The sequence below is a fragment of the Carassius carassius genome, chromosome 2 (genome assembly GCF_963082965.1).
Source record: "Carassius carassius chromosome 2, fCarCar2.1, whole genome shotgun sequence".
In the NCBI taxonomy this organism is placed as follows: Eukaryota; Metazoa; Chordata; class Actinopteri; order Cypriniformes; family Cyprinidae; genus Carassius; species Carassius carassius.
Window position 1 is genome coordinate 3270719 of NC_081756.1, and position 72089 is coordinate 3342807.

The following is a 72089-nucleotide window of genomic DNA, read 5'->3' on the forward strand; positions in this document are numbered from 1 at the left end:
AATAGATAAAAGTGATTCTTGTCTGCGGCTTCATTCTCACCAAAAGCAGAACCAGATTGTGAACAAAAACTGGTTTTTGACCACAAACTGTGACCGCAGCACAGCAGTTATACAATACAGATGCAATGTAATATCATCTGTGACTACATATCCTTCTTTTGTAACATTAAAGTATTTCCTGTGAATATGCGAGGCTTCCTCTATCACAAACTCAGATAGCTCAGGTACGTCTGCAAGACGTCTGTTAAAGATCTCATGATCTGGAAAGCATCTGCTGTGTACAAACATCTGATAGACATCTTTAAGATGTCAGTTTTACATGCATTCAAAATCATAAACATCTTAATGACATCTTATCAGGGAAATAACTACAAGAATACGCTCATAACACACGTACATCACAGAGACGTCTATTTGAAGTCTGCAACATGTATTTTTTAGTGTTGCTCATCTTTCCAATCAGATGTAAAACAGATGTTTAGAAGGTGTCTGTAAGATGTTTATGATTTCGAATGCATGTAAAACTGACATCAGATGTTTGTACACAGCAGATGCTTTCCAGATCAAGAGATCTTGCAGATAAACGTGTGCTATCTGAGTAAGAATGTGAGGAAGTATTTGTGCTACAAACCAGTGCGTTCATGAACACGATAGTCAATTAAAATATAACAGGAAATACCAGTTTGCGATATCAATAATTTAAGGAATGTTCTTAGGAAGTACAGCAATCCTGATGTGAACGTTCATTTTAACAAGTCTCTTAAAGGCCCCGTTCTTCGTGATCCCATGTTTTAAACTTTAGTTAGTGTGTAATGTTGTTGTTAGAGTATAAATAATATCTGTAAAATTCTAAAGCTCAAAGTTCAATGCCAAGCGAGATATTTTATTTAACAGAATTCGCCTTCAAAAAATGACCCGTTTGGACTACATCCCTCTAGTTCCTGCAGTAATGACGTCACTTAAACTGTTTTTTGACTAACCTCCACCCACAGGAATACACAAAAAAAGGGGGTGTGGTCTTGTTGCGCTTCATCTCGGAGTCCAATCATCTTTGTTTGGGCTTCCCAGGGACGCTGTACTTGGAGATTAATGGTTACAATTTATGTTTAACTCGGTTCCCGAAAATTATAATCCACATGTAAAACTATGTGCAGCACATTTTGCTGAAGACAGCGAGCTTCCTCAATCTGAATCAGTTTAATGCCGGAATTGCACAAAGATGTAGCAGTTCCCTCTTTGTCTGGAGAAGGCATTGTTTATGGACCACAGCCGGTAAGTGTATTTTATTATTTAAGTTGGTGCGTTTTAACAGTTTTTTGTAACTTATTACACAAAGGGCATCGCTGTTTAGCTTTGTTAAATAGATGTAAGGGCTGTGCAAAAAAAACGAATGCGATTTTCATGCGCATCTCATTAGTAAAAATGCTCCTGTGATTATAAGTACATCTCCAGCACATGCTCCTGCCAAATTGCTTCTCAAAACTAGCCCAATCATGTTTCCAGGAGGGCAGCGTGTTGTCAGCTGCTGTCGAATCACAACACAGGAACCACTGGCACAATCAGAACTCGTTACGTATTTCTGAAGGAGGGACTTTATAGAACAAGGAAGTCATCAGCCCTTTTTTATGACAGTGTAAAACAGCGGTATACAGATAGTTGAATTGTGTGAAAAATACTGTTTTTTTACATGCGAAACATGAACACATGTTATATTGCACACTGTAAACACAATCAAAGCTTCAAAAAAGCGCGAAAAACGGGACCTTTAAACATTAGGAGGTATCTTGTAAACGTTGGCGTGCTGAATGGATTTCTTGTTTCATTAAATGGATCATCTAGAGATGTCGTCGAAAGCGTTCACATACGGACAGCGATTTGCAGCAACAAAGCAGCTTGACTTCATTTCATCTCAATGAGAGTCCGAACTTGCTGAAAATCACCATTCCACTTTATGCAAATGAGCAGCGACAACCAATGGGAGTGCAGAGATCTGACACCAAAAGTGACTCTGAGTTGACTGCTAGATGTTTCCGCTGGCGTCGAGCAGCTGTTCTCTGATGGAGCTGAGCTCCGCTAAACCTTCGTGCAGCTGTTTGGCCAGACTCTGCACTTCGGTCGTCACCTCCTTCTTGCAGCCCTTCTTCACCTCTTTCAAGTCTTTGGTGAAGTACTTGTCTATTCCTTTCTGCAGACTGGCTAACTTGGCCAGCATGTGGTGAATGAGTTCTTCCGCTCGTTCTACCGGGTCGCTAGCTAAGCTAATGGTCTGGAGTGCGCGTCGCACCTCCCAGTCACCGGTGTAGTAGTTGTTTCGTCGCAGCAGCGGATGAGAGCGCAATCGACAAAGACCTTCTATGACGAATCGCAAACAGTGCTGCATTTCCATCAGCTGGGCCTCGTAGTCCATGATGATTAGTTCAATCTTCTTACGGTCCTGCATTAAAACATGAGAGACCGCGACATTTCAAATATCAGAAAATATTTAAAGTATGTAATGTTATATAATGAGAAATACACTTGTGGCAGCATTCGTTCATTTTTGTTGGCGTTAGTTATAAAAAAAGCTCATAATTAGTTCATTTGAGGTCTATTAAATATGTATATATATATATATATACACACACACCGTATTTTTCGGACTATAAGTCACACCTGAGTATAAGTCGCATCAGTCCAAAAATACGTCATGAGGAGAAAAAAAAAAAACATTTAAGTCGCACCGGACTATAAGTCGCATTTATTTAGACCCAAGAACCAAGAGAAAACATTACCCTCTGCAGCCGAGAGAGGGCACTATGTGCTGCTTAGTGTAGACTACAGGAGCACGGAGCCGCATGTCTGGCAGCATAGAGCGCCCTCTCGTGGCTGTAGACGGTAATGTTTTCTGTAAGTTCATTTCTCTTGGTTCATGTCAAATTAATTTTGATAAATAAGTCACACCTGACTATAAGTCGCATGACCAGCCAAACTATGAAAAAAAGTGCGACTTATAGTCCGGAAAATACGGACTATATATATATAATATATATATATATATATATATACGGAATAATATAAACCTTTTAGATTTTTAGAATTTATTCGCTTAGAATTAGCTGGAGTAATAAATGTACTAGATTCATTGTTAGTTCATGTTTACTAATGTTAGCAAATATAAACTTATTGTAAAGTTAGCATTCACATTACATAATATTTACATTTACTCCACATGGTTTCGACTCCCTGGTAATGCATGAACTAATAAAGTGCTTTTATTTGATAAAAAGCATAATGTACATGTAAATGTATTTATTAACTATGAAACTGTAGTTGCATCTGTTAACTACAGTTACACAATAAAAGCTATAATAAAATGGGTATCAGATTTGCTGAAGTGTTACAATGCAATGTTTTTGAAAATCAAAAATCCAATTATTTATATTTGCAAGGCTTGGTATGAAGATTAGTTGATTACATTTTTTCGAGGAACTGGCATAATTAATTCTGTCTAAATAAATGGCGAAAAAAGAAAATGGTTGACCTTGAAAATGTAAACATGACCTTCAGCGCTGGACATACGTACGTGCATGTTGTTGATGGTGTCTGAGAGGGAGGCGGAGGCGGCCGTGATGCCCCCCGCTGTAGCCACGCCCACTCCGATGGCCGTGATGATGATGGACGCTCCGAACGTGACGGGGATCAGAGCCAGCCCCACGATGGCCGCGACTCCCCCCACAGCGGTGGTTGTTCCTCCCGTGATGTTGGCGATTTTAGCGTTGTGGTGGAAGTTGCTGAGTTCGTCGGCGATGCTGTATAAGATCAGCACGTGCTGGTAGAGCAGCTCGGCACGCTCCATGAAGAGCTTCAGATACATGCGGATGCCGTGGTGGACCTTATCAGCGACCACTTTAAACAATCTGACACAGAGACACAGAGAACGGTTAAAACAAACAAAAAACAGGATTCATGATTGAATTCTGAATGATTCTTAAAAGATGATGACAAAACCAAACCAACCTAACTCAATCTCACTTAATTTGTATTATTATCATTATTAGTTTTCCAGAAAAAATGTTTGTTTACTTCAAGTAAATGTATCTTCATTTAAGAATGTAAAATGTAAAAAGATACATTTATTTAAGATGCAAAATGACTAAATGACTATTTTTTTGGGGGGGTTTGGGGGGGGGGGGGGGGTGGTAAATTGACCAAAATAAAGTTTATGCTTAAAACAAGAGCAAATATCTACCAATGAGTTCGGAATATTTTATATATATATATGTGTGTGTGTATATATATGTGTGTGTGTATATATATGTGTGTATATATAGATATGTATCTACATACACACACACATACATAATTTTTTGTTGTTGTTTTTTTGCTAATTTTAAGCATAAACGTACTTTATTTCTGTACATGTCTGTGGGCATCAAATTTGCTGCTATTTTCAATGCAATGTTTTTGAAAATCAGAAATCGAATTATTTTGTAAAAAATAAAGAATTCATGAATAAATGAGAAAATTAAAAAACAAACTTAAGAATGAACAATGTTTTAGAGTTTTTGCTTGAAACAAGAAGAAATAGCTGCTAATTGGGTCAGAAACATAATCTTGTTTTGCCTTTTTTTGATCCCAATGCCACCCCAACCCTTATACAAGAAAATACATAAAAAATAAAAATGAGTTCTTACATGGTCTCTTCTTCTTTAGTGCTGATGGCCTCATCAGGAGGTACTTGATCCCAAGCTGAAAACACACAGACTGAATGTTAAAGGAGTCGGATCTGATGTGTGTGAGGTGAACGAATGAATGAATGAATGAACTCACACTCCACTGTGTTCCACCACTCCATCAGACTGTCAGTGTCCTGCCAACAAAACACACACTGATCGATCAAGATCACATCAGCTTCAGTCCAGGGATACAGGCTACACAAGTACCTGTATGAACAGAATCTAGAGACATAATGAAGTAAACATGACAAGGAACGAGGACTTACCCCTTCATCATCCTTTTCCTCCCGCTTCTGTTCTTCCTCTTGAACTTTCAGTCGTCTTATGTCCATCTGAGCCGACAGCCACTCAGCCTGGAAGATTTTCAAGAAATTAAAACCTTTACTCTTTAAGGTTTATAATGTTAGAAACGATTTCGATTTCAAATAAATGCTGTTCTTCTGAACTTTCTGTTCATCTGTGAATCCTGAAAAATCAAATGTATCACGGTTTCCACAGAAATAAATGAAGCAGCACAACTGTGTTCAACACTGATAAAAATCAGAAATGTTTCTTGAGCAGTAAATCATCATATTATTCTGATTTCTGAAGATCATGTGACACTGAAGACTGGAGGAATGATGCTGAAAATACAGCGGAGCATCACAGAAATAAATTACACTTTAACACAGATTCACACAGAACACAGCTGGTAAAATTGTAATAATATTTCACAATTTTTACTGGTAGTGTATAAATAAAACTGTGCAAAAATGAACATTAAATCTACCTTAGCAGCATCAGACAGGTGCAAATCTCCAGACGCGGCTCCTGGAGGCTCCAGAAAGTCTTCAGAAAACTCCTTTATGTCTTTAGTCTGAGAGAAGCATGTGAAGTGATCAGAAGATGAAGACGTAGTGAAAGAGTGGATTCAGAGGAACACAGCGTTACCTTTGACCCTCTGCGGTGCGCCTCAGTCTCTGTGTGTTTCTGTGGTTTATTGTCCTGTGTGAGAGGATAATCAGTGTTAAAGTGTCTGTGTGAACGGCATCAGACGCATGACGATGAAATGATAAAGATACCGCCGTATATTCCTCCGCCAGCTCCACGTCTCCTGCTTTAAACAGATCTGCACCCTTTTGAGGGAGCTCGCCGTCTTCAGAGCTCTGGAGATATCAGACATCAACAGTTTCATCCAAATCTGAAAGATGAACAAGTGAGCTCGGAGGAAAGTCAGTCTCTCACCTTTGAGTCTTGATGCGACTGAAGAGGAGGCTTCTTCATCTGCAAAACAGTTGGAAACCAGTTAAACTCCCTCAGCTGCGTCTGTGGCATAAATTTACCACATTAAAAATGATTATTATCATTAAAACAATGTACAGTAAAACACTTACAGTAGAAGTACATCAGGCCAGACAGTTACAGAATATATTATATATTAGTATTATTTTATTATTGAGTTCAGTCCTTTCAAATTTCACTTTTAATTTGTAATTATTTGTGAAACGTACTTGGAATCTCTGAGTGAAAAATGTTTTTACACTATTATTTTTTTTTCCTCTGCAGACAGTAAACAATAAATATGATACACACAATTTGAAAACAACAAACAAACTAAGTAAATAAATGCGGAAAGAAAATTGTTTTTGCACTTTTTTTCAGTGCAGACAGTAAACATTAAACACAATATTTGGGAATTAAAGAAACAAAACCTAACGGGAAATAAAATAATTGAAAAAGAAAAAGATTCAAAAATAAAATTAAAACATAAATAATCGTGAGGAAGTGAGAAGACAGGTTTGTTCACCTCTGAATCTCTGCTCTGCTTGATCTCAGCTTCTTCAAAACTCTAGAAAACACCAATATCAGAGAAATAACTTAAAAAAAAACTACTAATAAAATAACTAAATTACTAAATAACAACAAAATCACTCAAATTAAAAATTTAAATACAATTTTTTAGATATAATGAACTCAAAATATTAGCATAAACTATTATAGAAAAAAACGAATATAAATAATAAATAACAATAAAACAAAAACAAAATGACTAAAACTTTAACATTTTAGATATTAAAAATATTAATCAAATATTTCAAAGTATATTAATGATAATAAAATAACGGAAGACATCTCAGCTCTGAGTTCGATGCTTTACCTTCAGATGCAGGGGAGGGAATGTAAACCTTGGCGATTTCTTCTGTACAAAAAAGTGGAGTGAAAAAAAAACAGGTTAAAAATGCAATAAAGTCTCGGCGATCACAAGAGCTTTCTGAAATCTCACCTGATGTTTCTTGCTGGCGTCTGACGGTGTGAAGAGAGCCGAGGCTCTACAGACGTCTGCCTCCAGATCTGCCTGAATAAACCAAAACCCTCTGCATCAGAAACCTTCGGGTGTCTGAATCGCGTTTATTGGCAGAATGTTAATAATTAGTGCTGCTCCTCACCTTTGAATCCCACGCTGGACTCGTAAAGCCATTAGAATGTGAACTCTGGGAAAAAAAACAAAACAAAACAGGAGTAACATAAGCAATAATGTGAGCAGAAGTGAGCAGAACATCAGATTGTCTGGGAATAAACCATCTGGTTGGGTGAGTAACTGCGTCCAGCTTCAGATCTCAGGAACGTGTCTCTCTTCTGAAAACAGAAATATTAGAGATGTGAGTGAACAGACAGAGATCCTGAACCCGTGCACTCGTGTAGACGTATGCTCTACCTTGAACTCGTAACCGAACTCTCCCTTCAGGTCATCGAAGCCCTCGTCGTCCTGAAAGCACAGGTTTAATGGTGTTCAGACATAAGAGTGAAGGCAGAGTTTCATCAGTGTTCATGTGACTCAGACAGACCTTGAGATGAGGATGAGGAGTGAATCCACAAGCTCCCTTCAGCTCAGCGTCATCACCGTCCTGTCAAACAGATCCAGTGTAAATACACATCTGATGCTGGCAGGAGATGTGCTTTATATCACAAAACATTCATTCATTCAGTCATGACACTGAAAACAGCAAAACCGTCTGATTTAATACATCCTCAACATCTGCTTCTCGGCTTGCTGTGTGACCCAACTTCTGAAAGCAGCGTTATTATCTAATAGAGGTTGTACCTTCAGATGTGGTGTTTCCTCCTGGGTTGGGTTATTAGCCTTGTCATGCTGTGAGCAGACACAGAAGAGTGTGTTCACACCAGAGAAGTGCTCAAACTAAAGAAGCAGAGAGACGTCAGCACTCACCCTGGACAGACCGATGACAAACCCTCTGCGTGGAACAAACTTAACTCGCACTTTCTTTTTCAATTTCTGCGAAACATATTATAATATTACTGAGCGTGAATGACAGGTGAATATAAAAGGCAAACAGGAGGATCAGGATCTCTACCTGTCCATCAGTCTCCTCTGCGCTGGACTCTTCATCATCCAGATGTGTGTCGATCTCTGGGGTCTACAACAGAAACCACCGTGTTACTCAGAGGCTTGGGTTTCAGCTGAACTCACTTCAAGTCAGAACTGAATCCACTGCTTTGATTGAGTCAGTGTTTCTTCAGTCGGCAAACACAGCGAGGTCCACACACACCGTCCACACACACCTACAAACACAGCTCAGAAACTTGCCAATCTTTTGCATTTCTTCTCTGAATTTCTCTTATAATGTATTTATTTTCCCCTGTTTTTAAAGTTTGCATTCATACTCATAGATTCACAGATTCAGCTCCTGTAAGCAAGATTTATTAATTTCATTTCATTATTTTAATATCAGGTTCATCTCCTGAAGAACTTTTTTTTATCCCCAGATTCATCTCCTGTAAGTCAGATATATTATTTAATTTAAATTAATTTAATTGTGCTCTCTTTTCATTTGATTTTGTTTTTTCGATTCCAGATCTCCTGTAGAGCTATTTGTTTTTCAGATTAATATCCTATAGACCAAATGTAATGTAATGTAATGTAAACTCCCTGTATGTTTACTTTGATTTGTTTGGTATGAATGTTTTGATTTTGAAATCAGATTTTGATGTCCAGATAAACACTGATCAATCTCAGTAACTCTAAAGAAATCAGCAGAGCAGTTATACTTTCATAGTTTTTATAAATATCATTTATTTTTATATCTTCTGTTTTTTTTATTTTAGTAAGCAAGTTTTAGTAATATTTTGTCTGTTTATATATATATATATATATCGATCGTATTTTTTGGACTATAAGTCGCACTGGACTATAAGTCGCATTTATTTAGAACCAAGAGACAACATTACAATCTCCAGCCGCGAGAGGGCGCTCTATGTCTTCAGTGTAGACTACAGGAGCACTGAGCAGCATAGAGCGCCCTCTGGTGGCTGTAGACGGTAATGTTTTATCTTGGTTCATTTCTCTTAGTTCATGTCAAATTCATTTTGATAAATAAGTCGCACCTGACTATAAGTCGCAGGACCAGCCAAACAATGAATATATATATTCATATGAATATATATATATTATTTATTTATTTATTTTTAAAGATTAAAAAAATGTGGATCAAACCGTGTAATACTTAGCCAAAAGCTTTGACTAATTTTAAACATGCAAACACAGAATATATTACCTTTGATGATCGGTGTGGCACAGTAGGCATGAATTTATGTGACTGCTTCTGTAACAAAAATTAATAAATAATTATAATTAATTTTAGAGAGCAGACACAAAGTTCAAATCACAGCACACATTAACAGCAAAGTGAAATATCGTGTGTTTGTACCGGTTTGCAGTCCACATCTTCTGCTTTCTTCTCTCTCAAAGCGTTGAGATCAGCGTGCTTCCATGAGGATGTTAAATCATCCTAATATGACAATTAAATATAGTCAGTTCATATGTTGCTCATCTCTAACATCAGTAAAATGATTACTGAAATTAACAAACCTTATAGTGTGGAGCTTCATCAGATTTCACCTGAAGATGTAAATGAATATCATAATCATGAACAATATCAAATGTTAAAGTTGGCTTGACTAAATAACGACACATGAATTACTGGCAGATAGTATTCCCATCAGCCATTAAATATACAATATGTGCTGTAGAACAAAATGTCAAAGGATCTTTCAGTATTTTCAGTACTTTTATTGACATTTAAAAATCTCACGTCTTTTTCACGTCTTTGAGAGATGTACTGTGGTTTACTGTGGTAATTATCTATCTGAAGTAATGTATTGCATTTTAAATACCAGAAAAGATCAATGAAAGTGTTTAATCCAGCACTTTTAGAAAATTACAGACCCATTCTTCCGTTCACTGCAAAGACACTTGGGCGAGTTGTGTTCAACCAGCTCTCTATGTTCCTTGTACAGAACAACCTCCTGGACAGCAACCAATCTGGCTTCAAAAGTGGCCACTCAACTGAGACTGCCCTGCTCTCGGTTACTGAAGCCCTGCGACTGGCAATAGCAGCTTCAAAATCCTCAGTACTCATCTTACTGGACCTTTCTGATGCTTTTGACACCGTTAATCACCAGATTCTCCTGTCCACCCTCAGAAAGATGGGCATCTCTGGAACTGCACTCCTGTGGGTTAAGTCCTACCTCTCTGACAGATCCTTCAGTGTGTCTTGGAGGGGTGATGTTTTTAAGTCACAACACCTTGCTACTGGGGTTCCTCAAGGCTCAGTACTTGGACCACTTCTCTTCTCCATCTACATGACGTCATTATGATCTGTCATTCAGAAGAATGGCTTTTCTTATCACTGCTACGCTGATGACACCCAACTCTACCTCTCATTTCAACCAGATGACCCAACGGTAGCTGCTCGCATTTCAGCCTGTCTGAGTGACATCTCTAGCTGGATGAATGACCATCACCTTCTGCTCAACCTTACTTAAACAGAACTGCTGGTGGTTCCAGCTAACCCATCGTTTCATCACAACTTCTCTATACAGCTGGGCTCATCAACCATAACTCCTTCCAGGACAACCAGAAACCTCGGAGTTTTGATGGATCATCAGTTAAGCTTCACAGACCACATTGCTACAACGACCTGGTCCTGCAGATTTGTCTTATACAACATTAGGAAGATTAGAACCTTCCTGTCATACCAAGCCACCCAACTTCTTATCCAAGCTCTGGTTCTCTCCAGACTTGACTATTGTAATGCTCTCCTGGCGGGCCTTACAGCATGTACAATCAAGCCTCTACAACTGATCAAGAATGCAGCAGTGAGAGTGGTCTTGAACGAGCTGAAAAAGCTCTCTTCATCAGGTTACACTGGCTACTAGTAGCAGCTCGCATCAAATTCAAGGCACTGTTGTTTGCCTACAAGATGACCACTGGCACGGCACCAACATACCTAGACTCATTAGGTCAGACTTATGCACCCTCCAGAAGCTTGCGTTCTGCAAGTCAATCTCAAATCAAGCAGCTTAGTCTTTGCCCATTTTCAAAAAACTTCTAAAGCCATTTTTTGACAATATATAAACTAGCTACTGTCTGTGCTAGACTAAATGAGACTTGTCACAGCACTTGTATACTGTTGTTGTTCTCTAGTTCATCTGATTACTTCTATTGTTCACCTCATTTGTAAGTTGCTTTGGATTAAAGCATCTGCTAAATGATTACATGTAAATGAAAATATTGACAGGCTTATTATAATAACAGGGTTCGTACAATGAAATTTAAGGACTTTCAACGACTTTTGAAGCACCACTTTTTTTGGTTTTCAAACAATATCTTATCTTTCAAATTCTAAAAAAAGATTAATAGACAAATAAAAACATACAAATAAAATAAAATGGCAAAAATAAAATGAAGCACATGCAAAGTAGGCTTTGCAATGATGTCAACTTTAAATATTGGGAACATTAACAAATGCCTAACATTTGTCAGGACTCCAGTAAAGGTTACGCAGTTACACCAGTAGATGGCAGTGAGGGAATGACTTTAAAAGTGAAATATAGCAGCAAGTGAGCACATGCATTTACAGTAACCCTCTGACAGGCTAGTTTGAAGGTGTTTCACAATTAAAGGGTTAATCCAAACCATCAAGTTTAAAGTTTCATCAAGTTTCAGTTATTTAGGAGTTGTCAGTGGTTCATAAGATCATTAAGAAAGTTTAAGTAAATGATTAATAAACTATTTAAATATACATTTATAAAACTTATTATTTAGACATGTGATAACAGTTGTTCAGTTTGTTAATAACTGCTTTATTGATACATATTCCAACTGTAATTCATGATTTAGTCAGGTTATAGATTATTTAGTATTTGCCAGACATCTATTTTTGTGAGCTCATCTAAAGTGAGGACTATTTATAACTTGCAAAGCATTTACAAAGGAGAATTAAAGGATCAGTTATATTCCAAACAGAAAAGTTAAACACAACACAGATTTTATTTTTTAATTGCAAATAATGAAACTGTACTTCTGTATCAATCGCTCTGTGTTGTGACTCTGACTAAACACACACACACACAAATACACACATTCACCAACCCCCTGACTAAACACACACACACACACACACACATTCACCAACCCCCGTGACTAAACAGACACACACACACACACACACACACACACATTCACCTGCCCCCCTCACTAAACTCACACACACACACACACGCACACATTCACCAACCCCCCTGACTAAACAAACACACACAAACATTTTGGACATATTATTCCAAAAATTCGTATTCAAATCAAAATAGCCAACTTCCTGTTGGTCATAGCTATTGACTGTAAATTAGAAAGTTGTCCATCTTGATAAGATCAATTTATGTACCGAGTTTGGTGTCTGTAGCTAAAACGAACCCCCCCACTTTTGACAAAAGGTGGCGCTATAGAGTGCCTCCCCCATGCCCTTTTATTAGCTTTTGCCAGTGTCATTAATATTAATATGTGTTTTGAGTTTTATGAAATTCAAAGCATGTTATCCGCCTCAAAATCACCGTAAAACTATTCCAGTTTGACATGTTGCCATGGCAACAATATTTTAGATATTAATATCCCCACAACAGATTTACATCGGCCGTGTTTTGACATTATTCTGATGAAGTTTGAAGCAAATTGAGTAAAAATAAGATGCTGAATTAAAAGCATTTTGAAAATGACACACTTCCTGCTGCCAGTTGGTGGCGCTATAACTTTGACTCCTAATAGTCACATATATGCGATCGGGATCATACAACAAACAAACTGATGAAGTTGAATTAAAATCAGGTAGTGTATGTTGATGTTATTAAACACTTCCTGTTTCTCCTTTCTTGGCCTAATTTCAACGCCTCGCCACGAGCAAACCTTTCGAGATATCAAAAATCCTGGCAATTTTTCATCCCCAGTGTCTTGAGATCATGTTGACCGAGTTTGGTGGCAATTGGCTAAAAAACCTATGACAAGTATATCAAATACCAGAGCATGCACTTTTTACATAACTCTAAATAGCTGACTTCCTGTTGGGCGGAGCCTATGACATGCAATACGAAAGTTGTCCGGCACAATGAGATCTATAAGTGTACTGAGATTCATATGAATATGTGCAAGTATGTGTGTGCTATACATCAACATTTCTGACTGTGTTCCAGGGGGCGCTGTAGAGCCCCTGTGCCACGCCCGGGTCCCAGCCTCTATGGGCTCCTAATGGCCACAGATTCTAAGGTGTGTGCAAATTTTCAAGAGTTTTTGAGCATGTTAAGGACCCCAAAAGCCCCCAAAACGTAGACGAAAAATACAAATACTAAACCCTAAATAGCCAACTTCCTGTTGGGCGGAGCCTATGACATGCAGGACGAAAGTTGATGAGATCTATAAGTGTACCGAGTTACATATGTCTACGTGCAAGTATGTATGATATATGTGTATCACTAGTGTATCAGTCTCTGCCTGGCCTTAATGGCCGCAGGTTCCAAGGCTTGAGCCCTAATTAGTACTCGTTCTAAAATGAAGTAAGCTTTCTAAACGAGCAAATTCTTTGAACAACCCTGACATGCAGGGCAGATTCAGATTCAAAGATCTAAACACTGCAGCGCTGAAATCCCTTTAACCAGCGAAAGAGCATTGATTCTTTTCCCACAAGAATATGTGATTGAACAATACTTAGCATTGACTTCCAGAGAAACAAGCTCTAAACTTCAGTATATTTCTATAGTTTCTCATGGGGTAATTTTCAACATTTACAGGGGTTAGTCTGATTTTATTTTGCGGTCTGAATCCCAAAATGTCAGTATTTTTCTCCCGCACCACTCAGAATTTTATGAAGTAAATATTGTTTTAATCTTTTATTGTTTTTTCTCCAAATAAAAATAAAATACAAACTGATATTGATCCATACGGATCATCTTTTACCTTAGAGCCTCTGCGGTGTGTAATAATCTTGGGTTTTGATGGTTTCTTCTATAAGAGAAAAAAACAATCGGGTATGAAATACATAAATCTGAAACTATAATGATTCAGAAATAACGAGCTTCATACCGATTTATACTCAGAAGGTTCATTCTGCTCTTCTTCTTCATCTTGAGCGAAAAACTCCTCCGTGCTGTTAATGAGCTTTAACACAACACAGAAATCATCACAGAAAGAATCAATATGATCTGCAGATCTACAAAACAAAGACTGAGACTCCTCTTATGATCTGAGTTCTTATGATCATATGTGAAGAAATTCACCTTTGAGTGTCGATTCAGTGAGTTTGTGTTCGTCTCGGAGCTCTTCACTTCATCTCCACTTTTATCCTGAAAACACAGACTTTGAGTTTTTTTGCGTGTCATTTCTTTAATGGTATTATAATTTTCCCCCCAGGTTAACATGTAAAAAAACGAAGTTCGACTCTATCCAGCGTTTAAAAGTGTACGGCACAACGTCCATGTCCATATAAAGGAATTTTCCATACTGATTTTTCACCGTTGTTTTACATTTATTTTTAATTAGGCATCGTAAACCTATTTCAAGCACAGCATAAAAATATAAACCAGGTGATTGCAACTTTTTATTGAACAATTTTCCTTTTCCTTTTCTTTTTCTTCTTTTTTTCCTTAATTTCATATTATAAACCTTGTAATATAAATCTGTAATTGTGACTTTCTCGTTTCCTGCAATTCTGACTTTATTTATTGTAAGTAATAAACAGGGTTCTTAGAATCACGATTTGAAAAGTGTTTCAACATTTTGAATTTAGCAGCCTTTTGTCTCCGGGTTAAAGAGGATTGTAATATAAATGAATAAACATTAAAATAAAATAGCTTTACAGGAGATGAACCTGAAAATCAAATAAAAAATTAATAAATAAAACAAAACCCTCACCCTGGATAAATTAAATTAAAATTAAATAGCTGGAAAATATTGCACTGTATATAATACATTATACATTATAACATAAATAATATAGAAATGACAATAAATACATCATATATAAAATTATTATAAATGATCAAAACATAATATACTACACTTGTTTTATTTTAATACAATAATTTATAAATATTTCTTTAAAAAAAAAAATATATATATATATATATTTATAATAAATTATATTTATTTTTAAATTATTACAATTGTTGTGCTTGTATGATGACTGTAGCTGTAATTGAGTTTATTTCTCGCAAGTTTTTTCTTTTCTTTCCAGAATTGTTAGATATAAAGCCACTATGTGGCAGAAATACGTTTTCATCCATTCTGTTGTGTTTAAGGGTTGAAGGAATTGTTCTTAAACTTAACAGATAATGTCCTGACAGACGATTACCAGCCTCTGTTAACAGATTTTTTTTTTACAGATTGTTCTGATTTGATTAGATTTTTGTTATGTAGTGTCGTGACCTTTGAGCTCCTCCTGATGAGCAGCGAGTGTCTCAGTCTCGTCCCCAGACTCTGAAAGATCAGCACAAACACAGGTGAGCAGGACGAGCACACGCTCAGAGAGTCACGCTGAGATGACAGCTTCACATCTTACCTGCCTCCCGCTCTTCTTGGGACGCTCCTCTGCTGGAATCTGAAACAACAGTGTTGTGACAGAGCTGTGATACCGTGACTGATGCCTGCTCGTGTTCTGGCCCGCTGCCAGGACACATCTATGTGTTTGCTCATGTATTCAGAGGATTTCACAACCAACAAAAGACTCAAGAAAACACAGACTACGTGAATTAATCGAGACTGTGCCCAGGATACATGTGTGAGGTTTATTATCGCCTGCAGAGATGGATATTATTTTAAGTATTTTTTTTATTTATTTTACATGCTTTATTCATTTATTCTGGTTTAATGATGTGGGTCTCCGTTTGAGAAGTTTTGAACCACATCAGTGATATTTTAGTCTTATTTACATACTAATATATTTTTTATTGACATTTTATATATTGCATTCTATTTTTTTTATATTTTCAGCTTACAGTTTACCATCGGTTTTCAAATTTACATTTTAGTTTTTCCATCAAATGATTTATTTAATAAACTGCTTCCCCCCCACCCCCCCACCCCCCAGTTTTTATTTGCCTTTTTTTCTTTCATTTTCTTTCAGGGTTATTATCAATAAACTTAAATGATAAATTTGTTACTTGAATTAGAATAAACATTATATTAACTATAATTGTATATTAAAATGTTGACTATAATACTAAACTGGTGATAATAAAGTAAAACATTTTTATTTATTTCCAGTTGTTAAGTTTAGTGCTTTAACTTTACCAAAACAAACATGAGAAATGTTGCCTTGGAATAAGCGGTTCACCCAATACTTGAGTAAGAGTTCCTTCAGATTTATTTGAGTTTGTCTTCCCGCTGATCTACATTCAGGATCTGGAGGAAGGACTCACCCGAACAGAGTCTCTCCGAAGCGTGAGCCTGCCAGCCTGCAACAGACAGAGAGAGAGAGAGAGAGAGAGAGAGTCTCAGTGTGTTTGAGCATCTCGACTATAACTCTACTGTAGTTCAGATGATGATGACTCACTGGTTTCCAGTCTGGAGACAGTTCTGGACTGTTTTCAGGCCAGTCCTCCACACAATTCTCCTGTAAATCATGGTTGAAGTATGTAGGTGTATGTGTTTTATAAATCATGCACAACAATGAAATATGAATACATAAAAAAATAAGTCTGAAATATGAAAACGTAATATGAAGAAAATGCATATATGTTTGTCCTTGCTACATGAAGGTCTAGTTAAAACCTGCCCCGGAGACTATTCAACAAGCTTTGCTTTGCTTTTTTAAATTTAATTTAATTTAATTTAATTTAATTTAATTTAATTTAATTTAATTTAATTTAATTTAATTTAATTTAATTTTATTTTATTTTATTTTATTTTTTTAATATTATTATTTTCGTAAAAATAAATATATATTTTATTTACAGATTTGTCAAATTATGCAAAATGAATACAAATTCTAAGGAAACAAATGTTTATAAATATTTTATAAAAAATAAACCTTATTATTTTTTAATAAAATAAATAAAAAAATGTTTCTATTACATTATTTATATATAATTTTATTGTATTTTTTTTAATCAATTCTATATTTTAATAAATGTGTTATTTACATAATTGTCAAATTATAGAAAATGTATAAAAAAAAAAAAAAATTAAGGAAACCGAATGTTTCTAACATTATTTTTATTTAATTAAAATGTATTAATAAACATAAATATTGGTATGAATTATAGTATATAATTTAGTTTATTTATTTTTAATTAATCAATGAAACATTATTTTATAATTTATTTAAAGAATTGTCAAATTATGCAGAATGTAAACAAATTCTAAGGAAATTTTAATATTTTTATATAAATATAATGTATTATTTAAAAATTAATTAAACAAATACATATTTGAATTAAATGTATATTTTATTTATTTTTTTATATATTATTGTTTTTGTTTATTGTATAATTTCTTTCCCCCCAAAACAACTAAAACATGTAAATTTGAGATTGTAAAATGCTGACTGAGGGGAACATGACAATCACAGTAAAACGCAGCACACACACCTGACCGATGAGAAGAACGTCCTCATACACCAGCGGATCTCTCTCCAGCACAGCCGGCGTGATCTGACAGATCATCACAGAGAACATCGCTCAGGCATCAACACACACACCTCACGTGATAACAGACACCAGATAACAACAGAGCGAGGGAAAGATGATTCCTAATTCTACGTCTAGATGTTTTTCTGCATTTCTGTGCTGCATGTCATGTCATGGATCTGATCTGAAGAACGAGTGGCAGCACAAAACTGAAGATTACCATCAGACGATAACATGAGCTTGAGCTCCTCTCCCGCAGAAACAGAGAGCTACAGTACCTGAGAGAGAGCAGGGGGCTGAAGCAGGCGCCTCGGGGCTTTACTGCGGGGAGCAGCTCTGGGCGGACGCCTCGTGAACATCTAAAGAAGAACAGAGTCCACAGTCAGATCAGACGTCTAATAACGCCCCGAACACCTGAGGATCTTCTGAACATCTTCTAGATCTACAACAGCAGCCAAAGGGGTCCGACCAGCAAGACGTTTACTGTTTTTTAAAAGAACTCAGTTCATTTGATCTAAAATACAGCAAAAACGGTAATATTGTGGAATATTTATACTACGTAAAACATCTGTTTTCTGTGCGAAAGTGTAATTTATTTCTTTATTTCAGTATCATTCCTCCAGTCTTCAGCGTCACATGATCTTCAGAAATCAGAATAATATCGAGAAACATTTCTGATTAATATCAGTATTATTGCTATTTAAAACATTTTTTTTTTTGTCAGGGTTCTTTAATAAATAGAAAGATCCAAAGATCAGCATTTATCTGAGATAAAAAGGTTTTTTTTTTTAACATAATATACTATATCATTTTAAAGCTTGTAGTCAGAAGAGGAAATTAATACTTCTATTTTGCAAGGGTGATTTAAATTGATGATAAACACATTTATAAAGTCGCAAAAGATTTCCATTTCAGATAAACTCTCTATTCTTCAAATAAAACTCTACTCACCTGTTTTCAACATAATAATAAAAAATGTTTCTTGAGCATAGTAGAGAAATGATGCTGCAAAATTCACAGAAATTTTAAAAATATATTCAAATAGAATTATAGTTCTTTTAAACAGTCAAATATTTCACAATGTTACTGCTTTTGCTGTTTTTCTGATCAAATAAACGTGGAGCAGAAAAGACTTTAAAAATCTGACTGTAAGTGTATTTCCGGTTGAAACTCGTTTCTAGAAAGCATTTTATTGGTCAAATATATAATCAATATTTTGGATTGGAAGAGGAAAACTGTATATTTTACATGAATATATCTGAGTTATTATAGTTAACTAAAACTATATAATAACAATAAACGATAAGTGAGATAAAGGTTTTATTTATTTCAGCTAGTTGCCAAAGCAAACATTTCTCATCTTCATTTAGTTAGTCTTGAAGCACTAAACTAAAAAATTAAAAAACACCTTTAGAGGCATATTTAAATAATGGTAATAATGATTTGAATGACAGTAACACAGAATAAAAGTTGTATTATTTTAACTAAAACAATAGTAAAAATAAATCTATAAAATAATAGGGTTAATTGAGTACAATTTTATCCTAGTCATCTCAATGTTAAAAATTAAAAATTATACCTAAATTCACCCTAATGGTTTCTCAAATATACTAAAATAAGACTGATCTGAGCATAAAAGCTTTTAGAGTCCCGCTAGAATCCAGATGGGCTGAAAATGAACAGATATTGACAAGAAGCCACAAAACTCTGATGTTATACTCGTCTGTTTCTCACCAGATCTCTATTTGAGATGCTTGTGGAAGATGATGCTAAAGCTGGTGTCTTCTGAAGGGCTCCGTCTGGCAAAGCACCACGAGACGCTCCAGCCTCATCCTGACGGGAGAACAGCAGATCCTCAGCGCTCTTCTGAGAGGAACCAACTTCAGTCTGAGGGGCAAACAGAGGATCCAACGCCTGGATGTCAGAGACTTCCCATCCTGCGCTGGACGAGGATGTCTTGAAGATATCGCTGGTGTTAGAAACGAACGGCGAGGAGGACACTGAAGGAGCCTTGAGGAACCCGTCCGCTTTAGTGGAGGCTTCTTGATAAACGCTGGATGCTTCAGATGATGAAGCTGGGAAGGTCTTCCCTCTGGAGAGGATGTATTCCAGGAGGGGATCGCTCTGATTGGACGCAGGCCAGGATTCTGCGTTCTGAATGGACGCAGGCCAGGATTCTGCGTTCTGATTGGACGCAGGCCAGGATTCTGCGTTCTGATTGGACGCAGGCCAGGATTCTGCGTTCTGATTGGACGCAGGCCAGAATTCTGCGTTCTGATTGGACGCAGGCCAGAATTCTGCGTTCTGATTGGACCCAGGACAGGATTCTGCGTTCTGATTGGACGCAGGCCAGGATTCTGCGTTCTGATTGGACGCAGGCCAGGATTCTGCGTTCTGATTGGACGCAGGCCAGGATTCTGCGTTCTGATTGGACGCAGGCCAGAATTCTGCGTTCTGATTGGACCCAGGACAGGATTCTGCGTTCTGATTGGACGCAGGCCAGGATTCTGCGTTCTGATTGGACGCAGGCCAGGATTCTGCGTTCTGATTGGACGCAGGCCAGGATTCTGCGTTCTGATTGGACGCAGGCCAGGATTCTGCGTTCTGATTGGATGCAGGCCAGGATTCTGCGTTCTGATTGGACGCAGGCCAGGATTCTGCGTTCTGATTGGACGCAGGCCAGGATTCTGCGTTCTGATTGACATCAGTGTCTCCCTTCTCTTTGAAAGGCTGGAAAATGTCTATTTCTTCACTCCGTGTGCCTTCCGCTGTGTCGTCTTTATAAAAATCAGGCGGAGGAAACAAAACCCAGTCTGGAGCTGGAAAAGGATCATCTGAAAACTCAGCCGTCTGATGAATGCGGCTGCTTTTGGTTAAACTCGTCGTGTTTGGTAACACACTGTTCTCCGTTTTCACATCATAGTCCTGCAAACACAAGCAGATTGACCAGAGCGGGTAAAGATCTCAGTGCTGTGTGAGCGTCGACTGACTTGCTGACAGATCTGAAATTAAACTGAACTGTTAGCTGCAATGTAAAGCTTCATCCGGTTTTATTTCCAGCTCACCTGATCAGAATGATTTTCTCTGACTGTGTCGACAGCATCTCGATCTGATGGACTCTGAGAGTCAAAGTATTTTATTAAAAGAACAACGTTTTTTAAAACTGATATCTTCTGTAACATTATAAACGTCTGTACTGTCACTTTTGATCAAGTGAATGCATCTTTTATTACTAAAAGTATTAATTTGTTACAGTGTTTCTGGTCATTAATGCATACCTGTGGGTTTGAACAGAAAGGGTTCCAGGAGACGCTGCTGATGCCATTCTAGCACAGAGCAGATCAAGATTAAAGAGTTTAGACTGGATCAAAAGAGCAAAGACACATACACAGGTTCCTCTTTCTACATTTTAGTGATTATTTCTATATCATGTCTTTCTTTCTTGCATCTACAACCCTCCAGTGTTATGTTCTGTAATGATCCTCATCTAAAGAAGGGAAGCTGGACAGGCTTGATATTCAGTTAGAGTGAAGTTACTTCTTATGAAATTAATAAGAATCACATCATCCAGATCGAGTTAATCAGAGCCTCACCTCCATAATCAGACCTGAGACACCAAACAGTGAATCTCCATCCTGTGAAAAACACATACGGTTAAATAATGGCCAGAACGATTTTTTTGCACTTTATCTATTCACATTTCAATTGCAATGCTATTAAGGCCATTTATTTCTCTGCTTGGCCAGCATTTACATGAAAAAAGGAACAGGTTTTAATGATTTTTATAGAAGGGTTTGTTCTAGTGTTGTCAATAGACACGGTACTTCGGTACCAAGTCGGTACTAAAAAATTTTAAATGTGACGTGACGGTACCAGGTTTCTTTAAGTACCGGTAGTACCGAGGTCCCGTTCAAACCCGGTTCAGCGCTATGATTTCCGTGAAGCAAAAACGAGGACGGAATCTCAAAATCCAGTCATGAAAATGAAACTTACATTTTAATATGGACAGTCATAGAATTTGTCAAAGTCAGCATAAATTAATCAAATCAAATCTCCAGATGGACCAGTATCTGTAAATGTTAAGCCGCAAATGTTGTTTGAAATATGAATCCGTGTTCTGCGCGTCTCGTGCGGGTTTGTTTACTACATAGACTGAAGCGCATGACGCTTGCATTAATTTCAGCATCTGAGCTTCAGAGTTCTCTCTCCATCAAGCGATCTTTTCAGTTTCTCACACATGCAAAAGAGAGAGAGAGCGAGAGTCTTCCCACGCTGAATCGACACGCTATATGTAAACTATTTTTTATTGTCTTTTCCTGTAATGGAGTTCATTTAGAATTATTCATATTCATTTTTGAACAAGCAGAAGACAGACCGGTTTCTCCGGTAGTGGGCGGAGCTAATGCACAAATGGCAATTTCATTGGCTGGCGCTGATCTCTTACCGTCCCTGTTTTGATTTCAGCAAATCAGTTTGACCGAACGCAGACAACGTGATTAATATTCATGAACCCAGCAGCTCATCAATTCATAGTGCATTGGATATACATTAGTATGATAGTAGAATTAGTAGTAGTATTATCTTTTAATAATAATTAATATGAATAATAATTAATATGATCTATTACTATTGTTTTTACAGAAACCATCAATGACCAAAAATATCTTAAGCATCACCACCAGTTTTAAGTTCAGTTAAAATGACAAATATGCATTCATTAGGCCTAAAAGTTAATTTTTACATAAAGGCATTGTGCTAGAAATATTACTATTATTTAGTAAAATGTATGTGATACTGCTACTACTGTTGAAAATATTTATAAAACTTTATTTTTTAAAGGAATAAATCACATTATTTCTTACATGTTTTAATTTTAATAGAAAATCACCTTTATTTACCAGAAATAAAATGTTTAAATTTCATAAATTAAAAGACAAATTAAATTTGGGTGAAACTTGTTTACTGTTTTTCATAATTATATAACTTGTAGAAAAACTTTAAACACAATTGTAAATAAGTATAAAGAATGGCATTGGTTTTATTTTTAGGGCTAAAAAGTTTTTTTTTTTAATTAGCATATTTTTGTGTTTTGCTTTGGTACCGAAATTGGTACAGAGAACCGTGGATTTTCACTGGTATCGGTACCGAATACTGAAATTTTGGTACCGTGACATCATTCAGCCTGATTATAGATATGTAGAGATGCATCGATCCGGTCGGTATCGGCTCAGATGCTGCCATTTTTTGTGTTTGTGCCAAATCTGATATTGTGCGTATACTGTACTATTCTGTGTTATTGTTGAGTCCCACGAAAGGCACACAAACATTACATCTCAAGTTCACTTCAACTCTTCTCTCTTCTGCAGCTGTCTGTCATCCTCCATTCAGCAATCAAACTGTGTTTAAACAGATTTAATACAATACGCATCAATATTTCTTCCCTTTGCACTAGTGATGTCAGGTTCACAAATGAATCGCTTGATTAAACCGGTTCTTCTTAGTGAACCGGTTGAACCAGTTCACCAAATAGGACTGAATCGTTTGAACCGGTTCGCGTCTCCAGAAAGCATTAATCCACAAATTATTTATTTTTTAACATGGCCAATACTCTCTGAGTCAAAATAAACCAATATCTCTGAGAAATTAATTTACTGAAACAGTAGTATTATAATACTTTTCTGCGCAATCAAAGAGTATTAATAGTCTTTGTTGTTCTGTCCTGTCTGTCACATGTTGATGCCTTTATTACTGTGCTACACATTTAGAGGAAACATCTATTAAATTTCTACATAGATGTATATACTTGTTTTTTTTTTCTTGAATGTATTTTACAACAATACAAAGAGCAATGTGTAACGTTTTACCAGATTTGAGACTTATTCCCTTTTATTTGTAAATAAAATATTTCACAAGATTTTATAAAATGATTGTGCACTAGAATCTAGAGTATATTTTGCTGCTGAATAATTCACAAACCTAGTTTATAATAGTATTTTTGTCATAGATTATGATTATATATATATTTTATTTCTTATTTTTCATTCAAATTAAGTTGTGTAAAAGTAGTAGATTTAGATTAACACAAAAGAGTGCTGATCAGGGCAACACAGAGAAGTAGAAAAATTATACATTGATTTAAAAAAAACTGCTGGTATCAGATTGTATCGGTATCGGCATATCGGCAATTTTCAGTATCGGATCAGTTCATTGCATCCCTATATTGTATTCCTAAAACACCACTATACAATGCATTTGAAAGCAGTCAGTGAAGTGGCGAGTGATCTCTATAGTTCAATCTGTGTTACTCTATTCATCTAGGAGGGTTAGGGTGGTGTCTGGACTTTAAATGGTGCTTATCACTTGCTCATCAAAGGTTGCAAAAGCAGTCGTATTTCAGCAATGCGAGCATGACGCCGCATAGAAAGTCAAAAAGCGTGAAGTCACCGATGACACACACAAGCCCACACATGTGCACGAGACACCATAGATGATGTGTAGCTACATTTAGCCTCGATAAAGTCTGATAATTATTTTAATGGCACTCGAGCGCGTGAAAAAAAAATACTCAGATGCATTAGTTAATATTGTAAAGAAACTTCGTTTTCTGTGAAGTTGCTTTGCAACGATTCGTATCGTGTAAAGCAAGCTTGAATTGAATCATTAAACAGCATCAACCCAGTATTGACACCGTCTTCAGCATCTGCAGCAGTATCAGCTAATATTGAAGTTGTGAATAAAAGAAACGCGCGCGGTTGTTCTGTTCAGCAGTAGCCTAACACTTTATTGCGCAGCTCACTATTTAATTAATTATCGCCTGTTTGAAGCATATGAAATAAATCAAACTTACCATTTCGGCTGTGGAGTTCCCAGAGAGGCTTACAGGAAACGTGTGGAAGAAATAAAGCACTCACCAATCTTGTTATTTCAAAGAAATAAAAAGGTCGCTAAATAAGCGCATCGAGCCGTCTGCAGTCGCGCAGCAGTAACAGTGTAACAGTGCGTCTCGATCGCGCCTCTTTCAACACTCTCTCGAGCCAAACTATGTGAACCTACCTGTCCTGTCGAGCTCAGGTGCGTCACGTGTCATCCTGACAGACTCAATTAAACCCGACCCCGACATTAAATTCTCCATAAAGATTTCAACTAATGCAACAGCTCGCGTATTAAAGAGACCTGGGGCCCGTTCCTCGTTCCTCACTAACTCACTCATCTGGATGTGATTGTTGGCTTGATCCTGGATCGGTTGGTTGGTTCTTCGAAGCTCATCCCGGAGCTGCTGTCATAGCATCAGGTCCGTAAACTCGGGAGCAGGTTTATTTCATGTAAACAGAATTAGATCGTATCTTTTTGCGCATATAATTGATATTTAAAATCGCACTGCTACCACCACTACTTTATTACTAGAGTATCCTACTAATCCAGGGACAGTAATTTAAAATAATAATCGTTATTAAAAAAATCATTAATCAGTTTGTGTAGTCTTTCACACTATGGACACAGCCAGTTTTACTCAAAGATTTATTCATCTTCTTTTTTTTTTCAATGCAAAAATTATTCCAAGCTTTGTACAGTCATATACAACTCACAACAAGTATAAAAACAAATAAACATTCATAAGAATATGTAAAGTGAAACAATTGATGCCAGGGCCACAGATAATGTAGTGTATAGTCGTGTGGTGACGTCTGTTGTGGGCGTGGCTTGATGGAGCGCAGGAGATGCAGAGAATAATGTCACGTAACAAATCTGTTCAAATATAAAATTTAATTTGAAATATGCTAATTACCACTTTGAAATAAAAATGCAGCTTAAAAAAAATCTGTTATAACTTTTATGTGGTTTTGTTCTCTTGGCTGTTTCTTTATCAAAGTGCAGAAATGTGTCAGGTTTTTCGTCAGGTGTCTTTTAATAACATGCTGTCATTGTGCTGTCTTTCCGTCCAGCCAGTTTCCGTGCATCTATACATAACCCCTTTTAAAACACGCAATGATCTCCTAACTCAACTAATCATCAACAACAGGTGACATGAGAAGAACAGGCTCCTGTCTAAAACCAGAGCAAACCTCCTCGGACTGGGTTTGAAGGTAAAGCACCTTGCCTGGTGATATTTACCCATCAGACAAACTAAATATAATATTCTCTTTATTATACCAGGATCTACAGTCTGAATAGGAGATTTCAGTTTGACAGTCACAATTTGGGAATAAACACATTTTATACAAACTCAGAACCTTTTTTGGCATTTCTATATTCAACATCACGAGCCACACACACATCAGAAAGTTATTATTTAATGTCATCTGATCTCAGCATTAATTCACTCTCTCATTGACTCATTGGTTATTCAATAGTGAAGAAGCGCGTGCGGCGCGGGGAATTTGCCTGGTCATATTTCTAATGCAGTTTTTCTTTGTTTTGTTTTAACCAACATGATTTAGCCACTTTCTGTGTCTAACCATAGGAGGGCAGTAATCAATCACTTTCTACTGTCTAAACTACTGTCTAAACAGTTCTGATGGTTATCAAGGCCCTTCAGAAGAGCCAGATTCTGACAGTGCTTTCCAAAAGACATTTCTTAAAAAAAAAAAAAAAAAGATTTAGAACTAATACAAAGACATTATCACATGAAGTTCCAGCAGTATTACTCTACTTGAACAGTGTCTCTCTAGCTAAGCAGTACCTTAAAAAGGTTTTCATTTATAAAGCTCTAAAAACCTTACTGACTGATGTTTTAGTGTAGGCTACTTCCTGCAAATATGGGAAAAATAAAGGGTCTCAATTAAATATGTGCAGTTTTGTTGAGTGTGGGCATAGAATGAGTAAACGTGTTGATGGGCACAATAGTGACCGGTGGGGTAACAGTGAACTTAAATATTCAATACAAATCCAGTTGCAGTTGCTAGTGAAAATGACAATAGAATGTTTCCGTGACAAAAACATTGCATTAAATGAAAAAATCTAATGTTCCAAAAAAAATTACAATAATGATGTTGTAATACTCTAAGCATTAATATAAAATAATATGTTATATTTTACAAGAAAAGTAAACATTTTGAAAAAAATCATTACTATCAATGTTGCATAGGTTTTTATGCATAGTAGTAACCCTAGAATGTGATCAAACTGTTTAAAATAGCTGGGTTAAGACCATTTTTATGACTGCAGAAATATGTTATTTCAGTACACAAATTATCACAACTGTGACCGAACATGAAACACATTATTTCACACACTTTTCCAAAATAATAAAAAAAAAATATATATATATATTGATTATTTCAAAGGGCTACTAATGACACATCATTTGGATATTTTCATGTCTGGGAAAAAATTGGGATTAAATAAAAATTCATAGTAAGATGAGCAGTAAGCTAATGTGGAATGCAGTGCTATTGTAAAAGCACATAGCTAAAATTAGACACGGGTGCAATCAGTATATTTCACATATGTTTCATTCTTGTATTTTTAAATTAGATCTTAAATTTAAAATGACTAACAATTTATTTATTTTTATTTATAGTATGGCATGACTAGAAATGCCCATTCTTAAAAATAGCTATAAAGACTCTTTAAGCTAATAAACCCATCAGAAATCCTAAAAGCCCAGCAGTGCATCAGTGTCCACATGTGGTTCCCGCCGCTGCATGAAGATCTGGACTCTCCGTGTCTCACTGGTCTGCTGATCTGAGAGGATCTGATCCATCTGGAGAGCAGAATTCATCTGTCATCCATCTGTCATCGTTCAGATACTGTACATGCAGCAGTTAAATGTTCATCTCACCTTCTCCTCTATGGTCTCCTTCACTGCAGATTCAGTGTCAGTCTCAGGAGCTGTATGTTCACTCGTTTGGCTTACAGAAACACCAGAAAACACACTCTGACAACAACACCCAGGAGAACAGTTGATTTGTTGTCATACTAGCTTACACTGTAAAAAAGAGCATGTTCTTGACTATGAATTGTCATGCTTTCAATAGTAATCTACTGACTTTAAAATGATGGCTTTACAGAATACAGTATTTTACGGATATGGATATATATATATTTTGAAATGTGTAGATGTGTTAAATAAAACTTGGACATTTGCATTATCTCAGGTTAAATCTGGAAAATCTCTGCAGCTTCAGATGAATTTCTTTTTCTTTTCTGTATAAGGTCATCTGGACTGGTTCTTTAAGAGTTAAAGCAGAACTTAAACTCACTGCAGAAGAAAGGTAACTGATGTGAGCAATCTTCGTCTCCGATCAGTCCAGTCTCACGGACAAAGCCACACTTTTCGTTTCCCTCAGCATTATCCGGCTGTCCTTCGGCCCATTTGACAGACGTCCAGGAGACTTTGCTCTGGTTCGACCACAGCCACAGGTTCTTGGACAAGCCGATCCAGGCCTCGAGAGCTGAAGCAGAGCGCTGTTCTCAGAGCCGTCACTAATGATGGCCAGATCCACCTGCTTTCTCCTGCAGTACAGCTGAGCATCACGCCACGTCAGAGCTCGCAAGACTCTTTCCTGGAAGGATTTAGTGTAGTGTTTGAACTGCTCATACAATCAGGACATGACAGTCAGTTTCATATCATGTGTGTAAGAATTAGTAATGCACCAAAAAGGTTTTTTTTTTTTTTTTTTACAGAAAAACATTATTAAAGGTTTATTTAATTTTTTTGTAATTTTTTTGCCTGAAAGATTGTTGCTGCCATGAGATGACAAATAAAAATCTAGTTGAGATTTTTTATAACCTCAGAATTCTAGTTATATATCAGAAATGTTGCTTTTTTTTCTCTCAGAATTCTCAATGTATATCATATTTCAGAATTCTGTTTTTTTCTGAATTCTGAGTTATTTTTCTCTCTCAAAATTCAAATTTATTTCTCAGAATATCGTTTTTTTTTTAGAGTTCTCAATTTGTATCTCAGAGTTCTGATTTTTGTCTTGCAATTCTATTTTAATTTTCAGAATTCTGACTTCTCTGAATTTTGAGTTCAAATCTCAGAATTCTGAGGGTTTTTTTCTCTCCCAGAATTCTAGTTTATTTTTTAGAATATTTAAATTTTTCTCCCTTCAAATTCTCAATTTATATCATATCTCAGAATTCTGACTTTTTTCCTGAGTTTGAGTTCATATCTCCGAATTCTGAGTTTTGTTTTTCTCCCAGAATTCTAGTTTATTGCTTAGAATATAAAAAAAAAAATCCTCAGAATTCTCAATTCATAGCATATATCAGAAATCTGACTTTTGTCCAGCAATTATCTCCAAATTCAGTTTTTTTTTTGTTATAGTCATAGTTCTCACTTTTTTCTTGCAATTCTGAGTCAGAAGTCATTCATTTAGCCATTCATTCAGTGAAGTTTGAGTGCAATCATATGCACAGACTCAAACTGTAGAGAATGATGCACAAACTGATCAAATATAAACCTTCGATGCAATACAACTCACTGTGGAGAAAAGTATCTGCCAAACGCATGAACTTGAGCGATGCTTACAAATGCAAATCAGATTAAAAAATGAAGCAAAAGACATAATTCAGTTCATAAATTGGATTAATTACTCATTTGAAGCACATATTTCACATATTTCTGTTAATCATTAGGTAATGTTTAATGAGTTTAATTAGTAAACATCAACTAGCACATGATCTCATTTTAAATTTATTATAAAGTGTTACAGACAAATGCAAAATGCATGGTTGTTATCACTGTGGTGTTTAGGATATGCAGTATGAAGTTAACGACAGTGATGTTTTACGACATTGACGCACAGTGGTACTCCGGCCGTCTTATATTGTAAAAACATGATGGCTGTCTGTGTAAGAACTGTCTTATATGTTGTCTCAGTAAAGCATACTGAGTGAATACGTCTGATTCTTGCCTAATACCTGAATGAGAACATCACAATCACCATCTGGATGAGCTCATTTTCATGCTCTGATCTGTCGTTTGCATGAAGGGTCCAGAGTCTCAAAGTGTCCATTCTCAGACATTTGCGTCCTGAGAACAACACGAGGATTTGAATGAATCCGGATCAACTCCTTCAGCTGAGTCAATGTGAATTGAATTCTCTTACTAAAACTGTTTAACAGAGATGATTCACTGAGTTGAATCAACTGAGTCAAGAACACCGCAAAAGTATTCAGATTGGGGACGAAAAAAGATGTGCAATGCACACAATAAGACAGTCCATATCATAAAACTGTTCAAATGCAGTAGTGTAGATATTAATGCATCTGATTCTATCAACATCACACCTTCTCATTCCCATTAAAACTCCTATCTAAGTAACAATCATGAGTATTTATTCATTCATCATTGGCAGAATTGCACCTATGAAAGCAAACATAAGTATTTGAAGTTCCAAATCACAAATCACATCAACTGTCCAAACCTGTCGTCCTATGATTCGAAATTTACAAACATTTGGTGACTGCTAAAGGTTTAGGCAATCATTTAAATGTATAGTTTTAAATTCGTTTTGAAATGAACGCTGTATGAGATAAACTCCACAGTCTCTTTTATGGCTTGGGAGACATTTCCATCTCACGTTCAGCAGATGGAGCTATGAAGCAAGAAACAGCTGGATTTTGTGAGCTTTATATAAAACACTACATTACTTGAAAATATTTATTTTGTAATTATCAGATTTCTGTTATGTTTAGCACAAAAAGAATAATATATTTGGTGGTGAATATTTTTTTTACTCAGTGTTTGCAAGTAAATTGCAAACTACAAAGAAATGGCAAGCGACACATTGAAGTTAACATGACATTAAGTAGAACGACTGAAATAGCATTTTCTTGTAAAATGGACTGTATTTCAGTAATCTCTTTTTATAACAACAACAAAAAAAAGAACAACATTTTTCCAGCATAGTTCAGATGGTGGTACGTACTTCGCTGCAGGCAAACATTCATAACCATCATATACACAGACTTATTTCCTCTTGAATATTTTAGGCGGGTTCCTCTAACAACCAGTGCATGTCTTCACTGATGACACATTGGGGTTTTCTGAAAGAATCTTGTGTAACTAGTTTACTCTAAAAATATCTAACTAGGTTTACTTCCTGGACTCAGTATCCATGTTCCTCCAGGCACTAGCAAAAAACAGACAGGTCACATATTTTAAAAGAATATCTGCTAAAATAAATAAATAATGGCATCCTTTGGACTGATGCCTCAGGGTCTTTCAGGAGGAAATCTTTGTCAAAGTGGAACTTACCCCAAAACATGGACAGACAGCTCAAAAAAACCCAGAGGAAAAAGAATTGAGAGTCAGAATGTTTTCTTGTAAGCAGCACAGTGCACACCTTGATGTCACTCATCCAGTTGCATTTTTTCAGCTTCAATCTAGAAATGGGTTACACAACTACAGTCGTGGCCAAAAGTTTTGAGAATTACATAAATATTAGTTTTCAAAAAGTTTGCTGCTAAACTGGTTTTAGATCTTTGTTTCAATTGTTTCTGTGATGTACTGAAATATAATTACAGGCACTTCATACGTTTCAAAGGCTTTTATCAACAATTACATGACATTTATGCAAAGAGTCAGTATTTGCAGTGTTGGCCCTTCTTTTTCAGGACCTCTGCAATTCGACTGGGCATGCTCTCAATCAACTTCTGGGCCAAATCCTGACTGATAGCAACCCATTCTTTCATAATCACTTCTTGGAGTTTGTCAGAATTAGTGGGTTTTTGTTTGTCCACCCGCCTCTTGAGGATTGACCACAAGTTCTCAATGGGATTAAGAGTTTCCAGGCCATGGACCCAAAATTTCAACATTCTGGTCCCAAAGCCACTTAGTTATCACTTTTGCCTTATGGCACGGTGCTCCATCGTGCTGGAAAATGCATTGTTCTTCACCAAACTGTTGTTGGATTGTTGGGAGAAGTTGCTATTGGAGGGTGTTTTGGTACCATTCTTTATTCATGGCTGTGTTTTTGGGCAGAATTGTGAGTGAGCCCACTCCCTTGGATGAGAAGCAACCCCACACATGAATGGTGTCAGGATGCTTTACTGTTGGCATGACACAGGACTGATGGTAGCGCTCACCTTTTCTTCTCCGGACAAGCCTTTTTCCAGATGCGCCAAACAATCGGAAAGGGGCTTCATCGGAGAATATGACTTTGCCTCAGTCCTCAGCAGTCCATTCACTATACTTTCTGCAGAAGATCAATCTGTCCCTGATGTTTTTTTTTTGAGAGATGTGGCTTCTTTGCTGCCCTTCTTGACACCAGGCCATCTTCCAGAAGTCTTGTCCTCACTGTGCGTGCAGATGTGTTCACACCTGCCTGCTGCCATTCCTGAGCAAGCTCTGCACTGGTGGCACTCCGATCCCGCAGCTGAATCCTCTTTAGGAGACCATCCTGGCGCTTGCTGGACTTTCTTGGACGCCCTGAAGCATTCTTTACAAGAATTGAACCTCTTTCCTTGAAGTTCTTGATGATCCTATAAATTGTTGATTTAGGTGCAATCTTAGTAGCCACAATATCCTTGCCTGTGAAGCTATTTTTATGCAACGCAATGATGTCTGCACGCGTTTCTTTGCAGGTCACCATGGTTAACAATGGAAGAACAATGATTTCAAGCATCACCCTCCTTTTAACATGTCAAGTCTGCCATTCTAACCCAATCAGCCTGACATAATGATCTCCAGCCTTGTGCTCGTCAACATTCTCACCTGAGTTAACAAGACAATTACTGAAATGATCTCAGCAGGTCCTTTAATGACAGCAATGAAATGCAGTGGAAAGGTTTTTTTGGTATTAAGTTAATTTTCATGGCAAAGAAGGACTATGCAATTCATCTGATCACTCTTCATAACATTCTGTATGCAAATTGCTATTATAAAAACTTAAGCATCAACTTTTCCAATTTCCAATATTTATGTAATTCTCAAAACTTTTGGCTACGACTGTAGTTATTTCAGCGTCAGAAAGTCACAGGTACCCCCTACAAGATGTCTTTATTTAGAATAAACCTGCTGCATGCTGCACGCAGTTAATTTCCCCTGATGGTCTTGACAGCTTTTTTATGGTAACATACACTCAAAGGAAGTCTTATTCAACTGTGTTTACGAAACTCTCAGATATTTAATGTCACTCGTCCAGTTGCATTTTTCAGCTTCCATCTAGAAAGTTGTTACACAACTAGTTATTTCAGAGTCAGAAAGTTACAGGTTCTTGACCTGATTTTTTTATTACATTTTTTTTTTATATATATGGTGTCATACACTCCGAGGAAGTTCTATTCAACTAAAACTATCTGCCATCATCCTGACGATCACAGATGAATGTATAACTGCTATCATAACTACAACTAACTATTATTGACCCTTATGTTACTCCAAACCTGGACACTCGTATTTTCTTATAAAAAAAAAAAAGAATCCTCAAGCATAGCTCTTCATTGACAGTTCAGAGTGAGCATGTCTGTCATGAGTCCACTATTTAAAAACAGAAGTCCAATAACAAATGTAAACTACAGCCACTATATAGATTTCAAATTACAAATTTATGATAGTTCTTGCTTTAATGCAATGAAAAGTTCAGTTGCCGAACATTAAAAAAAAAAAGGATGCATGCACAGTTTCTTTGGGAGGGACTTCAGATAGTTCGGCTTGTTAAGTGAACCAGTATTTCCACTAATGCTGACATTTGAGCAAGACGTCTGATGCGGAGGCTGGCGTGTAAGAAAATATTTGTTTATATTATGTTTATTAGTACAATTGTGTCTCTCTTTTTTTTTTTTTTTTGATGGAATAATATAAATCAAATGAAAGCTTTAACATTTCAATATTGTAATACATAATAAAGTAATTTTCCAATTTCAAAACATTGTATTACTGAAGAAAGTAATGAATTGTTTTGCTGTACACAGCCTGCAGAGTGAATTTCTGTGAAGTGAAAACATTTAATCCAACGATCATCATGAATTCCAGGTAAGATGAAATTCATGTGCTTTGAACAGGAGGGTAAATAAAACATAACATGTGATCTAAAATGCTGTCTATCAGATACTGAAACTGTCAGGTGCTCTGTCAAAGGCAAACTTGACAAAGATCAACTGAAGGAATATTATTTTATTTACTGCGATGAATAGAAACACATGCTTTGACATATTAGCTGTGTAATACTACTCTTGTGCCACTGATTGTATCACTCATTAAATAAAAAGCTGTGAATTCTAAGGTTACCACTGTTGTTGTTCCAATTAAATATTTTAAACTGTAGAAATTATTTATTTCCCACTGTCCCAAAATAAAAATAAACATATTAAAGTATATTAAAATGAGTCAACAGAACACAGGGTTAAATGTTTATCATATCAGCATTCCCTTTCAAAATCTGTCTCTCCCGTAAGACTCTTTTTTTGTAGTTGGTCACCAGGTTTGTAAACACCTCTTTAAATCCTTAAGACTTCTTGGCTGTCGTTTGGCAACTCAAGGTTTCCGCTCCCTCCACAGATTTTTAAATAGGATTGAGGTCTGGAGACTGGCAAGGCCACTCCATGATCTTAATGTGCTTCTTTTTTAGCCACTCGTTTGTTGCCTTTGCGGTCTGTTTTGGGTCATTGTCATGCTGGAAGACCCATCCATGATCCATCTTCAGTGTTCTGGCTGAGGGAAAAGGTTCTCATCCAAAATCTTACAATATATAGCCTCGTACATTTGCCCCTCAATGCGGTGAAGTCGTCCTATACCCTTAGCAGAAAAAACAGTCCCAAAGCATTATGTTTCCACCTCCATGCTTCACCGTAGGAAAGGTGTTCTTGGGGTCATAGTCAACATTTCTCTCCCTCCAAAAACGGAGAGTCGAGTTAATCCCAAAGAATTACATTTTGTTCTCATCTGACCACAGCACTTTCTCCCAAGCCTTCTCTGAAAGACTTAGATGTTCATTAGAAAACTTTGCCTGTACATGTGCCTTCTTGAGCAGGGGGACCTTGTGGGCACTGCAGGATTTCAGTCCATTGCGGTGTAGCATGTTACCAATGTTTTGTTTGGTGACTGTGGTCCCAACTGCCTTAAGATCATTAACAAGCTCCTCGTGTGTAGTTCAGGGCTGATCCCTTCCCTTACCTTTATCATGATCATCCTTACTCCATGAGGGGAGATCTTGCATGGAGCGGATGGCAGGACTAATCTGTGTTCCACATGGGCATAACCAATCTGTTGGGGCCAGAGTTCTAGCTGGTTCGTAGAGGATCAAATACTTATTTCACTCACTAGAATACAAATCAATTTCTAACCTGTAAATAATGTGTTTTTTGGTTGATATTCTGTCTCTATCTGTTCAAATAAACCTACTATAAAACAGACAGACCCTTAATTTCTTTGTTAATTGGCAAACTTGCAAAATCAGCAGGGGATCAAATAAATATTTTCCCCACTGTTTAGCAACCGCTATTCAGCATTTATGTTTTTTGACTGGCAGCCCTTGAGAATGGCCTCCGAAGCATAGAAAGAGCTGCTCTGGGTGCCGAAATGAGCCAGAGTACTCAACATACACTGGAGAGACCAAACAGGGCAGAGTGATTTGGGACCCTGCTCATCTTCTGAGTTAGGAAGAGCTAGAAAGAGGATGACTTAAGCTCTGAATGGAGAGCACCTTGGGCATGTAGAAATCTTTTGGTTTGAGGACGACTTTACAGTCTTTAGGGCTCAAACTCAATGCAGGAAGGCTGACTGAAAGTGCTCATAGATTGCACACTCACTTGACTGACTCTAGAGTCAGAAGGAGGGCAGACTTAAGCAACAGTGGTCATAAGACAGAGATGCCAGATCATGGCTTTAGTTTGAGAGAGAAGGTCCAAGCTCTGTGGAATAGGCCAAGGGGCTTCCAACAGCAGCTGAATCAGCGCAGGCCACCTGTCTTCCCTGACTGCTCCTGAGGGAGCAGGTCAATTGGAGGGAAGGCATACAGGTGGACACTAGGCCAATCCAGAGCATCCCACTCGCTTGAAAAATAAGTTTCTTATGAAAGTTGTCTTCTGAGTCAAAAATGTCCAACTCTGGCCTCTCGAAGTTTGCCCAAATAATCTTAATCATTGGGGTGTAATCTCCATTCTTCCAGAGATACAATGCCTCGGGACAGCATGGCCACTCCATGGTTCAGTCTGCTCGGCAAGTGAACTGCAGAGTGAACACAGATTGCAATTTGCCCATAGAAGGAGGTGTCTCACCATCCTGTAGAGCGAGTGTGATCTAAGCTGCCTTGATGATGTGAAAAGGTGGCCACTGTCTTGTTGTTCGAACGGACAAGGACGTGGTGCCCCTTCAAGGCTGGAGGAAGGTTTTTAGGGCCAGAAAAATCACCATGATCTCAGACCAGGCTGGGCCAGGAGCTGAATGCCATTCTGTCCTCATACAGCACTCCTCAACCTGAGTTGGAAGTATCTGTTGTGACTACTTTCCATGAATATTTTCTGAGATTTGTCCCAATGAAACGCCTGATACAGGCTTTCCAAGGGGCTACAGCTGATGAGCCACTGGTAAGTCGAATCTCAAGAACAGTCTGTGATGTGGGACTATCTGGATGTGAAAGTAAGCATCTTTCAGATCCACTGATAAAATCAATTCCCCTGGGTATATTTTCACAAGGGTCTCTCTAAAAGGGAACAGGCGTCTCATTAGGGCACAGTTCAGGTTTCTGAGATCAAGGATGGGACTGAGCCCACCGTCTTTCTTCGAAATGAGGAAGTAGCGGTTGGAAAAGCCTAACTATATATTTGTTGGTGAGCAGACATTACACTTTGCATTGTTGTCCTGTACTGAAGTTTGAATAACACCTCTAAAACAAGGGGGTCTGCGAGCAAATTTCAGTGCATAACCCAATTCTGTGGTCTGCGACACGCTTCTCTAGATTTACTATGTTGCCAAAGACAGCTGACAGGAAAGAAATAAATTCTTATCTGCGAGGTCTGTTTATTGAATAGCATTTCTTGTCATACATTCCTGCTTTACAGTTATTCTAAAAAAAATTCCCTCTATTTCTTACAGACAGCCAAGTCTTCAACCATGCAGATCAACTCTGATTGATCAGGGTCCTCCAAAGCGATTTAGCCTAAACACAGTTAAAAAAGTTTTAGATGATGACGGAAAAGTCCGAAAATGGACTTTTGGGAAAAAAGATGACAGTAAACCAAACAAAATTGTTCTTCTGGTGGGAGAGACTGGCGTCGGCAAGACGACTCTTATCAACACCATGGTCAACTACTTACTGGGAGTCAACTTTGAGGAAGAAAAGTGGTATGAAATTACAGAAGAAGCAGCCAGAGATCAATCAGAATCACAAACCTCTGAAATCACCATGTATGAGGTCTTTCCTGAAGACAGTCCCATATCACTCACCATTATTGATACTCCAGGCTACGGAGACACTAGAGGACTGGACAAAGATCTGGAAGTTGCTGAGAATTTAGCAACTCTGTTTCAGAGCAATGATGGAGTTCGTGAAGTCGATGCTGTGTGTTTTGTGACTCAAGCGACTAAGAATCGTCTCTCAGACAGACAGCATTACATTTTCAGTTCAGTTCTGTCTTTGTTTGGTAAAGACATTGTGAACAACATTGTGTTCCTAATCACACACTCTGATGGTCTGCCACCCACAAATGTCATTGGTGCTATTAATAAAGCTAGAATCCCCTGCAGACGAGACAATAGCGGCCAACCTGTTTATTTCTTATTCAACAACCGGCAGGCTGAAGGCCGTCACACTAAAGAACGTCACGTTCGCGCTCAAAGAGACTCCTGGGAAGACAGTGTTGATGGCATGAAGCATTTCCTTCAGTCTCTGGATGAAAAAAAACGAAGAAGCTTAGAGTTGACTTCAAATGTTCTGATGGAGCGAATTCGATTTGAAGCATCCATCTGCAACTTACAGCTGCGAGTTCAAGAGAAAGAATCAAAAAAGGCTGAAAAACTTCAGATTCAAAAGGCATTGAGACAAAACAAGGAAAATATCGATGGGTGCAACAACTTTAGCATTAAAATCGATAAGACTTTCAAAGAGAAGGTGCCCATTGAGAGCAGGTCATGGAAGCACAGGAAGGCGTTGACCTGCACCGTCTGTGAAGAAAACTGTCATGAGTTTGACTGCTGGTGGGGTTCAAATCCCAGCAAATGTGAAGTCATGAAAGATGGCTACTGCACCGTGTGCACAGGGAAGTGTCATCACAGCAAACACGTCAAAGAAAACAAGAAATACGTCATCAGAACCTCAAGCACGATGGTACAATATGACTCTATAAAAAGGAAATATGAAAAAGCCCAGGAACAAACCAAGAGGTTTTTGACTGTAATGGACAATGTTGACAAAGATTTAGAGGATATTGAAACCCAAAAGTCAATTATTCTCTTCAATGCTTACAGGACCATCAAGCACCTGTCTCAGATCGCATTAAAACCAGACTCTGCCTTCACTCTTCAGCATCTGGACTTCTTCATCCCCAGAGTGAGGGAGGCTAAGAGAGAAGACTGGGTCAGGGAGCTTGAAGAAATGAGGAGAAAAGCTGTAGATGATGAAGCTAATAAAGACGCTCTAAGTTATCTGAAAGCTGGTCTAGCAAGACTTTTCCATGGTAGACAATGAACATTTGTGATTACACTTATGTTTATATCTTATGTTTTTCTTTATACTGTTCAGATTTTTAAGAAATGGTTATGATAAATGACTTGAACTGGAAAAAAGTAACAACTTTACAAATATCTTCATGAAATAACAGACTTATAGATATTTGACATTTCTGTAGCTGTAAATATGTAATAAAGTTTACATTGTAGATGTTGTAAGAAAGTACAACTACATTAAAGCATCTAAACTTACAAGAATGTATGTTTTGTATTGGTAAATGTTAAATACTAATACACATGTGCAAACAACAACACCAGACTGAATTATTAACTAAAAATGAAAATAAATATTTGCTAAATTTGTTTTGCATCATTTGAAGATTTTTAGTTTTTAAGAATAAAGCTGCTTTCTGAATATTACTGAATTAATCTCATGTCATCATAATCATAATTATTAAACAGAATACTATGTATTTCTTTTAGTGTACATTGTTTTTTTTTTGTTTTTTTTTCTCAATGTAGAAAAAAATATTCCTGTGCACCTTTAAGATACAAAGAACAGTTATCAAAGATAAGAAGTTTGTTTCCTTGTAAGCACAGAGAGTTTTTACAGTAACTTATGTAAGACATGTCACTTGTCCAGTTGCATTTTTCAGCTTCCAACTGAAAAGAAAACAAAGTTGTAGCATATTTCTTTTAAATATTTTTTCCATTAACCAAGAGTCAGAAAGTCCCAGATTTTATAACATTAGTAGCCTATATTAAACTGCAGCATGCTACTCAAGAAGTTTATTTTATCTGAAGTTCTTAAATTTATCAAATTAAATCAAATTTATGCATTTAGCAGACGCTTTTATCCAAAGTGACTTACAGAGCATTCAGGCTACCAATTTTTACCTATCATGTGTTCCCAGGAAACCGAACCCCCAACCTTGCGCTTGATATCGCAATGCGATACCAATTGAGCTACAGGAACACCAAGTTCTTGACAAACTTTATAAAATGAATCATTCACCCTTGATTTTGTACATTTTTGACATGCATTTCTGTAGCGAGCCAAAAACTTAACTTTGCATGAAATTGCCACAAAAAATAAGTTCTATGTTCCTCCAGCATGAAGACGAAACAACAATTATTCACCATTATATTGTTCAAAGTACCCTAATCTTTCACTTAAAATGAATTACAAAAACATACAAAACAATCATAAAATGCAAAATGCAGATATAATGTCGCTGTGCTTCTTATAAACAAGGTTTGTGATAAAATCAGAAAATAATCACGACTTGTGTTTACTATTTACAGACGACTAAAATAGCAGTGATATAGTAACAGTCTTTCTGGAGATTACATCAGTAACAACTCTGTTGAAGATGGAGTTGTATGATAATATTAACATATATAAATATATGTGATAACATTTTCTTTTAAGTACCAGCTATTTTATCATACCTAATACAAACATTACTTCAACAAAAATGCAAAAATATCTGAATGCATGATACAAAATATATGGTCAGTGCTTGAATTCATATTAGTTACAGCAGTCCATTAACAGCAGAAATAATTTCTACCAGCACCCTACCATGTGTTGTCCCCAACATGTTATTCATAATCTATTCGGATACTAGAATGCATACATAATTGGGAGGGACTTCAGCCAGTCAGACTTGTTAAATTAACCAGCATTTCTGTCGAAGCTGACACTTCATCCAGACACTCGATGCAGAGGCTAAATGTCTCAAACCGTTCTGACAAGAAATTGATTTTTTGGGGGGGTTTTTTTGTTAATGATTAAATGTAATAGTTCATATACTAAAAACATTACAAAACTTTTTGCAGTTAGCAACTGTTAGCAGATGTTGGAGGTGAAGGAAAAGCTCTACTGAGAGGAACACATTGTAAGTCCTGCGATCATCATGAGTAAGACGTGAGTTGAAATTCACATGTTTTCTTGTTTTAAAATTTATCAGTTGTTAAAGTGTGAGTATTGTATAGTGATACTGAACTATGAAATTATTTTATAACAATCCAACACTAATACTGATCTGTTGATTTCTCATTACAAAGCCAAAACTAGTCAGACAGGAACTGAAAAAGGCGTCATTTCATTTGGTGTGTATTGTTTTATGGCGCCATCTGATGGACTCAATGGTCTTTGGTCACTTAGAAAAATGCGTTGATATATAAACTTATTTTCTCATACCGCTAATTATTGTGTCATTCATAAAAATAAAACGACTGTGAGTAATAATTTAATATGTGCGTGTGTGTGTGTTAAAAACAGCACATTTGGTTTATTTCAAACCAGAGACGTTTGTGTGTGTGTGTGTGTGTGTGTGTGTGTGTGTAAAATACTTTATTACCTTGCTCTTTCCTATCACTTACAGTATATTGGGCACTTTTTGCATTTAAATTCTGACTGATGACATTGAAAATGATGCATGTTTTTTCAAAGGTATATTACTTGATTGACGTTTTGACAATGAATGTTTGCATATTTTAATCATATTTGGTAAATCTCTGTAATGTATTTTCCCCAATTTGGAACCCAGGAAATGCCAATCGCGGTAGCTGGATAAACAGAAGATTTAACTGTTTTTATTGATTCGATGTGACTAATAAACACACAATTATGACAATATATGGTTCATCTGAGTAATTATTAGGGCCAAGCCCGAAGGGCTATATTGTTTCTGTAGGATTTCTTCTTCTTCTTCACCAATGGGAGTCTATGGCATCCCTATGAAAGGAACATACAAAAATTATGAAATTTGGCACACTTGTAGTGATGGCCATGAATAGTGATCTGACCAACTTTGGGGTCTCTAGAGCAAACTCTATAGCACCGCCAGCAGTTCAAAAATTCAACATTTAAATTGTTATAACTCTTGAACCCCTAATTCTACAAAAATAAAACTTAGTACACCTGATCACTCTCTTTATGGAGATTACATTCAATACCTTACATTAAGTCTCGGCCCATTACAATAGAAGCCATTTTGAAAAGTACAGTTTTCAGTTTTTTTTTGCTACTCCTCCTTCAAATTTGGCCTAATTCTTCCCAAATTTTGCACACATAATCTTCGGACCAAGATGCATAGAAATGACTGAACAGAATTTTTGTGCCTACTGGTAAAAAAAAAAAGTTTTGAGGCTCTGAAATTAACAGTGGACGACCTGAAATTGATTCAGAGGCTGTATCTCAGACAAACTGTTATCAATCGACACAAAACTTGGTAAACTTCATAAACACCATGATCTGAGGGTCCATGCCAAAGTTTAGAACAGCGCCATCCATTAGTGTTCAGATATTTTTGATATTCACTCTCATTCCTGATATGTACCTCTCGGAATTTGACTGTGCTTGTGCTAGTTGATTTATGCTATTTAGTTTAGCATGTTAAATGGTTAGCATGCTAACACATTTCTATTCATTCTAATGAGACTCTTTAGGTGTTTGGTTAACCCTAAACTACATTACCATTTTTATCTTAGCATGCTAATCTGTCTTAAATGCTAATTTATGCTTTTGAGAAATAATTCTCACACCTTAACTTCTCTTCTGTGGCAAGTCAAATTTGCGTCGACTAATGTAACTCACTCTGTTAAGGCATTGGTTCTGAACCTTTGAGGCCATGGGTTAATTTTGCTTCTGGTCCAGATGTTGGATTTTCTATGTGTGTTCACATTAAATCAAACATGTGTTTTATTCATTCTCATCTGAACTTCTGTTCGATTGCAAACTTTTTTGCATTACGTTTTGCAATGGATGTACGTTCCATTTCTGCCGTTTTTCTTCTTCCCGCTCTGCTCTCAGCTACAGCCCTTCAGGGCTTGGCCCCGGTGTTGCCGCTTGCAGCTATATTTATTATAATTTTCCATTAAACTATAAGAATTTATCAGGGGTGTAATGATTCACTAATTTTCTCGATGCATCGTTTACAAATCCTGACGATACAATCAATCGATCTTGAAACATGTTTTTTTTTAATGTGAATTCAGGATTTCGGACAGTAATTGATTTAAAACGCTAAGAATCAAATGAATGACAATTGTATTATAGTGATTCAATGCTTTCAATATATATTCAGATTAAATTAGTACAAGCAGGAATTAATGGAGACCTTGCACAATGTTTTGCCTCGCATTTCTCCTTCTCATGCGCTCCACGATTTACCACCTGTGACTGTTACAGGATTGTGCTCGCGCTCTGTTCGTCTCACTGACAGACACCCTAAAAAAAGATAATAATAATACATATATAGATAAAATTATTGTATTTGACATTTCTGTCACTTCTGAAATTATAGCTATGCCCCTGGTGTGACAAAATGTAAGCCTATATACATAATTACTTTTAAAGCTTTTTAAAATATTGGCTTACATTAATTTCTACATAAGCAGACATAGTTAATTGAGAAGGTATGCAAACAGCTTTCATTATCATGAATGATTTCTTTGATTTCACAATCACACAATACAATTGTCTGTGAATTTTTTTTTTCAGTAAACTACAGCTCTGTGTAGTAAATGCTGCTCCATTTGAAAACACATGATGATGGTTTACTGCTGTTTACAGAACCGGCTTTAAGATTTTTAGTGCAAAAAAAGCTTTTTCTGTCTGATTAAAGTGACTAGGGCTCAAGAGCAGTTATTTTAACTGACTGATGAGGTAGTAGAATGACGTCAATTCCATGGTGAATGAGGTAGTGAGCAGACCAATGCTGCACAAAGTGACTGGTGCATGCCATCGTATATTAGTGGGTGGGGGTGGTGGGGGGTTCCTGGTGATGTGGGATCTGGGGGTGGGGTGGGGGTTCCATAGTTCAGTGGAGCCCGGGGCAAAAGAGGGACGGTGGGCTAGATCGGGAGCGAGTTCAGCTTCTTGACAGCCTGGTGGATGGAGATGTCCTTCAGTCTGCTGGTCCTAGCCTGGAGACTCCGCAGTCTCTTCCCTGATGGCAGCAGACTGAAGAAGCTGTGAGACGGGTGTAATAAAAAAAATATACTCCAAAAAGTATTAGTTACCCCAAAAAATTACTCAAGTAAATGTAACGAAGTAAATGTAACTTGTTACTACCCACCTCTGCATACCACACAGTGATGCAGCTCGACAGGATCATTTCAACACTATGATTTAACCAATTACCCCTTTAACGAACTGAACTGAACACCACCACTGTGTTGTATCAAACAGAACTGTGAATTTTGTGAACCATTACACCCCTAATATACAGGTCCTGGTCATATAATTAGAATGGTAAAGAATGGTATTAGAAATATCATCAAAAAGTTCTTTTATTTCACTAATTCCATTCAAAAAGTGAAACTTGTGTATTATACTCATTCAGTACACACAGACTGATATATTTCAAATCTTTATTTCTTTTAATTTTGATGATTATAACTGACAACTAAAGAAAATCTCAGAAAATTAGAATATTACTTAAGACCAGTACAAAGAAAGGACTTTTAGAAATCTTGGCCAACTGAAGAATTATGAACATAAAAAGTATGAGCATGTACAGCACTCAATACTTAGTTGGGGCTCCTTTTGCCTGAATTACTGCAGCAATGCGGCGTGGCATGGAGTCGATCAGTCTGTAGCACTGCTCAGGTGTTATGAGAGCCCAGGTTGCTCTGATAGTGGCCTTCAGCTCTTCTGCATTCTTGGGTCTGGCATATCGCATCTTCCTCTTCACAATACCCCATAGATTTTCTATGGGGTTAAGGTCAGGCAAGTTTCTGGCCAATTAAGAACAGGGATACCATGGTCCTTAAACCAGGTACTGGTAGCTTTGGCACTGTGTGCAGGTGAAATCTGAATCTCCATAAAGTTGGTCAGCAGCAGGAAGCATGAAGTGCTCTAAAACTTCCTGGTATACGGCTGCGTTGACCTTGGACCTCAGAAAACACAGTGGACCAACACCAGCAGATGATATGGCACTCCAAACCATCACTGACTGTGGAAACTTTACACTGGACCTCAAGCAACATGGATTGTGTGCCTGTCCTCTCTACCTCCAGACTCTGGGACCCTGATTTCCAAAAGAAATGCTGCAATCCACTCATTGTGAATCTCCCCCACATTTTTTTAATGGGTTTTGTTTCACAATCCTCTCGAGGGTGTGGTTATCCCTATTGCTTGTACACTTTTTTCTACCACATCTTTTCCTTCCCTTCGCCTCTCTATTAATGTGCTTGGACAGAGAGGTCTGTGAACAACCAGCCTCTTTTGCAATTACCTTTTGTGTTTTGTCCTCCTTGTGCAAGGTGTCAGTGGTCATCTTTTTTTTAAACAACTGTCAAGTCAGCAGTCTTCCCCCTGACTGTAGCCTACAGAACTAGACTGAGAAGGCTTTTACACTGGGCTCGTTTACTGCAGTCCGAGCCCTAGCGCGATTGTTCCCGGTGCCGCCCGCAGCGTTGGTCTGCTTTCACACTCATTAGTTGTATCAAACCCAGGTGCATTTTCAGTCACCTTACTTCATCACAAGCACACATTGAAGATGCATGGAGAACACAACATGACTGAGTATAGTTGTAATTTTGTTGTTAGTTTGGTGCTATTATGCACAGCATAATAATTCATTTTAATAATTTAATTTTAATTAATTTAATTTTGACTTTTAGGAGTTTGTGGAATCAACCTCCGCTTTCTTGTGTGTTGAGGAAACAATGATATCAACTGTGACGCATGCGCAGGATATTTTACTTCCTGAACAAGTGCACACCCGAGTCCATGTTGCTTGGACATTCACGCGAACCGCGCCACAGTTCAGGAGCAACCGAACTCAGACCACCTTCTCCATGTAGTCTCAGGTTCGGTACCCCAGCGCGCACCAGGGTCCGATGACAATGTTCACATTAGCGATTTTTCATATAAACCATGCCCCATTCCGTACTAAACTGCCAGTGTGAAAGCCACCTGAGAGACCATTTAAAAGCCTTTGCAGGCTTAACTGATTAGAGTGTGGCACCAGGAGTCTTCAATATTGAACCTTTTCACAATATTCTAATTTTCTGAGATACTGAATTTGGGATTTTCCTTAGTTGTAAGTTATAATCATCAAAATTAAAAGAAATAAACATTTGAAATATATCAGTCTGTGTGTAATGAATGAATATAATATACAGTACAAGTCTCACTTTTTCAATGGAATTATATGAATGAAAGAATATGCATTGAGTGGGGGAAAACAATGTAAATGAGCCATTTTGCAAACCCAACTTGGTGGCAATCTCATCTTGTAATGGCAGCATAATGTGAGGGGCCTCATCTTTTTAAGATATTGTTTCCAGGGTATACATTGTTTACGTTAAAAAGTATGAATTAATTGTTTACACTACCCATAACCTCACTCAAAATGTCTGTTTTCTAATAATAATTTAGTCTTAAATTATTGCTACACAAAACATTTTGAGAAATATTTCTCTCCATCTGCATTTTACAGAAAGCCGAAGCTTCCACCACGAAGAGCAACTCTGATTCATGAAGGTCCTCCAAAACGATCCCTTCTACATACAGATAGGACAAATCTTGATGAAAATGGAAAAGTCAGAAAATGGACTTATGGAAACAAAGATGACAGTAAACCAAACAAAATTGTTCTTCTGGTGGGAGAGACTGGCGCTGGTAAGACGACTCTTATCAACACCATGGTCAACTACTTACTGGGAGTGACGTTTAAGGAAGAAAAGTGGTATGAAATTACAGAAGAAGCAGCAGGAGATCAATCAGAATCACAAACTTCTGAAATCACCATGTATGAAGTCTCTTCTATTAAAAGTCCCATATCTCTCACCATCATTGATACTCCAGGCTACGGAGACACTAGAGGACTGGACAATGATCTGGAAGTTGCTGAGAATTTATCTGCCCTGTTCCAAAGAAATGATGGAGTTTGTGAAGTCGATGCTGTGTGTTTTGTGATTCAAGCATCAAAGAATCGTCTCTCAGACAGACAGCATTACATTATCAGTTCAATTCTGTCTTTGTTTGGTAAAGATATTGTGAACAACATTGTGTTTTTAATCACACACTCTGATGGTCTGCCAGCCAATAATGTCCTTTCCAGCATCAATAAAGCTAGAATCCCCTGCAGACGAGACAAAAGTGGCCAACCTGTTCATTTCTTATTCAACAACAGACAGACTGAAGATCGTCACACTAAAGATCGTCATATTCGCGCTCAAAGAGACGCCTGGGAAGACAGTGTGGAAGGCATGAGGCAATTCTTTCAGACTCTGAATGAAATGAACAGAAGAAGTTTAAAGTTGACTTCAGATGTACTGATGGAGCGCATTCAGTTTGAAGCATCCATCTGCAACTTACAGCTGCGAATTCAAGAGAAGGAGTTGAAAATAGATGAAAAACGTCAGATCCAGGAGGCAATGATGCAAAACAAGGAAAAGATTGAGGAGTGTAAAAACTTCACGATTAAAGTCAAAAAGACTGTCAAACAGAAGGTGCCCATCGAGAGCAAGTCATGGAAGAACAGGAAGGCGACAACCTGCACCGTCTGTGAAGAAAACTGTCATGAGTTTGACTGCTGGTGGGTTTCTGATCCCAGCAAATGTGAAGTCATGAAAAAAGGCTACTGCACCGTGTGCACAGGGAAGTGTCATCACAGCAAACACGTCAAAGAAAACAAGAGATACATCATCAAAATTTCAAACGTCATGATGGAGTTTGACTCCATAAAAAAGGAATATGAAAAAGCCCAAGAAGAGTCCAAAATATATTCATTTTTAATGCAACGTCTTGACAAAGATCTGCAGGATATTGAAGACCAAAAGTCAAATCTTTTGTTCGAAGCTTACCAGACCATCAAGAATCTGTCTCAGATTGCATTAAAACCAGACTCTGCCTTCACTCTTCAGCATCTGGACTTCTTCATCCCCAGAGTGAGGGAGGCTGGGAAAGAAGACTGGGTGAGAGAGTTGGAGGAAATGAGGAGAAAAGCTGTAGAAGATGAAGCCAATAAAAACGCTCTCAGTTATCTGAAAGCTGGTCTGGCAAAACTTTTCATGAATGGGAAATGATTGAATCCAGTACAGTGAACAATCAAAGTATAAACCTGCTTCCTACAATGAGAAAAATCAGTGCTGTTGACTGACTGATCAGGTGTTTCTGCAGAACATCTATAAACCAGAGGATGCTTTTCCAATACCAGGTTACATCATAGAGGTTGAAAAATGTTTTATATGTATATGAAGGCCACATACAAATGTATACTTTTATTAAAACATGAAATTGAACCATCAAATTGAAACCTCATGAATTGGAAACCTCTTTTTTTATTATTATTATAATGCATTTGTTTCTATTGTTGCATACTGAGTTACCTTCTTATGGCACTAAAATAAAAAAAAGTTATGCGAAATGCAAACCGACATGAACAACTTGTTACGTCCATAGGATTGTCTGTGTATTTTCATTTGCCAGTGTAAAATGTAGTGCCTGCCTTGATATGTTTTCTGCTTTGCTTCTCTGTTTCTCCTCCTATCCACGGCACAAGTTGGGAGAACCACCAGAATTGTGTCCCAGCTCGTTAAGGTGTGGGTGGCATTTTATATAAAAGACCTAGAAACTTCCAAACAGAGACAGAGAGAGACTGAGGTGGTTCCCGCACTTGTCATCTTCAGTGTGTTGTCAATTGTTGGGTGGTGGAAACACTGAAGAAGGTTTGCTGTGTGCTTACTTCTTTTGAGTATGGTAACTATGTGTAAACAGTTGCCATCAATACTGTAGTTGGAGTGTTACAGTAAACCCCTAGTTGTATGCTGTTGTGCTGGGTTGGCCCGTGTGGCCAGATTGACCATCAAGATTGTGTTTGCCAACTTTGTTCTATTTTTATTGTGAGATCATTTGCAGGGAGGAGGATGCCGTTTATTTTGAGAACCTATGTTTTCTCCTGTGTTTGACTAGAGAGGGATTGTGGGAAGTGTCTGTCTTTCGTTTCATTTTTCTTTTAATGCTAGGTAAGGTATTATTTACAAACGCTAAGTTCCTTGTGTTTGTTATTTTGGCTTTTTTCCCTCCTGAAGCCTTATGTTTGTATCCCACTGATAAGTTTAAAATAAACATTGTATTTTGGTTTATTTAAAACTGGTGTGACGATTTGTGTTTGTCCTGGGACCTGGAGACAGAGTTCTCTCACTCTCCCCACGACTCTTTGTCACTCTTCTTTCCGGCCCCTAGATTAGAAAGTGGGGAACGTAACATACTACAGAGAATATGAAGATGCTTTATAAAGTGATGGAGTAACCTAATGTATGGTCCTGTACTGTTTAGGGGTTGAAGCTGAATAATTTAAATTACTGTAAACTAATTAAAGGACAGACAGACTCGGTGGCGTGGGCAGAATTGTATTTTTGGTCGGGCCTGGGTAAAAGTGAATGGGCACTAGACACAGACTCAATATTCAAGTAATTTCAATCTTTTTGTTGATTCTACTGAAAAATAAACCATAGAACACAGTGGAAGACATGCATATTAAAACTACAGCATATCAGTCACGCTCCCCAAATATTATGGAAGTAAAAAAAGAAAAAAAAGAAAACGCATTCTATAGGGGTTAAAATAGAACTTTAATCAAACATAAAAGTAAATAAAAGCATTGCAATTAAATGGTATTATTTACAAATTACTGTTGTAGATCTACAGCAAAATGAATAATACACATTAAATGAAACATTTTTAAAGAATAAATATTATCAATATAAACTATATACTGAATAAAAAATCAAAGACTGCGGCTATTGAAACTAAGTGCAAGTAGAAATGGATTCTATTTACACGAAGTGAAAATAGCACATTCTTTATTTTAGAGGAAGTTTAGCCAATCACAACACACGGCGTAGCTAACCAATCAGAGCCCATTGCCTATTTCTAAGGGAAGGGCTTCATAAAAGCAGGAAATGTTCAGAGTGTTTCTAGGAGAAGGGACAGAGCGGTGTGGAATAAAGCTAAATTATGTAAAACTTTTATATAAGTGAACCACCCCTTTAATCATAAATATATACATAATAAATGATTATATATGTATTTTTCCATTTTTGCATTTTAAAAAGCTTAAATTATGTTCAATTATTTAGATAAAATTTGGACAAATAATTATAATGTAGTCCTAATTAACAGCTGCAGAACTGTCAAAAATTCTACTACTAATAAATAATTATAAGTAAATTAAGAATAACTATATTAATGTTGAATGTTGTTTACACACTGGATCATGTTTTTCTCATGGTTTATTGTTGAGCTATTCAATTCAATTCATTTGTATAGCGCCTTTCATGATACAAATCGTTGCAAAGTAACTTTACATAAAATTACGTTTCTACAATATTTAGTAGTATCTTATCATTGGTGACTTTCAGTTGTACAAAAAAATCAATTAAAGACATAATTGAAAAGACAATGAGCTTTATTAACAGCAATTATTATATGATGCAATCACACTGATGATGAACAGATGAGCATCATCCCTTCTCAGGTGTTCTGGATCCAGACTGGAGATTGTGTAAATCCTAGTTACATAACATAACCTAGTTATGTCAATACCATGGAAAAAAAACATAGAGACAAATAGAAATATAATTAGCATAGCTGCTGCTCCAACCAATGAAAATTGATTTGTTGATTTGTTGAGCTAAAAATAATAATGTGTATTTGATCAGATATAACTGCAATACAAGATTATGAGATGCATTATTTGAATGCTTGGCCAAAGATATGTGTCTTTACTAGTGCTTAATTTGTAAATTGTGAGCTCCCAGAACAAAGTGATGTCATGGATCCGACATGTGATTTCAGAAGGGATAGGTAACAGAGCATTCGCACAATCACATTAGTGGACCAGTTTCAGTGATTAAGAGCGGGCATCAGTTGCTCTTAGGGTCTGTAAGGTCATGAATAACCTCGAAATGCCATGCAATTTTAAAACAGCAATTTCCAGGCCTAAAAAAGTTTTGAAAAAGTTGTGGAATTTTACAAATCTCTGTATAATAGAGTTATATTTAACCAGGTCCAAAATTTTGGTGGGGGACTGTGTGTAGCTATATTGCATTTGTTTAATAATTCTTGCAGCTTTCATGTTCATAATGAGGGAATTCCTGCAATTATTCAACATAGCATGTAGGTTTGAATAATAAAATAAATCCACACAAACTATAAGATTAAATCAGTCATTCGTAAAAAGAAAGAATGAAAAGGGGAAAAAGGTTTAGGGTATGGCAACTGCCTTACTCTGCCATAGAGCCCTGCACGGGCCTCAAATTTAGTTTCTAGACCAGCCCATGTCTGACAGCTTATCAGAATTACCGGCCCGAGCCAGTCTTTTTTCTTTAAGAGTTTGCTTTATTTGTGTGCATTCACAATATCAACAAAGGTTGTGCTTTTGTAGAAGGCGGGGAAAACAAACATGATGCGCTTTCTGACTTCTCGTCTTTAACAGGAGAACAAAAATGAACCGACATTCAGCGACAACATGCCTCACAGACATGATCAATACAGGTGCTTCTCAGTAAGATAGAATGTTGAGGAAAAGTTCATTTATTTCAGTAATTCAACGCAAATTGTGAAACTCATGTATTAAATAAATTCAACGCACACAGACGGAAGTAGTTTAAGTTATAAGTTGGTTATTTTAATTATGAAGTTTGGCTCACATTTAACAAAAACCCACCAAATCACAATCTCAATAAATTAGAATATGATGACATGCCATCTAACTAATCAACTCAAAACTCCTGCAAATGTTTCCTGAGCCTTCAAAACGGTCTCTGACAATCATTGACATGCTTCACAAGGAGTGTAAGTCACAAAAATTAATTGCCAATAAGCTGGATGTTTACAGAGTGCTGTATCCAAGCATGTTAACAGAAAGTTGAGTGGAACGAAAAAGTGTGGAAGAAAAACATGCACAACCAACCGAGAGAACCACAGCCTTATGAGGATTGTCAAGCAAACTTCACAAGGAATGGACTGAGGCTGGGCTCAAGGCATGAAGAGCCCACCACACACAGACGTCTGTGATGATTTGGGGTGCAATGTCATCTGCTGGAGTTGGTCCATTGTGTTTTTTAAAACCAAAGGCACCGCACCCGTTTACCAAGAAATCTTGTAGACTTCATGCTTCCTTCTGCTGACCAGCTTTTTGAAGATGCTGATTTCATTTTCCAACAGGATTTGGCACCTACCCACACTGCCAAAAGCACCAAAAGTTGGTTAAATGACCATGGTGTTTGTGTGCTTGACTGGCCAGCAAACTCACCAGCCCTGAACCCCAGAGAGAAACTGTGGGCTATTGTCAAGAGGTAGAGGAGAAACAAGAGACCGAACAATGCAGATGAGCTGAAGGCCACTGCCAAAGAAACCTGGGCTTCCATACCACCTCAGCAGTGCCACAAACTGATCACCTCCATGCCACGCTGAATTGAGGCAGAAATTAAAGCAAAATTGGTTTTATGAAGTATTCTAATTTTGTTGAGAGTGAATTGGTGGGGTTTTGTTAAATGTGAGCCAAAATCATTACAATTAAAAGAAACAAAGAATTATACTACTTCAGTCTGTGTGCAATTAATTCATTTCATACATGAGTTTCACAATTTGAGTTGAATTAATGAAATAAATGAACTTTTCCTCGACATTCTACTTTATTGAGAAGCACCTGTATATCTATATATAAGCTTTAAATGACTACTTAACAAAAAACAAAACAAATCGAAAACAAAAGCTCTTTCATAATCCGTAAGACACGCTTCTCTCTAAAGGCAGGTCTAATGAGTAGATGACGAGTCAGGAGCAGAACTTCATCCTTGCGACACAGACTCAGAAAACACTAGTTTATTAGTAAATAATTTAAATGTTTTCTTACTATTTTCCCCTGACAAATATAAAAATGAGGTGAAGCCTAAAACAGACCCGAACCACGTCTGAACTATGACGTGAAAATTGGCCCAAAGCTGGGCAGAGGGGCATAAAAAAGTCGCCGCCTGTTGGGCCCGGGCTGAAGTGCAGGGCTCTACTGGATCCTGCCTGTTCCGGCACTAATTAAGCCCTGGTCTTTAATCTAGATTTAAACAGAGAGAGTGTATCTGAACCCCAAACATTATCAGGAAGGCTGAGACAAAATGCGAAAAAGCTCTCTCATATTTGGCAGTTTTGTGATCTTCGGGAGTCTGATGGATTGTAGCGTGGTAGAAGAGGTAGTTATGCAGGAGCTAAACCATGAAGGGCCATGTAGGTAAGTAATACAATTTTGTAACTGATACAGAACTTAATAGGTAGCAAGTGCAGAGACTGTAAAATTAGTGTAATATGATCATATTTTCTTGACCTGGTAAGGACTCTAGCCACTGCATTTTGAACTACCTGTAGCTTGTTTATTCAAGATGCAAGACAGCCAGCTAGCAGTGCATTACAGTAGTCCAGTCTAGAGGTCATGAATGCATGAAGTAGCTTTTCTTCATCAGGAACAGGTAACATGTTTTGTAGCTTGCCAATGTTTCTAATGAAAGAATGCTGTTTTTGTCAAAAGACAAGTTTCTGTCTAATATAACAACCAGATTTTTGAATGTAAATTAAGTAACAGTACATCCGTCTAGTTGCAAATTGCAATCCAAGACATTCTATGTATTGTTTTTTGGTCCAATAAGTCCAGTAATATCTCTGTCTTATCAAAATTTAATAGGAAAAAAATATTGGTCATCAAATCTTTTACATTTTTTATAAGTTTCATCTGGTCTTGTTGAGATATAGTTGAGTATTATCAGCATAACTGTGGAAACTAATCCTGTATGTTCTAATAATATTACCAAGGGGCATCATTTATATTGAAAATAGCAGATTGAAGTCAAGTAAAGTCACCTATATTTATATAGCGCTTTAAATAAAATACATTGCGTCAAAGCAACTGAACAACATTCATTAGGAAAACAGTGTGTGAATAATGCAAAATGACAGTTAAAGGCAGATTGAATTCAGTGATGTCATCTCTATTCATTTTGATATTCTAGGTATTATCAAATTGCCTGAGTTTTGAGAACGTAGCAGACATAGAGGATTATAATGTAAAACGAACTCATTCAAATACTGAGGTGCTAAACCATTCAGGGCTTTATAAGTAATAAGCAATATTTTAAAATCTATACGATGCTTGATTGGGAGCCAGTGCAGTGTTGACAGGACCGGACTAATATGGTCATACTTCCTGGTTCTAGTAAGAACTCTTGCTGCTGCATTTTGGACTAGCTGTAGTTTGTCTAAGCGTGCAGAACAACCACCCAATAAAGCATTACAATAATCTAACCTTGAGGTCATTAATGCATGGATTAACATTCCTGCATTGGACATTGAGAGCATAAGCCGTAATTTAGATATATTTTTATATCAGTTTTACAAATGCTAAAGATTGCGATCAAATAGCACACCTAGGTAACTGATGACGAAGAATTGACAGAGCAGCCAGGTTATTACATGCAGAGTTTTTAGGTCCTATAATTAACCCTTGTTTCTTTCAGAATTTAGCAGTAAGAAATTACTCATCATCCAATTGTTTTTATATCGACTATGCATTCCATTAGTTTTTCAAATTGTTGTGTTTCACCGGGCCGCGAAGAAATATAGAGCTGAGTATCATCAGCATAACAGTGAAAGCTAACACCATGTTTCCTGATGATATCTCCCATTGGTAACATATAAAGCGTGAAGAGTAGCTGCCCTAGTACTGAGCCTTGAGGTACTCCATACTGCACTTGTGATCGATATGATACATCTTCATTCACTTCTACGAACTGATGGCGGTCATATAAGTACGATTTAAACCACTTCCATTAATGCCAACAAAGTGTTCAAGTCTATGCAAAAGAATGTTGTGGTCAAAATGCAGCACTAAGATCCAATAAAACTAATAGAGAGATACACCCACGATCAGATGATAAAAGTAGGTCATTTGTAACTCTAAGGAGAGCAGTCTCAGTACTATGATACAGTCTAAATCCTGACTGGAAATCCTCACATATACCATTTTTCTCTAAGAAGGAATATGATTGTGAGGATACCACTTTTTTCTAGTATCTTGGACAGAAAAGGGAGATTCGAGATTGGTCTATAATTAACTTGTTCTTTGGGGTCAAGTTGTGTTTTTTTGATGAGAGGCTTAATAACAGCCAGTTTGAAGGTTTTGGGGACATATCCCAATGACAATGAGAAATTAATAATAGTCAGAAGTGGATCTATGACTTCTGGAAGCACCTCTTTTAGGAGCTTAGATGGTATAGGGTCTAACATACATGTTGTTGGTTTAGATGATTTAACAAGTTTATACAATTCTTCCTCTCCTATAGTAGAGAATGAGTGGAACTGTTCCTCAGGGGGTCTATAGTGCACTGTCTGATGCAATACTGTAGCTGACTGCTGAATGGTTACAATTTTATCTCTAATAGTATCGATATTAGAAGTAAAGTAGTTCATGAAGTCATTACTGCTGTGATGTTGGGAAATATCAACACTTGTTCCGTTTCCGTCTTGTTCCATTGTGAATCGAACAATGTACAGGAATCCCTGAGCTAGACGCATCCCAAGCCGTATCTAGAGCCCTAACATTCTTACTGTCCTCAATTAAAGTTTGGATGCGTGTCTCTATTTCTGAAATCTTCTCTGTGAGCCTAACTATTTCCCTGCATTTATCACTTGTGAATCCCTCATCTGCGACAGAGATAGATAAATTGTACATGTGGCAAGAGGTGCAAATAACAATAGCAGGAGAAGCCATTACTCACCGTGTTTGATGAAATATTCTTACCACAGTTGTTTGATGAACTTGTGAAAAACTGGAGCAAGAGAGAGGAGAGGAGAAAAGAAAACAGCGATAGGTTTGAATGAAAATGCTAACAAGCTAACGAGTGCTAACGCAATGTAGGTGTACTGCACTCACGGATATAAAATAAAAGTGAACGATCAAAATTAATCTGATAAGATTGATCGATAATATCAGAAATATGGTGTGAATTAAGTTATATTTTATCACTTTAAAAAACAGAGAGTGATAGTAAGATAAAGATTCTAAAAAGAAAAAAAAAACAGCTACACAGAACTACGATTAGCTACAGCAAGGCCAGCAGGCCAACAGGAAGTAGAGAAAACACTGTCCAACAGCGACACCCGCAGAGGACCTCGGACAGCTCCTTGTGGCACTCCATACCTTACTGGTGATAATTTAGATGGCTCCCCATTTAAATTAAAAAAGTAGTAGCGATCAGACATGTAGGATCTAAACCATTTTAAAGCCAGCCCATGAATACCTGTATAGTTTTGTAATTAATCTAGGAGTATGTCATGATATATACTGTCAAACGCAGCACTAAGATCAAGTAAAACTTGCAATGAGAATCAACCTTGGTCTGATGCAAGAAACAAGTCATTTGTAATTTTAAGAAGTGCAGTTTCTATGCTATGGTGGGGCCTGAAACCTGACTGAAATTCTTTTTTAAGATAATTTTTTGCAGGAAGGAGCCCAATTGAGCCAACACAACTGTTTCAAAAGTTTTAGACATAAATGGACACACTGGCACACAGCTGATAGTGGGGCCTGCGCAAGTATGTATTTTCCCCAGTAAGCCTTCTCGCAGAGATGCTGTGCAAGGTCAGGGAGGACGAGGAGCAGGTCCTGCTTGTGGCACTGTATTGGCCCATTCAGACCTGCTACCCAGAACTAATGCTCCTCTGTTTGAGCATTAGACTTGTCTCTAGTGCTTAAAACACTACATAAAGGGCCCATTTGAGACTTTGCAGTCAGCTGAGATAAAGTTTATTTCAATGAAAACTCTGCTCCTGTTTGCACTGGCCTCCATAAAGAGGGTAGGGGACCTGAACACATTTTCTGTTGAAGATTCATGCCTAAAGTTTAGGTTGGCTGACTCCCAAATAACCCTGAGGCACACGGCCGGGCTATGTAACCAAGGTTCCCACTACTCCCTTCAGGGATCAGGTGGTGAGCCTGCAAGTGCTGCCCCCAGAGAAGACAGACCCAGCCTTAGATTTGATCGGTCCCGTCCGCAAGAGGGTCTGGCTGCAGACTTGCACTTGCACTCTCAGACTTGCATTCTCAGACTTGCACTGTCAGACACTTGCACTTCCGCTAGTGACATCACTTGCAGTCTTTATTTTTTATTTTATTGATTTTTTAATGTGTTCCTGTTGTGGTATCATCTATGCACCTTACTACCCTTTTGTGTCAGTCTGATTTGTCAATAAACCCCTGTTACTCACACTGCAATTGGGTCCTCCTTCAAGATCCCTGACATAACCCTTTCAATGGTTTACGTATTTAACAAAAAAAGCTACCAACAGTGAACTTTAAGGAAATTATTAATTGTTGGTTTTAAGTCCAACTCTGTCACTGCTTGGAAGTTTGGTAATCACAGCATCTGCTAAATAGAAAAAGGTTAAAAAAAACCTGAGAAATGTTATGAACTCTGTTTTGCTTATACTTTACAGACAGTCCCGAACACAATAATTCTTTAGCCGTGTCAAAATCTTTATTTTTTTACTTTTTACCTCTGCCACTTTAAAGCACCCATGCATAACAACACATCCCTCACCTAAAGAGAGAAAAACTAAAATCATAGTTCATTTGATCTAGTGTAATTTGGACTGGATGTATTATGACGAAAACCCCTCAGAAAACTTCTTAAATTCAATACTAGAAAACTGAGGTCCATAGTCTGTAAACACTACACAGGGGACACCATGGCGAGCAAACGGGGACTTCATAAAGACAATGCCAGTAGACTGCAGTGTGGCCACCTCTGGGTAATTAGAGTAGTAGCCAGTTACCAATGTGACTCTTCCCATCCCAGTCAAATAAATCTGCTCCAACAATAAAGCCTACTTGTTACAAGATGTGGAAGAAGAGGTTCTACCTGCTGTCTGGGCCTGAAGGTTAAACAAAGCTTGCAAGTATCTGTCTACTGTGACATGTCTAGATTAATCCTGGGCCATGACATCAGTTCGCTAGCTCTCCTTTTGCACTTTTCTTCTCAGAGTTGCCCTTCGTGTATTTTGTTTAGCATTACTTTCCTTAGAAAGAAAGAACAAATTTACAGCCTTTGAAGATCATCCACATCTACAACCGTAAACTCTGATCTGCAGGACCAGAAATCCCTAATTCTAACAGGACAGTCTTTTTTTCTTCTTCCAGCCATCCTTCGTGAATAGCCACCTTCAATTCTTTCATTGTTTCATCTTTCTCCGTCTCCTGTTTGATCTGGTCAGTCCTGTCTGCAAACACTGGGAACAAATCTACAACTATGTCCACGTAAGCTTTGATCTCTGTAGCACAGGTTTCTGTTTCCTCTTGTATATTTACAGCATGAAACAGTGGGCTCGCTGCGAACACATACTTGTCCGGTGTGAAAATTAAATTTGCATCATATTTTTTTAGCCTGATGAACATTCTCTGTATTCTTCGGGGACAATCATTCAGCGACTTCGCCACAATGGGAACTAGTGGTTTATGCTCAATCTCTACAGTGAATGATTGTCAGTATACAAACTGACGCGTGCATATCTTGTTTCTGTAGCCGTTAGCTCTCTGGACACATACGTCATCATACTGCTGGAGTAACACAGCTCCCACATCGTACTGTGATGCTTCGGCTGAAATTCTTATGCGTCTTTCTGGATCATAGAACTTTAGCACATGTACATCTATCAGAATTTCTTTCAAGGTTTTCCAGCAGATTTCTTGTTCATGTGACCACATCCATTGTATTTTTATTTATTTTTTCCAGTAGAGTACGAAGTGGTGCAGACTGTGCAGAAAGCTGTGGTATGAATTTTACATTTACATTTACATATATTCATTTAGCAGACACTTTTATCCAAAGCGACTTACAAATGAGGACAGTGGAAGCAATCAAAAACAACAAAAAGAGCAATGATATATAAGTGCTATAACAAGTCTCATTTAGCTAGTGTTAAAGGTACAGAGTCTTGATGACCACTCGTCCAGCTACATCTGCCAGAATCCTGTAGGTGAGAGTAAGTGTCTAACTTGCTGAACCATTTTCCCCCAGCAAATTGTGACATGATTTCCTCTCGAGTGGGTAACTTAAAGTGCTCTCTCTTAATGGCCTTATTCAGATTCAGGGGATGGTTTTTCTTTTCCACTATATGTAATGAGCTTACCCAATCTGTGGGCTCTGCTGTCACTCCCAGTTTTTCCATGCAAAGTATTTCTTCTTTAAGCTTTCCTCTTAAAGCAAAGGTAACCTTTCGATATGCATGAATGACTGGTGCCACTTTATGGTCAATGTTAATGTAATGTTCCCCTGGGAGGCATCCCAGCCCATCAAAAGTGTCTCTAAGTTCATTGAGAAAAAAAGTGAAAGTCATGACATTTGCCAAGTATGGTATCCCATACTCGGAATTGGTGTTCTGCATTTAACCCATCCAAGTGCACACACACAGCAGTGAGAAGTGAACACACACCCGGAGCAGTGGGCAGCCATAGATCCAGCGCCCGGGGAGCAACTGGGGGTTCAGTGCCTTGACTTGGGCACCTATGTCCAATTTAAATGGCACTATTGTACCACTAACTATTAATTGTACAATCCATTCATCTTTGATGAGGAGCCACTCTCGACATTGCTGCACACTTTTACTGAATCCACAAAAGATGTCTTTGCTTTTTCTTCTAAAGTGTGTACTTTAGTTCCAGTATTACTTGTTTTGCAGCATTTTGCAAAGTGATTGCATTACTCATAGCTGGACTTTATTAAACAAGTCGGTGAAATGCTGGGCCATTTCCCTGAAAAATGCACAAGGCACTATCTTCCTGCCTAGGAAGTCATGAAGTACATTAAGAATAATCTGAGACAAATGTAATGCAATTTATTAGAAAACTAAAACAAAACTGTTCTGTGTTTTTTGTATTTCAGCAATCAGACTGTTTTAAATGAAGTATAAATGCCTGCTGCTGGCGTGTCATTCATATTTCATTTTGAGGCTACGCCCTTCCCTAAATGAAGCCTGTGGGACATACATTGATGGCCGCGCACCCACTTGGGGAAGTACACAGTTTCCGAAGTGCAGATATAATATAATACAAATGTTTTGGTGATGTATGTTCATACATTCATACATCAACAAGCCTAATTCTTGAACTTTGTGTTTCATGGAGAGTCTAAATAAAACCAGCCTGCTCATATTTCTATCAATCATGTGACAGACTAAACTGGTATTTCTTTAAAAAAAAAAAAAAAAGAGAGAGAGAGAGACAGAGAGCAGGAAACACATTTCTATTATTATCCTCTACCTTGAGACATTTCAGAAATGACTCAAGAGCTTTGCTGTGGGAACTCCACATCTGTATGGTCTCGAATGGTTTAAGAACCATAAGGGCACACTCTCTCATAAAAATAAATAAATAAATAAACAAAAAAGTTTGAAAAAACAAAGCATATTTCATATCATTCATTGTCAAGTGCGCTCGTTTCTGTTGGTGTCATCAATCTGGCAACCTGTGTATGTGTCAAGTCTGAGTCAAACTCTTTTCAATATTTTCAATTTGGACCACTTGCTGTCAATCCTACTTACAGCACCATTACATCTTTACATTTTACATAATCAAAAAATGGTTGTTGGCTATTTAGTCTTAATTTCTTGTTATACAAAACCTCTGATAAACATTTGCCTCCATTTGAATTCTACAGAAAGCCAAAACTTCTCCCACACAGGCTATCTCTGATTTAAAGAGGTTCTCAAAATGATACCATCTACATACAGTGAAGAAAGTTCTTGATGAAGAAGGAAAAGTGAGAAAATCGACGACTCTCATCAACAGCATGGTCAATTACTTACTGGGAGTGAGGTTTGAGGATGAAATATGGTGTGAAATCACAGAACGAGCAGCCAGAGATCAATCAGAATCACAAACCTCTGAAATCACCAAGACCTGCACTGTCTGCGAGGAAAATGACATCCTAGAGATTTCAGCTATTTTCTGTGCCCCCCCCCCCCCCCCTCCTTTTTTGTAAAATGAAGGACACATAAAAATGTATTTTTCTTAAAACATGACATTGCACTATTACATTTTGAAACCTCATATTGTGTACTATTGCATATAATGGGTATTATTATTTTTATATTGTTGGATAATGTTTTACACATTAAAATAAAATAAAAAAGTGAACAAAGTTGTCCTTGAATTGGCTTGTTTATCCTCTCAATGTTTGACATGAACAACTACAGAAATACGACAGATAATGAAGATGCTTCTTGAAGTAATAGAGGAACCTAGTGCATGATTCTGTGTTTACATGTGGAAGCAGAATAATTATCAGTTAAATTACTGTAAGCTAATTAAAGGACAAGACAGACGGACTGTAGAAATGCCTAATCATTGATTAACCATTACAATCAGATGGATTAAATGATCAAATCAGTGTTCAAATGAAAAAAAAAATAATAACAATTAAAAAAATCCAGTGGGTCTATTTGCATTCATATAAAAAAAGAGCCAAAGTTCATAGCATCGTCGGGCAAGCACACTATTTTCTATTTGCATTTCTAACCATAAAGTTCAGATCCCGATGCTGACTGGATCAATAGCCATGTTTAATCGATGATAGATGGATATACTGTCCAAAATGTATAATGTACTTTGTATTTCAGAAATAATACTAGTTTAAATCAAGTATGGGTGCCCCCTGCTGGCGTTCCACTGCGTCATTCACCTTTAATTTCGAGGCCACGCCCTTCCCCTGCTCGAAGCCTGCTAGAGATACAGTACGTCAATGTGCACGCGCGTGCGTGTGGAATTCCACAGTTTTAGAGCAGGAAAGATTTTCTTTTTCTTCAACTCTTCCCTGAGACATTTCACAAATGACTCAAAGGCTTCGCTGCAACAACTTTACAATGATATGGTGTAAGTATTGAATAAATGCTCTCTCGAAAAAAATACTTTAAGAACACTTTTTAAACAAGCATTTGCATTATTTATTATGTAAATTATGTAATGTTGTAGGTTTTATAATATATTTGTGAATTGTTTTTGTTAAAAAATAAGGTCAAAATAACAAGCTACTGTATATTCAGACTAAATCAGCAACATTATAACATTTTCTATTATGAAACTTTTGCTCCCTTGATCCACTTGTAGAACAGACAGAATTTTGATTACTGGATCTTAAATGAAAGATTTTATATATATATATATATATATATATATATATATATATATATATATATATAAGAAAATAAACTAATGATTATTTGACAAAGAGCTTCAGAATTATGCTCAAAGGAAGAAAATTAAAAAAGAAATATTGGTGATGATTGTCAATGGGGCAATTTTTAATTTTTTATGTATGTATTTATTTATTCTCTGTGTTCCACAGATGAAATTAAGTCATACAGGTTTGGAATGATATGAGATATTACATGAAGACAGCATTTTAATTTTTGGTGGCCTGTCCCTTTAACCCCAGCAAAAATGGAATTTCCCCGTAACCTCTGTCGACGCAGCGGCAGTAGTATGATATGCAGTAAGGGAATGTTTTTATGGATTATTGAAATATATGGGTGTTTAAACAAACTTTGATTGCTGTATTAAGGCTGGTTTGTCTGGAGTTACATGTTGATCTTTTTTATACTATCTATCAGAAGAACTTCCCAGTCTAAAACATTGTTTCAGAATTAGATTATATTCATGCTAAAAAGTATGAATTACATTTTTTTGATTTTACATAAACACAAAATGGTTAATAGGAATTTAAGTTCTTATTACATAAACATTCTGATTGTCCTCCATTTGCATTTTACAGAAGGCCGAAGCTTCCACCACGTAGACTAGCTCTGATTCATCAAGGTCCTCCAAAACGATTCCGTCTACATACAGACAGGAAAGATCTTGATGATTATGGAAAGGTCAGAAAATGGACTTTTGGGAAAAAAGACCCCAGTAAACCAAACAAAATCATTTTGCTGGTGGGAGAGACCGGTGTGGGCAAGACCACCCTCATCAACAGCATGGTCAACTACTTACTGGGAGTGAAGTTTGAGGATGAAATATGGTATGAAATAACTGAAGAAGCAGCTGGAGATCAATCAGAATCACAAACCTCTGAAATCACCATGTATGAGGTCTTTCCTATAAGGGGTCCCATATCACTCACCATTATTGATACTCCAGGCTACGGAGACACTAGAGGACTGGACAAAGATCTGGAAGTTGCTGAGAATTTATCTGCACTATTTCAGAGCAATGATGGAGTTTGTGAAGTCGATGCTGTGTGTTTTGTGACTCAAGCGTCTAAGAATCGTCTCTCAGACAGACAGCATTACATTATCAGTTCAATTCTGTCTTTGTTTGGTAAAGACATTGTGAACAACATTGTGTTCCTAATCACACACTCTGATGGTCTGCCACCCACAAATGTCATTGGTGCCATTAATAAAGCTAGAATCCCCTGCAGACGAGACAATAGCGGCCAACCTGTTTATTTCTTATTCAACAACCGGCAGGCTGAAGGCCGTCACACTAAAGAACGTCACGTTCGTGCTCAAAGAGACTCCTGGGAAGACAGTGTGGATGGCATGAAGCATTTCCTTCAGTCTCTGACTGCAAGGAACAGAAGAAGTTTAGAGTTGACTTCAGATGTACTGATGGAGCGCATTCAGTTTGAAGCATCCATCTGCAACTTAACGCTGCGGGTTCAAGAAAAGGAGTTGAAAATAGCTGAAAAACATCAGATCCAGGAGGCAATGAAGCAAAACAAGGAAAAGATTGAGGAGTGTCAAAACTTCACCATTAAAGTAAAAAAGATTGTCAAAGAGAAGGTGCCAATCGAGAGCAAGTCATGGAAACACAGGAAGGCGACAACCTGCACCGTCTGTGAAGAAAACTGTCATGAGTTTGACTGCTGGTGGGTTTCTAATCCCAGCAAATGTGAAGTCATGAAAGATGGCTACTGCACCGTGTGCACAGGGAAGTGTCATCACAGCAAACACGTCAAAGAAGACAAGAAATACGTCATCAGAACCTCAAGCACTACAATAGAATTTGACTCTATAAAAATGGACTATGAAAAAGCTCAAGAACAAACCAAAATGTTTTTGTTTTTAATGCAACATATTGACAAAGATTTGAAGGAGATTGAAGACCAAAAGTCAAATCTTCTGTCCGAAGCTTACCAGACCATCAAGAATCTGTCTCAGATTGCATTAAAACCAGACTCTGCCTTCACTCTTCAGCATCTGGACTTCTTCATCCCCAGAGTGAGGGAGGCTGGGAAAGAAGACTGGGTGCAAGAGCTGGAGGAAATGAGGAGAAAAGCTGTAACTGAAGAAGCAAATAAAGATGCTCTGAGTTATCTGAAAGCTGGTCTGGCAAAAATGTTCCTGTCTCAGCAATGATTGAATCCAGTACAGTGAACAATGGAAGTAGAGACATGCTTCTTACAATGATTAATCAGTGCTGTCGACTGATTGTGCACAGGTGTATCTACAGAATATTGATAAACCAGAGGATTATTTTCATTACACTAAACTGATTTCAGCTATTTTAATTTTGCCACATTAAAGTCGCATAAAAATATATATATAAAACTGCACCATCAGATTTTGATATAATATATATAGTGTTTATATTGTTGTATACTATGCTAGATTCATATGGGAATAAAAAAAAAGTGAACAAATCTGTCCTTGAATGTCTCATTTACTCTTTCAGTGTGTGCAAACTGTAAAACAAGTCATGAGAAGTTTAAACAGAAATGAACAACAGATATATACAGAGAATATTTTGTCACAGGGAAGCTCACTGACGACCCACTGTTAGAACCCAGAATAATATTGTATTGGGGAATGGGTGTGTTTATCTTTCTTGGTATTTGTTGGTTTTGTTTTTCCTTGTTTTGTAGGTGCCCGCAGAGATGCATGACACCTGACTCCCATTAGGAGGTGGAGATATATGTCGTGGTTTCAGGCAATGAGAGGAGGCAGGGGAGAGTTGACATCTCCGGCTGGCCTCGGGTTGCCTCGCTTTAGGATTGATCATTGTCTGCATTTTGTTTTGTGTAAACCCCTAGTTTTTGTAATACATTTTAATTATTATATTAATTCAGTGGTGTGGCTGTCTCATCTTTGTTGCGGTTATGAGCTGGCCGTAACAAATTGGGGGCTCGTTCGGGATGTCATTCAGGGAATTTGCAGGCCTTAATAGTTAGTCCAGCTCCAAAAGCTTTTGATGTTTCTCGTTCTCTTAACTTCATGCCAAACTTGATGTGGACGATTTAGATCCTTTCTTTACTCTGTTTGAACAGTTGGCTGATCTTATGGGATGGGAAGATTGTGAGAGAACGTTACTTTTACATTGTGTGTTTTGTGGTAAAGCTCAAAAAGCCTACTCTACGCTTAGTGTTCGCGACAGTCGAGTTTATAGTAGGGTAAAAGACGTGGTGCTGAAGGCATACGAGTTAGTTCCTGAAGCTTACAGGCAGCGGTTTCAGACTTTACGAAAAGGTACACAGCAGTCTTTCACAGAGTTTGCAAGAGAGTTGAGGATTCAGTTTGAACGTTGGTGCTCTGTGAATGGGAAACTAGCCTTTAGGTATAGTAGGGAGTGACATGTGGAGCTACTGATATAGACTGAACAGAGGGCAGTACTGCATACAGAATAGGTCTCTGAGGTAGGTCCTACCTCAGAGTAGGGATGGAACAATTGCCAGAAGAGACTGACAGATTGGGTCTGTCAAGGGAAGACACGGGTTTACCAAATAGGAAAACTTACCATGGAAGAAAACACATTGGATTACCAACCGAGAATCAAGCCACATGAACACCTAGTCCAGTACAGGGGCTGGCCAGGACTCCGAGCATGTCATCAGCAGTACTGGGCCTGGCATCAGACTGATCCGCCAAGTCTGGGTGCTGAAGGATACTCGACCAGGATGCGCCGTTCACAGCTCCTGCATCAACCTCGGGTTGGTGCTACCCTTGTGCATTTGTTTTAGGGCCTTTGCTTGGTGATCTTGCAGGATAGCCATGGAATGCAGGGCAGAGCCGACTTGGCCCACAACAATATAAGCTTTAGCAGCAAGAGCTGCTGACAGCCTACAGGCTTTGGACAGGAGATACAAACGATTCCTCCAAGTGGCGGAGTTTTGGGGGCACAGGTGCAACACAACCACTCTATCCACCTGGGGAATGTCAACGCAACCCTTAGCTGCCCTGCCAAATTTATATATAAAATGGAAAAAGTGAAATTAGCCTACTGAAATACCTTTATGATATAAAAGATTTTCTAAGTTTATTTGTCTGTGAATAATGTTTATCTTTTAGATCTAGTCACTATGTCCATATTGTTGCCTGTATGTTTCATTTCGATTGTTAAAGAAAACAAAAATGGTTTTGTTCCTATAATAGAATATGAACCTACATACAAACATTGAGAACATAACAAAACAAATACTTGTGCAATGATCAGAACATCAAATATGAGTTTGTTTCCTTGTAGGCACAGTAAAGTGTTTCCTGTAACTCAGAGATAGTTTGATGTCACTCGTCCAGTAGCATTTTTTCAGCTTTCAAATATAGAAAGAAAACATTCAAAGTTGTTGCACAACAAATATTACTCACAGTTACAGTCAGAAAATCCTGATAAACCCAATTATTTATTAGTTAGAATAATAATGCTGCTAAATACTGCTTAGGAAGCTTCAGTTTTATTTTATCTGAAGGTCTTGGCAACTTTGTAAAACAAATGCTCAAGTTTTTGCACATCCAGGGACATTTTAAAGAAAAAAAAAAACAGAAGAAGATGGAGAAACCCTTCTCATGCATCTCTTCTCCACACAACAACAATTAAAGTGAACATGACTGTCAAGTTCCGAATTACAGATCTCAAAACATAAAAAAGTGAAGCCATATTCACCATTACCATTTCCAGTCTTCACGTTGATTTTCTATTTCATTTATTTCATTCACCAAACATATACTGATAAACTTGACAGATGCTGGATTTGGATCCGCATATTTCTCTTAGTAATTTTTACGATCAATATCATTCTATGGCATAAATATGATAGAAGGAAGCTCCAAGAAAGGTGGTTTATAAGAAAATTTCAATAAAGGAGCATCATTTAACTGTCTGTAAAGTGTTTTGTGGCGCCATCTAAAGGATTGAATGGTCATTGCCCAGAAAAAAAAAAAAAAACAAATGCTTTGATATTTGAGTTTTTTAGTTATGAGTAATTTCATATGCAACTATAACTTTTCAGCAATAAATAAAAAGATAAACAATTTGTCGCATAATTTTGAGTTTATGACTGTCAATTGTGAGCTTATAGCTTAAGACAATATAATTCTTGAGAAAATAAATCAGAAATCTGAGTTTATATCTCTCAATTCTGACCCCCCACCCCACCCCCCACAGAAGAGCTGTGAGATTAAAAATGTAATTGTATTTATTTCGTTTTTAAATCCCAATGAGCTTCCACATTTAATTGACTCTAACTGCCTGCTGAAATAACCACAACACTGAAATAAGAGGGCAATATTGAAAGAAAAAAAGAATGTAGACTGGTTTTTATTATTAGTAGTATTTGTCATTTTGTGTTCAAAGCATAAGGTCAAAGGTTAAGAATACTCTATGTGACTTAAATGTTAAATGTTTTTTTTTTTCTATTTAACATTACAATAGTGGAAGACTACTTCCTTTATTGATCAAGTCTTCCCTCATATAGATTAGACTACATGTTTTCTTGTGCGGTTTGGTATTGGTGTCATGAAAAATAATCATGTTGTTTTCATTTGCTGAAACGGATTGGCTGAAAACAAGAAACACTGATATGTGTAGTGTGAGCGATCAGCCGGCAGAGGATTTAGTTTAGTTTAGTTTTATTGATTTATATAGCATTGACTGGGTCAACAAGTGCTGTACAAAAAAATAAATACATAAAACAACTAACCATATAAAACAAATCACAAATTTTACAAAGATAATATCACACAAAAATTAAATATTAGACAGCTTTTTCTCCAGACCATGAGCCAATTTAAAAAGATAAGTCTTAAGTGTTGATTTAAAAACCTGAAAAGAGGAGGCTGATCTTACATACAATGGCAAATTATTCCACAGCTTGGGTAATGCCACCGAAAAGCACGATCCCCCTTGAGTTTCAAGCACGTCATACGTACAGACAGCAACAAAACATTTAATGACCTTAAAGACCTGTTAGTTACTTTCTCTGTTTTTGGTCCCTGTTAAAAGTCTGGCCACAGCATTTTGGACCATTTGAAGATGAGATAAACAAGACTGAATAATTCCTAGATACAATGAATCACAATAATCCAATCTTGTTGAAATAAATGCATGAATAACAGTCTTCAGATCCTTATATATATATACAGTACAGACCAAAAGTCTGGACACACCTTCTCATTTAAAGAGTTTTCTTTATTTTCATGACTATAAAAATTGTAGAGTCACACTGAAGGCATCAAGGGCTATTTGACCAAGAAGGAGAGTGATGGGGTTTGAGTACCCAAATTATCTTTGTATGATTTTTTATGCAAATAGACCCAGAGAATGAAAGTGAAACCAAGCAGTAGATTTCTAATGTAAGACCTTCACATTCAGTTTGCTATTTCTATTTGATTTGATTTGACTTGTCTATCCGATAACATTTACATAAACATAGTCAAGGAAATTGATTCTTAATATAATAATTTATATTTCTGACTTATCCTTCTTTTAAGGTTTAAAGGGTCAGTTGTGAGGTTTATCATTTTATTATTTATTTCGTTTTTGTGAAAACCTGTGTTTCAACTGTATTTTGCTATTTCGTGGTCTACAAAATGAAAGAGAGCCATCATAACATGTACAGAACAGTGGGCACAGCTATCAGGCACCATTGAGCAGCAGCAAGCATCACAGTTGATCAAATGTATAGGGCCCCATTCATTGCTTCAGTATCAGAATAAACAGGAGTTTCCCATAAGCATGCTCGACGCATCGGGATGAGACCGTTTTAAAGGATCGAACTGCCTAAAATCACGTGATTTCTGCAGAAAGCTGGGCAAGCGACAGCGTACAGTGCTAGACAGGGGAGTGAAAGCTTTGTAGCGTGAGGAAAATAAATAAGTATGTAATTAAATAAACCTTAATGTGTCAGTATTTTGCTGCCCACATCTAAAGCGACTAAAGAAAAAAAAAAAAAATAGAATGTAATGTCCAGTAGCCTATAATAAGCGGACTTGGCAACTTTGGCAGGACATTGAAAGTAAGTCATGTGATTAGACACACGGGTGCACACACATAAAACTAGTCCTGTACACATCAAGTTTACTTTCGTTTTTATCGTCGAGCTGTAAAGGCAAAACGTTTCCTTGTTTAGGCGCTTGCTCAAACTTCAGCTGTTTCACCGCAACACAAGAACACAACACAAGAGGTTCGATCAGGACTGCAACAAGGTAGGCGTATAATGCTAATAATGTAACAGTATTAACGTAGAAAATGAAATCGAAACTAAATACAACCCCCACCAAAACCAAACAAAAACAAATCGCTTTAATTGGAAAAACTAACCAGATTCTAAATATTATAATATTGGATCTAGAAGTGGATCTATCGCTTGATTTAGCCTATATATTGATATGGATGCATTTATGTATTTATTTTATTTAGGGGACGCGTGAAGCATAAAACCGGATGCATGTGCTCTGATACTTTTATTTATTGTGTCTTCAATTTTGATATTTCATATTAATATAATTATTTAAGTTAGAAAAAGATCATGTTAGCTGTATTGTAGCTAAAGGCCCTGCGTCAATGAAGGGTTATTTGTGGAGAAGCGTGGCTTTAAAAAAAACTTTTTTTTTTTTCTTTTTTTTTTTACTGTAATGTTGAATGTTGAGTGAGAATGATCGCTGTAGCCTGTCTAGACACTTGCAAAATATTTCGTGTGTTCAGATTTTACTAAGTTGAAGCTAGTAAAGAAACATGAATCGGTTAACACGTTATCTTTCTGTTGCTTCTGGTTAGCAGAAGCTGTTTTTGTCTCAGTCTGCCAGATATTACAGACACGTTTCCAGAGGGATATTTGATTGGTCAGCTGGCTGCTGGTCATTTACAACAATATAAATCTGATAGGCTACTCCAGCTTTCTGTGCTGAAAGGACATGATTTCAAAAGGCAATGGTTCAACACAACTTGTCCATAATTACTCCAGTTAAAGACGGGTGGTGTTCCTTAAATGAGGGAAAAGGGAGATGTACATTTCATATTTATCAATTTATAATTTCTCTTGCACAGCACCAGAGGACACATAATGTAGCCTATGTAATTGAATGTAAGATTTAATTTATGTAAGTTTTTATAGTATTTCACTCCATAGCTCATTTCTAATTTGTTAACCTGAATGCAGTAACACTCTCTGACCGGACTTATGCACTTTCAAGATTTTAAGGGGGACAAAAACATCCTTCAAGTTCTGTCTTTGTGTTTATGACATAATTTATATTCATAAGTAGATCTTACAGAATTCAGTTGCATTATAGGATGAACACTAACAGGACCCGATCAATAATATTTAAAGTGTTACTATCGCGGCCACTTCATTAAGAGTGAGTATTTTTCTCCTAAAGATGGCTCAGTATCACAGGCTCTCAGACGCCAGTGCCTCAGATCACAGCACGAGCGTTTCTCCTGGAGTGATCAGTGAGTATTACTTTCACATTGAATTTGAGCAACATCTGTTTTATATTAGCAGCATAAAGCATCACATCTCCCTTACAACAAAACAATCTGATGGGAATAATAATAGACCAGAGTGGACCAGAGTAAGGGGAGAACTGAAAGAATGCATCTAATTATTTTATTTATTTACAATTACCAAATTGCTGATAACTTACAGGTACGACGTACTTGTATGTGTATTCCTCATTAGACAGTGTGGTGGCTACACATTTATGTTGTAATAGAGAATCATAATCTTGTTTTTCTTTGTCTTAATGCTACATCAATGCCATAGAACATATGCAGATATTCCATAAAATGAAACAAACTGAAAGTTACTATTACACAGTGTGGAAGTCAATTGTTTAGATCAGGAATCATGAATAATCAGATTTGGAGTGACACTGTGAAAAAACAGTTATTTGTCTCTGAAATAAATTACTATTCAGGAAAATATATGTAATAGTATTTTATGTAGATTGCATATAACAAAGTACACATTCAAATGTTTTTATGAATGTTTGGACTGAGTCCTCATTGCATTTACACAGTTTTGACCAGCAGGGGACACCTTTTGGTGTTTTGAGTACTTAAAAATCATTTTATAAACCAGTTGGTTCAGTTTATTCAAAGTTTGGAAAAGCTTTGTTTTCTTGTCTGTAGTGGTTACACTATTTTTGTAGAAATTATTCTAAATCTTAATTACAGAAAAGCTAAAAGAACAAGGATACACCATAGAGAAGGAACTTAACCGAGGGGCTTCAGGAATGGCGTTTCTGGTGAAAGACACAGAAGGAGACCCTTATGTGATCAAACAGATGAATTCCAGAGATGTAAGCATTTACCAAATCTTACTCAAGTATTTCACCATAGAAGTGACAATATTTTCTTAGAAATGTTTCTTTTATTCTTCTTTTTCATTTTAGGAGGAGGAGCTGGATGCAGTCAGAAAGGAAGTTGAAATCCTGAAAAATCTCAGCTTTGGATATATTGTTACTTATGTGAATTCATTTGAAGGTTTTTTTTCTCCTTTGTACACCAATTTTCCTTTCTTCCATATCAAACAATAGTGGTGATGTTTTGTTGTGTTTCTTAAAAATTAAATAGAACTACTAAAATGACCACAATGGAGACTGAAGAAGAATAGGAAATATTATATATAAATAAATAAACATAAAAAAAAACATCAGTATAGCTGTCAGAAAATGAAGCTATTTTAACATACTATGAGTTAATTTATTCTTTGACTGAATGTTAATTTATTTAGATGATGATGCGGGACGCATTTATATTGTGATGGAGTACTGTGAAGGAGGAGATCTTTCAAAAGTCATGGAAACACATCAAGGAGAACGTTTTTTTGAAGAACAACAGGTGAGTTTCTTAGGCAGACATGCATCCATACTGTATACTTTAAACAACCCTCTCAAAACTTTACAAAATTTGTGATTAAAAACAAAACATGAATGCTACAATGCTACACCCGTAAAATACAAAACCCTTTTGTGGACACACACACACACACACACACACACACACACACACACACACACACACTCAGACTCACTAATACACACAGCTTTCCCCATGTGTGCAGATTCTTGACTGGCTTGTTCAGATTTGTCTGGCTCTGCGTTATCTCCATGAGAAGAAAATTCTTCACAGAGATATTAAACCTCAGGTATGCACTGATAAAGCTCAATAAATCATATCACAAAGTCAAATCTGTTAGACTTCTGAGATTTCTGTTGTCACTGTAGAATATCTTCCTGACTGAAGATGGTTACATCAATCTGGGAGATTTTGGATGCTCAAAAGTATTGGAAAGGTAAACAAAAAAAAAACAGTAATGGGGACTAAAGATGGATAAAAACGCTAATAATTGGCCAAAACCAAAAGTCCTGGACATTTATAGGTTTGAGATTACATTGTGTTTTCTTTGCAGAGCTGATGAATATGTTAATTCAGTTGTGGGTGCAAAGCTCTATGTCAGCCCAGAAGTTTACCAGAGGAGATACAATTCCAAGAGGTAAGCTTGTAAGAGTGTATAAAGAGTGTATATAAACTGTTATGTTCAGGATCATAAAATGGTTTCAATTTCCTTAAGATCTTTCCATG

General features: G+C 37.1%; 6 protein-coding genes and 1 long non-coding RNA gene across 7 annotated transcripts in view; 4 read left to right on the forward strand and 3 right to left on the reverse strand.

Moving 5' to 3' along the window:
- Nucleotides 1-1804: 1804 nt before the first annotated feature.
- Nucleotides 1805-6539, reverse strand: LOC132099908 (apolipoprotein L6-like). Its single transcript, XM_059505786.1, has 10 exons — nt 6502-6539; nt 5940-5978; nt 5777-5860; nt 5636-5699; nt 5485-5510; nt 4982-5068; nt 4810-4849; nt 4674-4728; nt 3563-3896; nt 1805-2434 (listed from the first exon to the last, which is right to left on the reverse strand). The coding sequence occupies exons 2-10, from the start codon at nt 5976-5978 to the stop codon at nt 2021-2023; spliced, it is 1143 nt and encodes a 380-aa protein (XP_059361769.1). The 5' UTR covers nt 6502-6539; the 3' UTR covers nt 1805-2020.
- Nucleotides 6540-7238: 699 nt separating this feature from the next.
- Nucleotides 7239-17714, reverse strand: LOC132095922 (uncharacterized). Its single transcript, XM_059501015.1, has 17 exons — nt 17628-17714; nt 16592-16651; nt 16458-16493; nt 15599-15637; nt 15466-15516; nt 14319-14384; nt 14125-14199; nt 13999-14046; nt 9583-9612; nt 9422-9502; nt 9269-9316; nt 8069-8131; nt 7924-7989; nt 7798-7845; nt 7541-7600; nt 7411-7461; nt 7239-7328 (listed from the first exon to the last, which is right to left on the reverse strand). Exons 1-17 carry the CDS (start codon nt 17712-17714, stop codon nt 7254-7256), a joined length of 984 nt encoding a protein of 327 aa, XP_059356998.1. The 3' UTR covers nt 7239-7253.
- A 3230-nt stretch (nt 17715-20944) lies between these two features.
- On the reverse strand, nt 20945-24666 carry LOC132100210 (uncharacterized). Its single transcript, XR_009423097.1, has 3 exons — nt 24514-24666; nt 21260-21301; nt 20945-20992 (listed from the first exon to the last, which is right to left on the reverse strand). It is a non-coding gene; the product is annotated as an uncharacterized LOC132100210 (long non-coding RNA).
- Nucleotides 24667-33492: 8826 nt separating this feature from the next.
- Nucleotides 33493-38534, forward strand: LOC132099745 (uncharacterized). Its single transcript, XM_059505774.1, has 2 exons — nt 33493-33591; nt 36652-38534. The coding sequence occupies exons 1-2, from the start codon at nt 33581-33583 to the stop codon at nt 38240-38242; spliced, it is 1602 nt and encodes a 533-aa protein (XP_059361757.1). The 5' UTR covers nt 33493-33580; the 3' UTR covers nt 38243-38534.
- Nucleotides 38535-40019: 1485 nt separating this feature from the next.
- On the forward strand, nt 40020-47327 carry LOC132099729 (uncharacterized). The gene is made up of 2 exons (XM_059505773.1): nt 40020-40153; nt 45681-47327. The coding sequence occupies exons 1-2, from the start codon at nt 40143-40145 to the stop codon at nt 47269-47271; spliced, it is 1602 nt and encodes a 533-aa protein (XP_059361756.1). The 5' UTR covers nt 40020-40142; the 3' UTR covers nt 47272-47327.
- A 12785-nt stretch (nt 47328-60112) lies between these two features.
- LOC132095931 (uncharacterized) lies at nt 60113-63917 on the forward strand. Its single transcript, XM_059501020.1, has 2 exons — nt 60113-60195; nt 62059-63917. Exons 1-2 carry the CDS (start codon nt 60113-60115, stop codon nt 63647-63649), a joined length of 1674 nt encoding a protein of 557 aa, XP_059357003.1. The 3' UTR covers nt 63650-63917.
- Nucleotides 63918-68551: 4634 nt separating this feature from the next.
- LOC132099696 (serine/threonine-protein kinase Nek4-like) overlaps nt 68552-72089 on the forward strand; it is a 9241-nt gene continuing 5703 nt past the window's right edge. Inside the window, exons 1-8 of the mRNA XM_059505771.1 lie at nt 68552-68707; nt 69881-69953; nt 70680-70804; nt 70898-70988; nt 71239-71345; nt 71569-71652; nt 71732-71799; nt 71917-72000. Of these exons, the coding sequence (XP_059361754.1) occupies nt 69881-69953; nt 70680-70804; nt 70898-70988; nt 71239-71345; nt 71569-71652; nt 71732-71799; nt 71917-72000 (632 nt within the window). The 5' untranslated portion in view covers nt 68552-68707. The remainder of the gene's footprint in view (nt 68708-69880; nt 69954-70679; nt 70805-70897; nt 70989-71238; nt 71346-71568; nt 71653-71731; nt 71800-71916; nt 72001-72089) is intronic.

Coding starts and splice junctions, on each gene's coding strand:
- LOC132095922 (XM_059501015.1), bottom strand. CDS start 17,714: ATGTTCTCTGTGATGATCTGTCAGATCACGCCGGCTGTGCTGGAGAGA. Junction 14,047..14,124: donor AACCTTCTGAGTATAAATCG/GTATGAAGCTCG, acceptor TTTCTCTTATAG/AAGAAACCATCAAAACCCAA. Junction 7,601..7,797: donor AGGAAACACCACATCTGAAG/GTACAACCTCTA, acceptor TCTGTTTGACAG/GACGGTGATGACGCTGAGCT.
- LOC132095931 (XM_059501020.1), top strand. CDS start 60,113: ATGAAATATGGTGTGAAATCACAGAACGAGCAGCCAGAGATCAATCAG. Junction 60,196..62,058: donor AAATCACCAAGACCTGCACT/GTCTGCGAGGAA, acceptor TGCATTTTACAG/AAGGCCGAAGCTTCCACCAC.
- LOC132099908 (XM_059505786.1), bottom strand. CDS start 5,978: ATGAAGAAGCCTCCTCTTCAGTCGCATCAAGACTCAAAG. Junction 5,861..5,939: donor AGTCGCATCAAGACTCAAAG/GTGAGAGACTGA, acceptor TGATATCTCCAG/AGCTCTGAAGACGGCGAGCT. Junction 4,850..4,981: donor AGGAAAAGGATGATGAAGGG/GTAAGTCCTCGT, acceptor TTTTGTTGGCAG/GACACTGACAGTCTGATGGA.